The following is a 59,762-nucleotide window of genomic DNA, read 5'->3' on the forward strand; positions in this document are numbered from 1 at the left end:
AAAAATAAAAACTCAAATAAAAATTTTGAAAAAAGATCTGGAAGGAATTCAGAAAGAATGAGAAGAAAAAATAAAAAGAACACCCAAAAGATTTTTGAAGAAATATAAATATGTCGAAAAAAGATTGGATGGCCAATGCCGGACAAGAGAGCCATCGAACCAAGATGATCGATGTTCCAGATACTTTTTTCCGGTAGAAAGTCTTTAGAACTACAAAGAAGAGGAACCATCGAGCCAAAAATAGCCAAGAGACAATGAGGAGAAACAGAAACAGAGATCATGGCAGGGATTATGATCCTTTGAGACAGCAGCTGAATCATCTCAAGATTCGGTATCCTTCGTTCCATGGTACCAATGATCCAGAGACTTATCTAGACTGGGAAAGGAAGATGGAGTCGAACTTTCAAGTTCAAGGTACCTATGAGTTGAACAAGTGAAGATAGCCATATCTGAATTCAATGGCTATGCTTTGTTCTGGTGGGAGCAGTTGGGACTCACTAGACATCGACAGAGAGAGCCTGCTATCACTACATGGGAACAGTTAGTCACGCAGATGAGAAAGAAGTTTCTGCCTACACACTACCAGAGAGAGATTCTTAACAAGCTGAGGCGTCTCACTCAAGGCACTAAGTCTGTAAGAGACTACTATCAGGAGCTGGAAACGCTTATGATCAGGGCTGATCTGAGAGAAAGTGAAAACATGGTTATGTCTAGGTTTCTTGGAGGTTTGAACAGAGAGATTCAAGACAAGATAGAGCTGCAGAACTATGAAGATGTGCAAGAAATGGTACATAAGGCAGAGCTAATTGAATCACAGATCAAGAGAAAGGGAGTGAGGTCAACGTTTACGCCTAACATTCCCAAGCCAAGAGAGTTCAGTAAATCCGCCTTCACCAAGGACAGCAAACCCGCGACAGCCACAGTCTAAGAGGAAGTTAAAATCGATTTCAAGCCCAAGAGAAGCACCTCTACAAGTCATATCAGGTGTTTCAAATGCCAAGGGATGGGGCACTATTCTAGAGATTGTCCTAACAAGAAGATGTTTCTTCTTCAAGAAGGAGGAGAGATTGTGTCTGTAGACAGTTCAGAGAGTGAACCAGAGTCTGATTTAGGTGAAGAAGGTGAACCAGCAGTCATGGGAGAGATGTTAGTAGCACGCAGAGCTTTAAGTGTTCAGACTCATCCAGATGATCGAGGGCAGCGTGAGAATCTCTTCCACACCCGGTGTATGGTTCAAGACAAGGTCTGCACCTTGATCGTTGATGGTGGTAGCTGTACTAATGCTGCTAGTGAAGAGATGGTACAGAAGCTTAATCTCAAGACCACTTCACATCCAAGACCTTATCAGCTACAATGGTTAAATAACAAAGGAGCTTTAACAGTTTCGCAGCAAGTGGTAGTGAAACTCACAATTGGGAAGTATGAAGATGAGCTGCTTTGTGATGTGATTCCGATGAAGTCCAGTCATATTCTTTTGGGAAGACCATGACAGTTTGACAGAAGAGTGTTTCATGATGGCTACACCAACAGGCAGTCATTTGAGTTCAAAGGACGCAAGGTCACTCTTCTACCACTTACACCCAGCGAGATCTACAAGGATCAGCTTCACATGAACCGCAAGGATACAGAGAAAGTGTCTCACAGCCTGTACATCAATCACAGCGAGTTCAATAAGCTATGACCACATTCATGTTTGTCTACAAAGAGACACTCGCTAGTACCAAGCCAGCAGAAGAGCTTCCACGCGAGATGATAGAGATTATAGAGGAGTACAAGGATGTATTTCCAGAAGAGATACCTCCAGGCTTGCCTCCAATACGTGGGATAGAGCATCAGATCGATTTGGTACCAGGTTCAGCTCTACCGAACAGACCAGCTTACAGAACCAATCCTATAGAGACTAAAGAGCTGCAGAAACAAGTAGAAGAGTTGATGAACAAGGGACACATCAGAGAGAGCCTCAGTCCATGCGCAGTACCAGTCTTGCTCGTACCAAAGAAAGATGGTTCATGGAGGATGTGTGTTGACTGCAGAGCTATTAACAATATCACAGTGAAGTACAGACATCCGATCCCGAGATTAGATGACATGCTGGACGAGCTATGTGGGTCAACAGTCTTCTCAAAGATCGATTTGAAGAGTGGGTATCATCATATCAGAATGAAGGAAGGAGATGAATGGAAAACAGCTTACAAGACCAAGCAAGGGCTCTACGAATGGCTAGTAATGTCGTTTGGTCTCACCAATCCTCCTAGCACCTTCATGCGTTTAATAAATCATGCTCTCAGACCTTTCATTGGCGTCTTCGTGGTTGTGTACTTCGACGACATCCTCATCTACAACAAAGGTCTAGAAGAACATTGAGAACACATCCGCCAAGTTCTAAATGTTCTTCGTTCTCAATCCCTCTTTGCTAATTTTTCTAAATGTTCGTTCTGTACTACTGAGGTTGTCTTTCTAGGCTTTGTTGTCAGTGCAGAAGGAGTTAGAGTGGACGATGAGAAGGTCAAGGCAATTAAGGAGTGGCCAACACCCAAAAAACGTGGCAGAAGTCAGGAGCTTTCATGGACTAGCAGGATTCTACAGGCGATTTGTCCAAGACTTCAGTACTATTGCAGTGCCACTTACAGAAGTTATCAAGAAGGATGTAGGATTCAGATGGGAGGAAGCACAAGATAAGGCGTTTTCAGCCTTAAAATAGAAGCTTATCACTGCCCCTATTCTCTCACTTCCTGATTTTATGAAAACTTTTGAGATTGAATGTGATGCCTCCGGAGTGGGTATAGGTGCTGTTTTGATGCAGGATAGGAAGCCAATAGCTTACTTCAGTGAGAAGCTAGGAGGATCGACGCTAAACTAACCTACATATGACAAGGAGCTGTACGCCTTGGTCGGGCTCTTCAAACGTGGCAGCATTACCTGTGGCCAAAGGAGTTCGTTATTCATACTGATCATGAGTCCTTGAAGCATCTCAAAGGATAACAGAAGCTCAACAAGAGACATGCCAGATGGATGGAGTTCATAGAGACTTTTCCCTACACGATTAAATACAAGAAAGGTAAGGATAATGTAGTCGCAGATGCATTATCCAGGAGGTACACTCTCGTTTCTACCTTGTTTTCTAAGCTTGACGGTTTTGATAAAATAGTAGAACTATATGAGACTGACATCGATTTTGCTGAGAGCTATGGCAAATGCCATAAGTTTGCTTTTGAAAACTACTGTAGGCAGGATGGATATCTATTTTATAAGGATCAATTGTGCATACCAAGAGGATCTATAAGGGAACTGTTGATTAGAGAAGCTCACGGAGGTGGACTAGCTGGACATTTCGGAGTGTCAAAGACTCTACTTGGACTGCAAGAACACTTCTATTGGCCTCAAATGAAGAAAGACGTTGAGAAAGTCTGTTCTAGGTGCCATATCTGCAAAATGGCCAAGGGTAAAGTACAGCCCAACGGCTTGTACACTCCTCTCCCTATCCCTTCTCAACCTTGGACTCATATTTATATGGATTTTGTTCTTGGCTTACCTCGAACCAGAAATGGCAGAGATTCGATTTTTGTTGTGGTTGACAGGTTTAGCAAAATGGCTCACTTCATTGCCAGTCACAAGACGAATGATGCTGTTATTGTAGCAAACTTGTTTTTCAGGGAAGTAGTACGTCTGCATGGAATACCTCAAGTAATCGTTTCAGACCGAGATACTAAGTTTCTAGGACACTTCTGGAGAACGCTATGGGCTAAACTCGGAACCAAGCTATCATTCTCAACCACATGTCATCCGCAAACAGATGGGCAAACCGAAGTGGTGAACAGGACGCTATCTACACTCCTCAGGACCTTAGTGAAAAGCAATCTCAAGTCATGGGAAGAATGTTTACCACACATAGAGTTCGCATATAATCACGCTAAGCATTCTGCTACTCTATTCTCTCCTTTTGAAATTGTTTATGGTTTTAATCCACAATCACCTCTAGACTTGATTCCTTTACCTTTAAGTGTGAAGTGTAGCTTTGATGGCAAAGAAAAGGCTGAACAGGTCAGGAGGATACATGCTAAATCTAAGGAGAACATAGAGAAAAGAACCAAGCAGTACGAGAAACATGCGAACAAGGGCAGAAAAGAGATCATTTTCGAAGAAGGAGACTTGGTGTGGATTCATCTACGCAAGGATAGGTTCCCAGAAGAGAGGAAAAGCAAGCTTCTACCAAGAGCTGATGGTCCATTTGAAGTCATCAAGAATATCAACGACAACGCCTACCAGATTGATCTTCAAGGTAAGTATAATATATCTTCAACATTCAATGTTTCTGACTTGCTTCCTTATTATGCAGATCCCGATTTGAGGACAAATCCTTTTGAAGAGGGGGAGGATGATATGATCGTGGCCAGCAAGGAGACAGAAGCTGCAGAGAAACCGGAGATCATGGGAAGGATCACTCGTTCAAGAGCTAAGGAGATGGCCAAGGAAGCTTATGCACTCATAGCTGACGGGTCATTCAATCTACCGAGGATCCAAGTCTTCAACATATCCACCCTGAAGACTTCACCCGGTAATGATAACTAGATAACTTAGGTGTGAAGTTTGTACTCTTTTTCCCATAGCTGAGTTTTGTCCCAATGGGTTTTCTCGGTATAGTTTTTAATGAGGCAAATGGATCACTACGTCGAGTTATCTAGAAGTCATTACCAATGGGGAATAATGTACAAGTCACCATGACTTCTGTACTAATACAAGTGACTTCTGTACTACTACAGATCACCTAGACGCTTCGTTGTTTTCTTATTTCCTTTACACGCCTTGTTGTTTTATTTTGAACTTCCTGTTGTTTGGAGTGTCGAGCCTTAGGGTTAATTATAAAACCCAAAAGCGACGCCTCCTTGTTTGGTAGCGAAGAAGTTTTATGTAACAAGTATTGTTGAATCTTTCTTCTCTCAATCCGAACTCGTGAATGCGTTCATGATTCCAAGTTTCTAAACACTTTGTTATTAAGAAACTCTTCACTTTATTTTCGAACCCATATAACCATCTAGCACTTCTCACCATCGAATCCTTGCTTTTCTCTCTCGAACATCACCTGCCGTCACTCGCAATCCACTTGTGCATCATCACCATCAATTCACGTCGCCACTTACCTGTCATCAGCCGCCATCAGAGTTTCATCCTAGGGAGTTCGTATTATGATCAAAGAATGGCACCACATGCAAAACTGTAACATCCATGTTCCAGGATTATATTTTGGGTTGTATTGATTAAACCAAAAGAGTGGATTTTAATTAATTTTGGTTTAATTAAATTCTGGTTTAATCTAATTATACAAAAGCCCTAGTAGTCTTTCTAAAAGTGACGCCTCCCTAACCTTTTTGTAGATTGTCGACACTATAGTCTCAGAGAAAGAGAGAGACAGAGCCGTGGTCGATTTGGTGTGAAGGAGAAGAGAAAGAGATCAATAAAGTTTTATCTTAGAGAGAAGGAGAAGGAGCAGAATCTTTAGGATTTGTGAGGAAACAGTTTCGACATATCAAATTGTTGTCAAAGTTTTGTGAGACATGTTTTCTCATACGCGAGTTGGGACCATCGGGTATTGTAGTTGATATCGTGGTCTCGTCTGGTTTCTGATTGGCACGAGGTTTTGTGGGAAGCTTTGTGATGTCTTGATCTAGATTTTCACTGGAGGGATTTGTTAGTTAATTGTTGATTTTTATTTTAGGGTTTTGTCTTTGAGACTGTTCTTTTTTGATATTTCTGTTCAGTTTGCTTGTGGTTGTGTGACTTGTTGTAAGATGTTTCTGGACTGTTTGAGACACGAGGAGAGTCTCTCCTGGCTAATTTGTTGTTAGAATCAGCTTGTTAAGGTGAGTGCGGGACCATGAGCTTATCTAAGCGATTGGGTTGTATGACTTATTGTGTGTGATGATGTGTAGGTGTGGTGAATGTGTTATTGGGTTATCTGTTCAATGAATAGTTTGTTATGTTTTATTTGTGGTTGTACTCTTGATTTGCTTGTGTGTATAGCTCGTAGATGGGAGGATCGCCTCAATGGGTATTTAATGTAATACTCACGCATCTCATTTTGTTTGTTGTGAAGGTAATACATGTGTGGCGTGGAATCATGGCGATGAGGAGGAGGATGATCTAGGGTCTCGGTTGTTGTGTTGTGTTTATGTTATTTTGTTGTTGGAACCATGTTAGAAGTATGCTAGGTTGCTAGTTCATATTGGTTATGAATTGTATTGTATTTATATTAAATTGGAGTTGGTTTGGTTTGTTTTTCGTTGTGCATGTTGATTTGTTGTTGGTTTATTGTTTGGGTTGTAATTATATATTATGGGGTATTTAATTACATTATTATTATTTAAAAAATGGGTTGCCTTGTTTCAGTTTGGTATCAGAGCCCTTACGGTTCTAGGGCGGGTTAAGGATGGTTTAGAGCGGTTTAGAAATTTAATTGGTTGAATTATTTTTCTGTTGTTTGATGCATGATGTTGTGTGATGGAATTGATTATGAGTATTTAGTCAATTTTCATGTGGTGTGGAGTCCTAGTATCATCCTCTTCGAGCCTTCAATGAGATTCCACGGTAAGTTGTTTTGTGTGTTTTTAGTTGTGTAGTGTTTTTAGCTTCTATGCGGGAAGTGCAGTTGGCTATTGACAAGTTGTTGGAAAGTGGGAGATCATGCCGGTATTGGGAAGTACTGTTGGCGGTGATTTGTGAAAGGAGATGTGTTGGAATGGATTTCCAAGAAGTTAAGATGGAGACTTACTTCATCGAGGGTGGCTGGAGTGCCACTGTTTAGCGAATTAGTAATTCACATGCTTATCAGGTGGGGGCTTGAGGGTGTGGCCGGTGTGCTTACTTGTGTTGCTGGAGGTCCAATGGGTGATATGAGTGTGCAACAAGTTTTGCTCAGACCGAGATGACCGTATTGCAGATTTACTGACAATGTTGTTGGAGAGAATTTAATAAGATGATTAGTTCTTATGAAATCTTGATGTGGAATGTTTTAAGGGATTATGCGATTTTGGAAATGGAAAGTTTCCATAAATAGAATGTTTCTAAAAGTGGAAAATTTTATAGGAGATAGAGCTTTGTTATTTTTTGAAAATGTGGTTGCAAAAATATAAAGTTCTTTGGAAAGGACATGTATAAACACCTGAGTGGTTGAGATGTTTTAGATGGCGTGAAGAGTGGTCATGGTGGTGGTGATAATCCGCTGAGGGAATATGGTGGTTAGTAGGACATTGCGATGTTTTACGCAAACCACATGAGGTAGTTCCGGTCGGGAGATGCTTATAGACGTCATGACTTGGGGAGATGATTAGTTCTCCTGGAGAGATGAGTAGTTCTCTAGAGGAGATGACTAGTTCTCCTAAGCGGATGATTCCCTGGTGCATCGTAGGCTTGAGGGATTGCGACTGAGAGCGGCAGAGGAGATGATTAGTTCTCCTAGGGGATGATTAGTTCCCTGGAGGAGATGAGTAGTTCCCCTGGTACCGAGGTCTCAAGGGTGAGACGGTATGGCTCGAAGAAGACGCTCCGAGAGAGAAGGCACTGCAGTTGGAAGGGTGCGACTTGAGAATGTATGAGTGAGGGAGCAAACAATGTCTAGGGCATGGATATGAGCATAGTGACTGGATGTAGACCTCGGAGGTTGGGAGTGATATCGGGTTTTGGGTTGTGCTGACCAGTGGGGTCAGGGTTTTGGGGACCGTTGGGTCACGGGAGTGTGCGGGTGTTTACGACAGTTGCATGGGGAAACTATGGCTTACATTGTTCAGTCCGGTCGGAGAATTTGCAGCGGTGGTGACGGTTGCACAGAGGTCATTAGCAGATGGACGGTGTTGCGGGGTTCGATGACGAATCCTTGTTGGTGGGGAGAATTGTAAATCCGTGTTCCGAGATTATATTTTGGGTTGTATTGATTAAACCAAAAGAGAAGATTTTAATTTATTTCGGTTTAATTAAATTCTGGTTTGATCTAATTAAACCAACAGTCCAAGTAGTCTTTCTAAAAGTGACGCCTACTTCTCCTTTTTGTTGATTGTCGACAGTGGAGATTGAGAGAAAGAGAGAGAGAGCTTTGGTCGATTTGGTGTTAAGGAGAAGGAGCAGAATTGTTAGGGATTTGGAGGAAACAATTCCAACATATAAAATCGGTTTCAATGTTTCGTGAGGCACTTTTTCTCAGAAGCGAGTTGGGACCATCGAAGATTGTAACTGAGATCGTGGTCTCGTTTGGTTTCTGATCGGCACAAGATTTTGTGGGAAGCTTTCTGATGTGTCTGGCTAGGTATTCAAGGGAGGGATTTGTTAGTTAAGGGTTGATTTTCTATGAATTGAACCTAAAAAAAATGGCATTTGCGTACTTTGCACAATTCTCTTATAGAAAACATAAGTTACAGTTCAAAATCAATTTGGTCATTGATGGATTAATCAGTTAATCTATATTTTCTGTATACTATCATTTTAGTTTTAAGATATATATTAGTATTTAAGGAACATGGATAGATTTATTATTAATATTATTATTATTTTTTTGTGCAAACGATAGATTTATTAATAATTGGTTTCTAAGTTAAAAAATTTATGATTCTAATATAAGAGAATAAGATGATAGAGCCAAAGACCATCATCTTAAAACTATTAGTTTGCAAACGCATAGTCACGCTTTTGCCACAGAAAATCGTGACTAACATAAGCTGGTCACGAATTAGCTACTAAAGTAAAACAGAAAAATGTGGCTATTAAGTGATAGTTTCATGGCTACTTAGCCACGAGTAAATCACGTAGAAATTAGAGCATTTTCGTGGCTATTCCGCTGAATAATCCAACCCATCAGACGTAATGGATGAAAATTTAACTAGATGTCGCTATATTATATTGTTAATTCTCATAAAATTAAAATTCCAGGGTTACATTAATCTAATGGATGTATTTACATAATGTCGCTATATTATGTTATTTTTTTGCTGGAACCATGTTAGAAGTATGCTAGGATGCTGGTTTATATTGGTTATGATTGGTATTGTATTTATATTAAATTGAAGTTGGTTTAGTTTGTCTTCCGCTGTGCATGTTGATTTGTTGTTGGTTTATTGTTAGGTTTGTAATTACATATTATGGGATATTTATTTATATCATTATTATTTAAAAAATGGGTTGGCTGGTTTCACTTTGGTATCAGAGCCCTTACGGTTCTAGGGCAGGTTAAGGATGGTTTAGAGCGGTTTAGGAATTTAATTGGTTGAATTATTTTCCTGTTGTTTGATGCATGATGTTGTGTGATGGAATTGATTATAAGTATTTAGTCAATTTGCATGTGGTGTGGAGTCCTATTATCATCCTCTTCGAGCCTTCGATGAGATTTCACGGTAAGTTGTTTTATGTGTTTTTAGTCGTATAGTGTTTTTAGCTTCTATGCGGGAAGTGCAGTTGGCTATTGACAAGCTGTTGGAAAGTGGGGGATCACGCTAGTATTGGGAAGTACTGTTGGCGGTGAGTTGTGAAAGAAGATGTGCTGGAATGGATTTCCAAGAAGTTAAGATGGAGCCTTACTTCATCCAGGGTGGCTGGAGTGCCACTGTTTAGCAAGTAAGTAATTCACATGCTGGTCAGGTGGGGGCTTGAGGGTGTGGTCGGTATGCTTACTGGTGTTGTTGGAGGTCCATCGGATGCTATGAGTGTGGCAACAGGTTTTGCTCAGACCGAGATGACCATATTGCGGATTTACTTACAATGTTGTTGGAGAGAATTTAATAAGATGATTAGTTCTTATGAAATCTTGATGTGGAATGGAATAAGGGATTATGAGATTTTGGAAATGGAAATTTTCCATAAATAGAATGTTTCTAAAAGTGGAAAATTTTATGGGAAATAGAGCTTTGCTATTTTTTGAAAGTGCAGTTGCAAAAATAGAAAGTTCTTTGAATAGTTCGAAAAACTTGTCTATTTCTGGAAAGGACGTGTGTAAACATCCGAGTGGTTGAGATGTTTTAGATGGCGTGAAGAGTGGTCATGGTGATGGTGATATTCTGATGATGGAATATGGTGGTTGGTAGGACATTGCGGTGTTTTACGCAAACCACATGAGGTAGTTCCAGTCGGGAGATACTTATAGACGTCATGACTTGTTTGCTCACGGGGAGATGATTAGTTCTCCTGGAAAGATGAGTAGTTCTCTAGAGGAGATGGTTAATTCTCCTGAGGGGATGATTAATTCCCCTGGTGCACTGCAGGCTTGAGGGATTACGACTGAGAGTGGCAGAGGAGATGATTAGTTCTCCTAGGGGATGATTAGTTCCCCAGAGGGGATCAGTAGTTCCCCTGGTACCGAGGTCTCAAGGGTGTGACGGTATGGCTCGAGGACGACGGTCTGAGAGAGTAGGCGGTGCAGTTCGAAAGTTGCAACTTTAGAATGTATGAGTGAGGGAGCAAAAAATGTCTAGGACATGGATATGAGCATAGTGACTGGATGTAGACCTTGGAGGTTGGGAGTGATATTGGGTTTTGGGTTGTGATGAACAGTGGGGTCAGGGTTTTGGGGACCGTTGGGTCAAGGGAGTGTGCGGGTGTTAGAAACAGTTTCATGGAGAAACCATTGCTGACATTGTTCAGCCCGGTCAAAGGATTTGAGGCGGTGGTGACGGTTGGATAGAGGTCATTAGCAGATGGACGGTGTTGCGAGACTCGATGACGAATCCTTGTTGGTGGGGGAGAATTGTAACATCCGTGTTCCGAGATTATATTTTGAGTTGTATTGATTAAACCAAAGGAGTGGATTTTAATTCATTTCGGTTTAATTACATTCTAGTTTGATCTAAATAAACCAACAGCCCTAGTAGTATTTCTAAAAGTGACGCCCCCCTCTCCTTTTTGTGGATTGTCGACACTGGAGTCTCAGAGAAAGAGAGAGAGAGCCTTGGTCGATTTGGTGTGAAGGAGAAGAGACAGAGATCAAAAAATCGTTATCTTAGAGAGAAGGAGAAGGAGCAGAATCTTTATGATTTGTGAGGAAACAATTTTGACATATCAAATTGTTGTCAAAGTTTTGTGGGACACGTTTTCTCAGACGCGAGTTGGGACTATCGGGTATTGTAGTTGATATCGTGGTCTCGTCTGGTTTCTGATCGGCACGAGATTTTGTGGGAAGCTCTGCGATGTCTTAAGCTAGCTATTCACATGAGGGATTTGTTAGTTAACGGTTGATTTTCTATGATCGAACCTAAAACAAAATGGCATTTGCGTACTTTGCACAATTCTCTTTGAGAAAACATAAGTTACAATTCAAAATCAAGTTGGTCATTGATGGATTAATCAGTTAATCTATATTTTCTGTATACTATCATTTTAGTTTTAAGATATATATTAGTATTTAAGGAACATGGATAGATTTATTATTAATATTATTATTATTTTTTTGTGCAAACGATAGATTTATTAATAATTGGTTTCTAAGTTAAAAAATTTATGATTCTAATATAAGAGAATAAGATGATAGAGCCAAAGACCATCATCTTAAAACTATTAGTTTGCAAACGCATAGTCACGCTTTTGCCACAGAAAATCGTGACTAACATAAGCTGGTCACGAATTAGCTACTAAAGTAAAACAGAAAAATGTGGCTATTAAGTGATAGTTTCATGGCTACTTAGCCACGAGTAAATCACGTAGAAATTAGAGCATTTTCGTGGCTATTCCGCTGAATAATCCAACCCATCAGACGTAATGGATGAAAATTTAACTAGATGTCGCTATATTATATTGTTAATTCTCATAAAATTAAAATTCCAGGGTTACATTAATCTAATTGATGTATTTAGATAGATATATTAGGTCAGCATATAATATAGTATCGTGCTCTTTGGATCACATGAATCTTTAAGGATAAAAGAAGAAACAATAGGCTGATTATTAACTTTAATAATATGAATGAACAAATTGATTTGCTATGGATACATCAAAACAAGTAGAATCAACATTTATTCAATTAACAACTGAAAATAGGAGATTTCAAAGAATCTTAATCAGAAAAAAAAAATCGGAAAAAAAGATAAAAACATTATAACCAATCAAAGGGTGGATACTGGATAGAGAATCAATTAAGCACATACAATACCAATCATAACCAATCTTGGGCTAGCTTTTCACCGGAGGGATTTGTTAGTTAACGGTTGATTTTTATTTTAGGGTTTCATCTTTGAGACTTTTCTGATAAATCTGTTCAGTTTGCTTTTGTTTGTGTGACTTGTTGTAGGACGTTTCTGGAGTGTTTGAGACACGAGGAGAGTATCTCCTCTATATATTTGTTGTTAGAATCAGCTTGTTAAGATAAGTGTGGGACCATGAGCTTATCTATGATTGGGTTGTATGACTTGTTGTGTGTGATGATGTGTAGGTGTGTTGAATGTTTTATTGGGTGATATATTCAATGACTAGTATGTTATGTTTTATTTGTGGTTGTACTCTTTATTTGCTTGTGTGTATAGCTCGTAGATGGGAGGATCATGCATTTCATTTTGTTTGTGGTGAAGGTAATGCTTGTGTAGCATGGAATCATGGCGATGAGGGGGAGGATTATCTAGGGTCTCAGTTGTTGTGTTGTGTTTATGTTATTTTGTTGTTTGAACCATATTAGAAGTATTCTAGGTTGCTAATTTATATTGGTTATGATTGGTATTGTATTTATATTAAATTGGAGTTGGTTTGGTTTGTCTTTCGCTGTGCATGTTGATTTGTTTGGATTGTAATTAAATATTATGGGATATTTAATTATATTATTATTATTTTTAAAAATGGGTTGGATTGTTTCAGTTTGGTAACAGAGTCTTTACGGGTCTAGGGCGGGTTAAGGATGGTTTAGAGCGGTTTAGGAATTTAATTGGTCGAATTATTTTCCTGTTGTTTGATGCATAATGTTGTGTGATGGAATTGATTATGAGTGTTTAGTCAATTTGCATGTGGTATGGAGTCCTAGTATCATCCTCTTCGAGCTTTCAATGAGATTCTACGGTAAGTTGTTTTGTGTGTTGTTAGTCATGTAGTTTTTGTAGCTTCTATGTGGGAAGTGCAGTTGGCTATTGACAAGTTGTTGGAAAGTGGGGGTCATGCCGGTATCGGGAAGTACTATTGGCGGTGATTTGTGAAAGTAGATGTGTTGGATTATCCTACCCATCAGATGTACTGGATGGAAATTTAACTATATGTCGCTATATTATATTTTTAATTCTCATAATATTAATTCCAGGGTTACATTAATCTAATTGATGTATTTAGATAGATATATTAGTTTGAGGCGTTGCAGAGACATATGCTACATCATGGTGTGTCAAAAACACTTCCATGACTACGTTGGGAAATTTAACATTAGTTATTATCAAATGATATTGTGACGTTAGAAAAAGGTTTTTAGTTTCACTGGTTGTTGGAGCAAGCTATTTTGATATAACAAAAGACGTGAACATTTTCTGTCCATACAGGAGGAGGGCAGAGCCGAGGTTCTCTCTATGGTGGGGAAGGTTGGACACAAGGTTATCTCCCGAAGGGAGGAAGGTGGAGGAGGTTGGATACAAGGTTATCTCCCCAAGAGGGGAAGGCGGAGCCAAGGTTTTCTCCATGGTGGAGGGGGTTGGACACAAGGTTCTCTCCATAAAGGATGAGGGCGGAGCCGAGGTTTTCTCCATGGTGGTCATAAATTATTTTGATAATACATCACTGATTAGTATATTATGTAATATATAAACACATTAAGCCAACTATTTTACTTTCACTTCTGCATAGTTACTATTAAAAGATTTTGTAACGTTAGAAAAATGTTGTTACTTTCATTGGTTGTCGGAGAAGGCCATTTTGAAATAGGAAAAAGATGTGAAACATGTTCTCTCTACACAAGAGGAAGGTAGAGCCGAGCTTCTCTCTATGGTGGAGAAGGTTGGACAGAAGGTTGTCTCCCCAAGAGAGGTGAAGGAGGTTGGAGGCAAAGTTATCTCCACAAGGGAGGAAGGCGGAACCAAGGTTCTCTCCGTGGTAGAGGAGGTTGGACACAAGGTTCTCTCCATAAGGGATGAGGGCGGAACCGAGGTTTTCTCTATGGTGGTCATATATTATTGTGATGATACTTCATTGATTAATATATTATGTAATATATTTTTATTCAAAATGTTTTTTGACCCAATAATTTTAGTGATTAAAAATCTATGCATAAGTGAAAGTAAAATAGTTAGCTTAATGTGTTCATATGGTGATAAAGAATATATTTAAAACATAGATTACATTTAGATGTAAAAAATACAATTTTAATAGTAACATACATAAAAGATTTGTAGATGGATATAAATCAGTGTATTATAACAAAACAAATTATAAAAAATATACAACAAATTTTAATATATTTTTATTAAATTTAATTAAATTTATAAAATTATAAACCCGCACATAGGGCGGGTCCTCATCTAGTATATTATTATTTAAGGAACATGGATAGATTTATTAATAATTGGTTTCTAAGTTAAAAAATTTATGATTCTAATATAAGAGAATAAGATGATAGAGCCAAAGACCATCATCTTAAAACTATTAGTTTGCAAACGCATAGTCACGCTTTTGCCACAGAAAATCGTGACTAACATAAGCTGGTCACGAATTAGCTACTAAAGTAAAACAGAAAAATGTGGCTATTAAGTGATAGTTTCATGGCTACTTAGCCACGAGTTAATCACGTAGAAATTAGAGCATTTTCGTGGCTATTCCGCTGAATAATCCAACCCATCAGACGTACATGGATGAAAATTTAACTAGATGTCGCTATATTATATTGTTTATTCTCATAAAATTTAATTGGTCAGCATATAATATAGTATCGTGCTCTTTGGATCACATGAATCTTTAAGGATAAAAGAAGAAACAATAGGCTGATTATTAACTTTAATAATATCAATGAACAAATTGATTTGCTATGGATACATCAAAACAAGTAGAATCAACATTTATTAAATTAACAACTGAAAATAGGAGAACTCAAAGAATCTTAATCAGAGATAAAAAAAAAAACATCGGAAAAAAGATACAAACATTATAACCAATCAAAGGGTGGATACTGGATAGAGAATCAATTAAGCACATACAAAGCCAGAAGGGACCTTCTTGCCACAAACATTGAGAAGAAGGCTAAGAGAGATAGGAACATTAAGATTAATGCCTAAAACATTAGCCTTTAGGGCGGTGCAGAGACAAGCTGCGGCCTCAAGATCAACCAAACCGTTGAGGAGTGAGCAGCAAGGCTTGACTGGTGGTGTGCCTAACTCGATTTTGAGAAGATCCTTGAGGACATTGGCGCAAACACCGAGCTTGAGAGTGTCCCTTGGGCAGCTTCCAGTGGAGGAATGGCTGGGAGTAGGCTTTGGCTTAGGTTTGGGTTTAGGGACTGGACTGCAACCACCACCACACGCGGTGGTCAACGTGAAGAAGAGGATGTTAAAGGTGAGAAAAATGACAAGTGAGGCTGAGATTTTTGAAGCCATCTCTCGAAGTATATATGTCTATTTTAGATAAGAAGTTTTAAAGAAAGAAGTGTTGCTAAAGAGAGTGGTGAAGATAAATGAAGAGATTGATCATCTATTTATATTAGGATTGTAAGGGGCTGGTCTGTTAATTAAAGCTGTCATTACTATTTAATTTTGAGGAATTATCAAAGCAATGTACATTTAAGTAACAGTAGTCAATGGATCTTTGTTTTCTTATGTGGTAAAGAGATATATTTCATTTCAATCATGGGGGTACGTGGGTGGTGGTTGTATAATTTCGCATCAAATGAATTGGCGTATAAATATTTTATGGATTTTGCACAATTTGTAATCAAAATTGAACATTGTTACCAAAAAAAGCTTTAAATAAGAATCGATGCATATATGTTCAATAATTACTCATAAGTCCCATGTGTAGTCATATATGTGATTTAGCTGGCGATTTTGTTTGAAAATTAGTAATTTGGAACTTTCTGACCAGAAAAAGTCTGGCTTTCACAGTTTTATTGGCTTTATCCTTCTCGTTTGGATTATGAAAACTTGTATGCATAATTGTTCTATATCATTAACAGCTTAAAGCTTTTAACAATTTACGGTGAAATATCATAGTTAACACATGGTTAACATTTAAAAATCTGTTGACAGTTAATTAATTTATTTTGCAACCAGTATATAAATGACACTTTAAATTATTTGCAGTATAACAGATATTCTATTTTGTCATTAATATAGTAAAATTATTTTTGATAATGCTACTATGTTTGTAGTGACCTGCACTAAAAAATAAAAACCCAAATAAAAATTTTGAAAAAAAAAATCTAAAAGGAAGTCAGAAAGAATGAGAAGAATGAGAAAAATAAAAACACGAAATAAAACATGGTTACGGTGTTTCCCTCGAGGAGGCCGGATTGTGGACTTTTTTTTGTCAAACCGAGGGCTCTTGGAAAGCATCTAAGCCCAATTCAGGTATTGGTTGGTGGTGGTAATAATAATGCACAGACTTTATTGCTCGGTTGTAGGTGTCTCTGACGAAGCCCCTCTCCACTCTCCACTTCAGGCAGAGCTGGAAGCCCTGATTTGGGCCATGGAATGTATCCTTGCAAACGGTGTTTCCTGTCAGAATTTTGAGATGGACAATGCAGATTTAGTCGCGATGGTTCACGTTCCTGATGTTTGGTTGGAAAAAAAAATAATGAGAAGAAAAAATAAAGAGAACAGCCAAAAGATTTTTGAAGAAGCATAGATATGTCAAAAAAACGATTCGGTGGCCAATGTCGGACAAGAGAGCCATGGAACCAACAGAATAGATGATCGATGTTCCAGATGTTTTTTTCCGGTAGAAAGTCTTTAGAATTACAAAGAAGAGGAACCATCGAGCCAAAAATAAAATAAGAGAAAGGACCATAAAAAATACAGAAAAGCCAACGATGGTACTAATGTGATAGTAGTGATAGCCATTAGAACGACATATCTGACGATGGCGTTAGACGCATGAACATATTAATGTCCTTAGTCGAAGAATATCGAAGTACTTTGTAAAGTGCAAACTCGAAACGAAAAATTTTCGAACAAGGTCGATAAGTTCCAACCCATGGTCGAGGAACGTACTCTAAAACATGAAAGGAAAACAAGTAAAAAGAATATAAACCACATTAGCACAAAAGGATCGAAGGACGATTGATATTTGATGTCATGATCAAAGAATGGCACCAAATGCACAACTTTAACATCCATGTTCAGGGATTATATTTTGGGTTGTGTTGATTAACCCAAAAGAATGGATTTTAATTAATTTTGGTTGAAATAAATTCTGGTTTAGTCTAATTAAACAACAACCCTAGTAGTCTTTCTAAAAGTGAAGCTTCCCTCTCCTTTTTGTTGATTGTCGACACTAGAGTCTCAGAGAAAGAGAGAGAGAGAGAGCCTTGGTCGATTTGGTGTGAAAGAGACGAGAAAGAGATCAACAAAGCTTTATTTTAGGGAGAAGGAGAAGGAGCAAAATCGTTAGGGTTTGTGAGGAAGCAATTTCGACATATCAAATTGTTGTCAAAGTTTCGTGAGACACATTTTCTCTGATGCGAGTTGGGACCATTGGGGATTGTAGTTGATACCAAGGTCTATGGTTTCAGATTAGCACAAGATTTTGTGGGAAGCTTTTTGTTGTCTTGGGCTACCTTTTCACCGGAGGGATTTGTTAGTTGACGGTTGATTTTTATTTTAGGGTTTCGTCTTTGAGACTTTTCTTTTCTGATAAATCTGTTCAGTTTGCTTTTGTTTGTGTGACTTGTTGTAGGATGTTTCTGGAGTGTTTGAGACACGAGGAGAGTATCTCCTCTATACATTTGTTGTTAGAATCAGCTTGTTAAGGTGAGTGCGGGACCATGAGCTTATCTAAGTGATTGGGTTGTATGACTTGTTGTGTGTGATGATGTGTAGGTGTGGTGAATGTTTTATTGGGTGATCTGTTCAATGACTAGTATGTTATGTTTTATTTGTGGTTGTACTCTTTATTTGCTTGTGTGTATAGCTCATAGATGGGAGGATCGCCTCATTGGGTATTTTTGGTAATACTCACGCATCTCATTGTGTTTTTGGTGAAGGTAATGCTTGTGTAGCATGGAATCGTGGCGATGGGGGGAGGATGATCTAGAGTCTCGGTTGTTGTGTTATGTTTATGTTATTTTGTTGTTGGAACCATATTAGAAGTACTCTTGGTTGCTAATTTATATTGGTTATGATTGGTATTGTATTTATATTAAATTGGAGTTTGTTTAGTTTGGCTTCCGCTGTGCATGTTGATTTGTTGTTGGTTTATTGTTTGGGTTGTAATTAAATATTATGAGATATTTAATTATATTATTATTATTTTTAAAAATGGGTCGGATTGTTTCAGTTTGGTAACAGAGCCTTTACGGTTCTAGGGCAGGTTAAGGATGGTTTAGAGCGGTTTAGGAATTTCATTGGTTGAATTATTTTCCTGTTGTTTGACGCATGATGTTGTGTGATGGAATTGATTATGAGTGTTTAGTCAATTTGCATGTGGTATGGAGTCCTAGTATCATCCTCTTCGAGCTTTCAATGAGATTCTACGGTAAGTTGTTTTGTGTGTTGTTAGTCATGTAGTGTTTTTAGCTTCTATGTGGGAAGTGCAGTTGGCTATTGACAAGTTGTTGGAAAGTGGGGGTCACGCTGGTATCGGGAAGTACTATCGCCGGTGGTTTGTGAAAGTAGATGTGTTGGATTATCCTACCCATCAGACGTATTGGATGGAAATTTAACAATATGTCACTATATTATATTGTTAATTCTCATAAAATTAAAATTCTAGGGTTACATTAATCTAATTGATGTATTTAGATAGATATATTAGGTCAGCATGCTCTTTGGATCGCATGAATATTTAAGGATAAAAGCGGAAACAATAGGCTGATTATTAATTGCAATAATATGAATGAACAAATTGATTTGCTATGGATACATCAAAACAAGTAGAATCAACATTTATTCAATTAACAACTGAAAATAGGAGAATTCAAAGAATCTTAATCAGAGATAAAAAAACATCGGAAAAAGATAAAAACATTATAACCAATCAAAGGGTGGATATTGGATAGATAATCAATTAAGCACATACAAAGCCAGAAGGGACCTTCTTGCCACAAACATTGAGAAGAAGGCTAAGAGAGATAGGAACATTAAGATTAATGCCTAAAACATTAGCCTTTAGGGCGGTGCAGAGACAAGCTGCAGCCTCAAGATCAACCAAACCGTTGAGGAGTGAGCAGCAAGGCTTGACTGGTGGTGTGCCTAACTCGATTTTGAGAAGATCCTTGAGGACATTGGCGCAAACACCGAGCTTGAGAGTGTCCCTTGGGCAGCTTCCAGTGGAGGAATGGCTGGGAGTAGGCTTTGGCTTAGGTTTGGGTTTAGGGACTGGACTGCAACCACCACCACACGCGGTGGTCAACGTGAAGAAGAGGATGTTAAAGGTGAGAAAAATGACAAGTGAGGCTGAGATTTTTGAAGCCATCTCTCGAAGTATATATGTCTATTTTAGATAAGAAGTTTTAAAGAAAGAAGTGTTGCTAAAGAGAGTGGTGAAGATAAATGAAGAGATTGATCATCTATTTATATTAGGATTGTAAGGGGCTGGTCTGTTAATTAAAGCTGTCATTACTATTTAATTTTGAGGAATTATCAAAGCAATGTACATTTAAGTAACAGTAGTCAATGGATCTTTGTTTTCTTATGTGGTAAAGAGATATATTTCATTTCAATCATGGGGGTACGTGGGTGGTGGTTGTATAATTTCGCATCAAATGAATTGGCGTATAAATATTTTATGGATTTTGCACAATTTGTAATCAAAATTGAACATTGTTACCAAAAAAAGCTTTAAATAAGAATCGATGCATATATGTTCAATAATTACTCATAAGTCCCATGTGTAGTCATATATGTGATTTAGCTGGCGATTTTGTTTGAAAATTAGTAATTTGGAACTTTCTGACCAGAAAAAGTCTGGCTTTCACAGTTTTATTGGCTTTATCCTTCTCGTTTGGATTATGAAAACTTGTATGCATAATTGTTCTATATCATTAACAGCTTAAAGCTTTTAACAATTTACGGTGAAATATCATAGTTAACACATGGTTAACATTTAAAAATCTGTTGACAGTTAATTAATTTATTTTGCAACCAGTATATAAATGACACTTTAAATTATTTGCAGTATAACAGATATTCTATTTTGTCATTAATATAGTAAAATTATTTTTGATAATGCTACTATGTTTGTAGTGACCTGCACTAGAAAATAAAAACCCAAATAAAAATTTTGAAAAAAAAAATCTAAAAGGAAGTCAGAAAGAATGAGAAGAATGAGAAAAATAAAAACACGAAATAAAACATGGTTACGGTGTTTCCCTCGAGGAGGCCGGATTGTGGACTTTTTTGTCAAACCGAGGGCTCTTGGAAAGCATCTAAGCCCAATTCAGGTATTGGTTGGTGGTGGTAATAATAATGCACAGACTTTATTGCTCGGTTGTAGGTGTCTCTGACGAAGCCCCTCCCCACTCTCCACTTCATGCAGAGCTGGAAGCCCTGATTTGGGCCATGGAGTGTATCCTTGCAAACGGTGTTTCCTGTCAGAATTTTGAGATGGACAATGCAGATTTAGTCGCGATGGTTCACGTTCCTGATAAATGGCCTGCTTTTGCTAATCTCCTGGACAATTTTCTCCGTCTCTAGTCTGTCTTCCCTCTTTTCACACTGTCCAAGATTTCACGCTCCTAGAATTTGAAGGCGGATTGTCTTGCTCGGTCGTCTAGATCTTTACTTTCTGCATCCTCTTTTGTAAACTCTTTTCCTCCAACTTGGGTTACCAACTTTGGATTCTCTTTTTACTTAATGTTTGGTTGGAAAAAAAAATAACGAGAAGAAAAAATAAAGAGAACAGCCAAAAGATTTTTGAAGAAGCATAGATATGTCAAAAAAACGATTCGGTGGCCAATGTCGGACAAGAGAGCCATGGAACCAACATAATAGATGATCGATGTTCCAGATGTTTTTTTCCGGTAGAAAGTCTTTAGAATTACAAAGAAGAGGAACCATCGAGCCAAAAATAAAATAAGAGAAAGGACCATAAAAAATACAGAAAAGCTAACGATGGTACTAATGTGATAGTACTGATAGCCATTAGAACGACATATCTGACGATGGTGTTAGACGCATGAACATATTAATGTCCTTAGTCGAAGAATATCGAAGTACTTTGTAAAGTGCGAACTCGAAACGAAAAATTTTCGAACAAGGTCGATAAGTTCCAACCCATGGTCGAGGAACGTACTCTAAAACATGAAAGGAAAACAAGTAAAAAGAATATAAGCCACATTAGCACAAAAGGATCGAAGGAGGTTTGATATTTGATGTCATGATCAAAGAATGGCACCAAATGCAAAACTGTAACATCCATGTTCAGGGATTATATTTTGGGTTGTGTTGATTAACCCAAAAGAATGGATTTTAATTAATTTTGGTTGAAATAAATTCTGGTTTAATCTAATTAAACAACAGCCCTAGTAGTCTTTCTAAAAGTGAAGCTTCCATCTCCTTTTTGTGGATTGTCGACACTGGAGTCTCAGAGAAAGAGAGAGAGAGAGCCTTGGTCGATTTGGTGTGAAAGAGAAGAGAAAGAGATCAACACAGCTTTATTTTAGAAAGAAGGAGAAGGAACAAAATCGTTAGGGTTTGTGAGGAAACAGTTTCGATATATCAAATTGTTGTCAAAGTTTCGTGAGACACATTTTCTCTGATGCGAGTTGGGACCATTGGGGATTGTAGTTGATATCAAGGTCTATGGTTTCTGATTGGCACAAGATTTTGTGGGAAGCTTTTTGTTGTCTTGGGCTACCTTTTCACTGGAGGGATTTGTTAGTTGACGGTTGATTTTTATTTTAGGGTTTCGTCTTTGAGACTTTTCTTTTCTGATAAATCTGTTCAGTTTTCTTTTGTTTGTGTGACTTGTTGTAGGATGTTTCTGGAGTGTTTGAGACACGAGGAGAGTATCTCCTATATATATTTGTTGTTAGAATCAGCTTGTTAAGGTGAGTGCGGGATCGTGAGCTTTAGCTGGCAATTTTTTTTGTAAATTATTAGAAAAAGTCTGGCTTTCACAATTTTATTGGCTTTATCCTTCTCGTTTGGATTATAAAAACTTGTATGCATAATTGTTCTATTAACATTTTAAAGCTTTCAACAATTTACGGTGAAATATCATAGTTAACATTTTAAAATCAGTTGACAGTTAGTTTATTCGGCAACCAGTATGTAAATGACACTTTAAATTATTTGCAGTATATATAACATATATTTTAAATTACAGATTCTTTTACCGGGTTGTTCATTATATTTTGTGATTTATATTATTTATTATGCTACTATGTTATTATGTTCTTTAATTAAATGCTGTTAGAAACACTCGGGCAGTGAGTTCGATTCAGACAATTTAAGCTATAAGTATTATGTGATATTGACATAAGCATTATGTGATATCAATACAATAAAACTACGATACTTTGTTCTCCTTCTCTGACAATTCAGTATTTCAGGTTTTTGTTGGCTTGACATCTCCTTAAAATTGTTAGTCAATAAAAACATTTCAAATAATACAACTCAACATCTCTCAACCTATAATTATAATAATAAGTTTTTTTGTCGATGTCACTTTGTCTACTAAACTTGATTTTATTTTGTTGGGTTTAGTTTTTAAATAAGTGGGCTTAAAGTTTTTAAAATAAGTAATCTTATTATAAGCTATTTCTTAGAATAATGGGATACGTGCATCTAAATTTATTAAATACTGTATGACATTTTTGTTTTGGTTTCTTCAATTCAATGATCATTTATGTTTGACTCCCAATAGAAAACAAAATACTCCAATCTTCAAATTGGGTCAGACGACCCACTATGTACTTCAGTCCCTCGTAAGAAAGAGTTTTAATTATCCATCAAAATAGCTAATTATATTTCTTACATAGTTCAGATCGATTCAGACCCGATAAAAGAAGTTGTGTGGTAAATGAATGTTGATTTTTTTAATTTAATACATATTTTAGTGGGATCGATGTGAAGGAGTTTCGTATCAAATTAATCAATATAATAAAACTTGAATATGTTGCTCTTCTCATCTGACAATTCAGTATTTTAGATTTTCTTAATTTGATATCTCAGTAAAATCGTTAGCTAATAAAATTATTTAATACAATTCAACATGTCTTAATCTATAATAAGTCTTTTTTTTTTCATATCACTTTTTCTCTTAAACTTGATCTTTTTTTTTTTTTTCAACCAAACATTAAACTAGAAAATAATTCAAAGATTGGTTGCCCAAACCGGAGGGTAAGAGTTTACAAAAGAAGTCTCAGAAAATAAAGATCTCGAAGTACATACTGGGTCGTCTAACGTTCGGGGAATCCTAGACAGCTGGAAGGTTGGGAAGGATAGCCGGATTACATTGAAGTCGTCCAAAAGATTGGAGAAAGCGGGCCATTCATCAGGAGACTGCACCATCACCACTAATTCTGCACAATCCGTCTCGAAGCTCTAACAATCAACCCCCGCCGTCAGTAAGGAATCCATCGCCCAAATCAAAGCCTGAAGCTCTGAATGTAGAGGGGAAGGACAGCGACGTTGACTCTGTGCTCCCATTAGTTGCGTGGAATCCTCACTATTACAGAACCACCAACCCAAACCGACCATAGGATCTGACTCTTTCCAAGAACCATCAACCTAGCACCGGGGTGAAGAGTCCCGAGACTCCGCAGGCGGGAGGTCTAGGGCGGCCGAGTAGAAAGTCTTAGCCTCTTTCCATAACAATCTGTTATTGTCCGCTTGATTAATAACCTCGATTGGTTCTGCCTCACATCCCTGAAAAACTTTTTTGTTCCTATCTTTCCAAATTGACCAAACAATCCATGGTAAACGAAAACGTAAATTCGGAATATCCACTAGGGATGACACCCGCCAAAAAAGATAATCTAGATTCGTGTATATGGAACTAGAGGGAAAGTCCCCAGAAGTTAGGTCTACAGACGAAAAATCCCAAATCCGACGGGAATGAGAACACTCAAATAGTGCGTGGTTGATAGTCTCCACCTCCGACCCACAGCGTTTACATAGGGTATCACACCGAACATCCCGATGAGCAAGTCGTTCCATCACTGGGAGGGAACCCGAGGCAATCTGCCAGAAGAAATGCTGAACCTTCGAGGGAACCTCCAGTTTCCAAGCTTGTGCCCTAAGGGCCGTACAAGACGGCCCATATTTAACCTCCGTAATCTTAAACTTGATCTTAAAATATTGAAATTGTTAATTTTGAAAATAAGTGGGCTTAAAGTTATCCATTGAGAACAATGACAATGACGCAAGATGATATATATATATTAGTTTTCTATCTATGGTGGAATTGATTCGGATCGTGATGACCTTCTTATGAAAAGGTGTCATGTAACCATGAGGAGAAGTGAGAAGCAAATCGATCTCGAGAACTAAGGTCGCCATGTTAAAATATGTTCATCTTTCACTTAATATTCATCTCCAACGAAAACATTTCACAGACCCTGGAGGAAAGGCGAATCTAGATCGGAAAAATTATTGGGGTAACGAAAATCTGAGATACTTAGGAAGAACGAGTAAAATGCAGGCGATTCTCTAGGTTTACAAGGGAGATCTAAAAAATATAAGGAACCCAAGTAGAAACTAAATGATTATAGAAAGAAATTAAGTGAGAGAGAGAGAGGGGAGAAAAGCGAACCAGAGGAAGAACACGACGGAGAAAAGAGGAAGGAGGAGGCTTCTTGGTGGGGTTATTGGCAAGTTGCGGAGGAGGGAATCAAGGAAAAGGTTGTGAGTACATTGCATCAAGCTTCGGAGTTCAGAGCATCACTTGTCGAGTTGATTGATCTGGTCGGAAACTGATGGCTCCCTGAAGTATTTGTAAAAATTCAAGGTCTCCTTGTCCCAAATCTCTATAACAATCAACTTGAGATATATTCTAAATAAAATAAAATAAATTGTGAAATCTGATCAAGTCTGTTAATGTCCTGATATTTTATGTGTCAAAGATGTAAACTTTTGCTTTTGAATTGTATTTTTTTTTTTTACTTTTGCATCTGTTCTTTAGCTTTTGGATCGTTTCTTGTCAAAATATAAACTTTTATCTGGATTTTGAGTCTTTACTAAGTAATATATTTTGATATGTTTTTGTGTTGATGTCTAGATTGAGATATGTTTTAAAGTGTATGTTGTTATGTCTTGTTGACGCTTAAATCCTAGGAAAATACTTAGGTTCACCCCTAAGGGTGAACTTATTTATTCACTCCCTCATCTCTCAACCAATCGGAATGTTCTATCTAATATTTCATTAAAAAAAAATCAAAATTAAATTAAAAAGCAAAACAAATTAAGGAAAATAATTCTGTATACTTTTATTTAAGAAAATTAAATTGTTTTGGTTTAGATTTTACAATTAAATGAGGTTATATATCGGTTTGGGTTTATAAATGAGAATTAGGGTTTAGATTTTACAATTAAAATGAAACTATAGGTCGGTTTGGGTTTACAAATGAGGTGGTTAGAGCTTAGATTTACAGTTAAAACAAAATTATATATCGGTTTGGATTTACAAATGAGGTGGTTAGGGTTTAGATTTTATAATTAGAACAAAATTTTGTATTGGTTTGGGTTTACAAATGAGGTGGTTAGAGTTTAAATTTTATAATTAGAACGAAATTCTATGTCGGTTTGGGTTTACAAATGAGATGGTTAGGGTTTTGATTTTACAATTAATACGAAATTATATGTCGGTTTGGGTTTACAAATGAGATGATTAGGGTTTTGATTTTATAATTAGAATGAAATTATATATCGGTTTGGGTTTATAAATAAGATGTTTAAGGATTAAATTTTATAAAATTATATATCGGTTTGGGTTTATAAAAGAACGATTTAAGTTATTAATTTTATAATAATGTATACAGATTTTATTTCCTTAGTATTTATGATCGACGACTGATTTCAGTATATATAATCAGAATGAGTTTTACTTTTACATAAGGTGAACCGGACCCCATCATCATATAAAAAGATCAATCATAAACCCCAAAAAGGAGATGTCAATGATAAAAAAAATGTTTTGATGGATTTCTTTTTTGTGAATAAAAACATTCAATAAAGTTTCATATCCGAAGAAAAAAAAGGTTGGACAATTTTGAACACAAGTTCGACTCATATGAGTTAATTTTTCCGAAGCGAGAAAAAACATTTTTCATTATATGTTTAATAATTAATTAACTAAGCTCATAAACATGTAAGGGAGTAGAATTGATATAAAACAATCAACAATTTCTTAAAAACAAAAAATTCGTAAAAATCTTCTTAGTGTTGATAAAAACATTAAATATCAAACGCTAAAATTGATTAAATAAAACAAAACAACTAATAATAATAATGGTCTTCCAATACATCCTAATACAAGAAAAAATTGATTTAAATCTACAAGTCCGTTACAATAATAAAACTAGCAATACATAATAAGAAAAACCTAAAACCAAATATATAACCAATGAACATTGTCAAGAACTATATTAATAATAATTTTATAATTACAAACAGATATAAAATTATCCAAAAATAATAAAAATAAAAATAAAATATAAAACAATTCCGCGGGGTAGCGCGAATTTTATCCTAATTGACAATAAAAGTCTTTGGTTTTTCTTAAAAGCTTGACACATCAGCATTCAGAACAATTCTGTAGGTGACACATTAATTAAAATCAATAGCCTATCAAAATATAAGAATTAATATGCTCACCCGAAAAACTGCCAAGCTGGAACATAAACAAAAATTGTCGTATATGAAAATCATTAAACATCTCGATTCCAACTTCTTCTTTCTAACGCTGCCATTTGAAAGCATAAAAATCTTCTTAAGCTAGAGCATAATACTTCTTCTCTCCGATGAGAATCTATTTCATGATAACTCAATTTCATCTTCTGCTTTCTTATTCGATTTCTAATTTGATTTAAAGCATATTATGCTTTCTTCTCCGATGAGAATCGATTCACATCGCTGTGTGCTTGATTTATTCTGGTAAGAGCATGATCTAATTTGTGTTGCTAGGTAACAAATTTTGTCAGAAGAAACAGAAGTAATAAACGCATCTTTGCTACATCTTCTCCGACTTGAGAATTGAGAGATGGATGATAAAGTCCGATTTGTTAGCCTCTTTTTGTATTAGTTCTCAATCACTCACGTCGTCCTCAATGCTTGTGTTAAACTTCAATAATCCTCAGTCTATTCATTCTCATTTCCTAGATTTTGTTCTAATATGTTTGTTTAGCAATTCTTAGTACAATAGATTGATCCAGAATAATAGATATGGGTTTATGATTAGGGTATATTCAAAAATTGGGTTTACAAGAAGAGAAAACTGGTTCCAAGTAGCCTCATTGGTATTGATTTGGGTCTTTATCGCTTATATGTTGACATTAAAAGAGTAACTAACATTTCGAATGCTGGTCCATTGTCATTTTTCTTAAATGTTAACTGCATGTGTGTTAAGCACTTGACTTGTCTTTACATGTTGGTCCTATTTCTCTAGCTATTTTCCCTCCAAAAAAACATGATTTCTGACTTATGGTTATATTTTGTCCTTATTCAACATTAACGTGAGAACATGATGATGTGGGTATTTGGCTATGGCTCTCTTGTGTGGATCCCATGATTTCACTACGATGAGAAAGTGTTAGGTTTCATCAAGGGATATAACGTGTCTATGACTTTGGTAACTCTATAGTCTTTGTTTAAGGATTTAACTACGAAGCCGCAAAACAAGTCACAAACCAAACCGTAATTGTTAAATCAGAGTTTAGTATAGAGCATAGTGTTTAATGTCCGGTAGATATCTCATTTGGTTTAATGGTATTGAGAAGCAGTAACATGCTTTGTCTTATTACACAGGTGGGGTCCAAGATGTTCTTAGGGGTCACTGCATCAGTGACAAGCTGGGGTGCAGATGAGACTTGCTGCCCTATAAATAATAGGAATGGCGAACTAGAACCTCATCCTTTAAAGGGTTGGTGTATATTTGTCCTATTCGTAAAGACCCTGACCTTGCGTCAGGAAAAGTGGAAACCGGTTCTACGTCGTAAAGGAAGCGTGTGCCCAATCACTAAACAAATATTCAGTCAATAGGAGCCCTACTTCCCTCGACCTCATCACTTTAATTGCATCGCAAGTATAATCTTGGAGGACTTCCCAATACTTGCCAAGGTCTTTACTACTGCAATGTCGTAAGTGGAGTCATTAGAGGAGCTTTGAAAACGGTCAGTCTCCTTTTTATTCCCATTTTTATGTTACATAAATTGCCTTTTTCAATCTTCTCATACAAACAGACTCCCTAGAAAATGAAAAGGAATTTCTCATATTCCTCAATTACCATGTGTAGAAGAACATCTTTGGGCTTAGTGCTTATGTCCTTTTATCCGTCTCCACAATGATCATGTTTCGATGACATGGACGTGTGATGTTCTTCGAGGGGATGATGTTGCAGGAGAAGCTACTGAAACAAGTCTTCAAGCTATTTAGATGAAGCATTCGTTGATATATGTGTCTAAGCAAAACAAAATTGCATATAGTTAATGAATTGATATATGTATATTTAGATGAAGCATTCGTTGCATTTTCACGCTCAAAAGTATTTATCAAAATATGCAAAACAGTCGCAAACAACAATTTGAGAGAAATCAAAACATCTTCGGGCAATAATATAATTGCTAATGTATCTAAAAGATTCAAACAATTTTAATTTAATTTTGATTGCAGAGATAAAAAAATATAAAATGAAAAAATCATCAAAAAAGAACCCGCTGGGTAGCGCGGGTATCAACCTAGTTTTCCTTTAAAAACAGTATTTCCATTTATATAACTTTTTCTTTTTGAAATATATAACATCGTGTTTTGAATTATTATATTTTTTTGTTTATCACATCATCATAAAAGTCTTAATCTTATTCGTGGATTGCTTAGGCATGAATTTGGATGTTAGACAAAAGTCACAAAACCAGATCGAAAACATACATAGAAAATATGAATACATTGTAACTATGTTGGGCAGCGAAATCCATCGGGAAGGGTTCGTCCACAGGCGTCAAGGGCCAAGTTAAGGTGAATAGGAGTGTCGATGGTGATGCCAAGAATGCTAAGCTTAAGTGCAGTGCAAAAGCAAAGCGCAACATCAAGATCAATTAGACCAAAGAGAATAGAGCAACAAGGTCTCATTACTGGTGCACCGAGATTCAAGTTGATGAGGTTGAGAACATTTGCGCATGTCGAAAGTTTGAGAGCGTCTCTTGGGCAAGTGCTGCCTGCGGAAACCTGGGTAATGATGAGGTTGAGGAAGAGAATATTGCTCACAAGGAATAAAGCAAGGATAGTTGAGGTCTTTGGAGCCATTGTCATCCCGATCTTGTGTTTCCGAATCTTTCTATATGTTTGTGAGTTACTTTGAGTTATGTAGCATATATGTAAATGAAGGGTATTTATAATGTTTGAAATGTTCATTGGTTTGATTATAAATAAGTGATTTAAATCTGTTATTTATAGTGACTATAAATGTTCTTTTTCTTTTGTATAAACTACATAAAGTTAATTTAAAATTAGCTCTTCTAGTTAATTTTTAATATTAAACTAGAATTATATATGAGGTAATATTAGAAGTAGAAATATATCATACTTGAACATATACTAACCGGTCGGAAAATTCCTACAATGCAGAGACATGATAAATCTAATCTAATTAGGTTTTCTTGTTCGGTTGTCTATTTTTGTTTACTTTGCTCACAGATAAAGTTTATATATCGATGTTGACCCAACATTTAGTATTCTTTTACATTAATATAGAATAGACAATGAAAATGTTTGTTATGATCAGTGGTTCTGTTCCGATATGTGTATTTTCTTGGTTTAGAGCCACAAACTCACAGTGTTTTATTTAAATTCGGATTATAACACTATGGTGATACTAGTACAATGAATCTACTAGGTTACAAGTTCCGGTGTTGAGTCTTTTTAGTTAGGTACTAATACAGTTATGAAATTAAAATCTTATTAATTTTATAATTTTCTTTACAGATTATGATTACCATTCAATATTCATTCTAACTTTTTATTTCTCTATTCAATTCTCTTTGTTCATTCATTTCTAGTGGTCTTCTAATATATATATAGTCAAGCCACGATATGGTAAAAGAAAGATTGAACATTACAATTGGTAAAATTACAAACAAAGAAGGTATAAACCAAACCATTTACCAATTGAGTGCTTTCATCATAAATTTGAGTCATGACCTTCCTTATTGCCACTCGCTTCCTCTAACATTTCCATGAACCCTTTCTTCTTATTTCCTCTCACTGTTGTTGTTGGCATCGAGTTGAAATGAATACCTTCATCTTGAATTGATGCTTCTTCGAATCTTGTCCATAGCTCTTTCTTCAGAGTACTCTCACCCGCTCTTGTCCTGTTTTTCGTCATTACGCTCTCTGGTTCTTTAAACACTGGAGTATTCTCAACCACCATTGACATGCTTCCCTCTAAGAAAACAGTTGAGAAAGTAAAAAAGATCATCGATATGGAGTAATGAGTAATCATAAAGAAATGAACAAAAGCATCAACCTTTTTTTTACCTGTAGTGTGTTTTGCTTCTGGATTAATGTTTGGAAGATCAAATGATGATACCATTCCGGAAACACCAGTTTCATCAATTGGTTTCTTCTCATTCACAGGCTTCACAAAAACACATGTTTTAGGAGGAGAAAACCACCAAACCGGAGAGGATTGAAGATCTGTTTTTCTTGTTATTGGAGCATGTTGTATTCCCAAAAGCTCTGGATACTTTGAACACAGATCGTCTGCTTTATCAAAACCAGAGGGTCCAGAGCTTTGTGAACCATTAAAAGTGCTAGCTCCCAGTTCAGAGCAAGTGGACTTACAAGCACCTTGCTTTCCCCGTAGAGAAGATTCAGGAACCGGTCTAAACAGTCTACAAGATTTTGGAGGCGACATCTTCAAGCAAGGGGTCATTAGAAGCTCGGACTGGATTTTTCTCCTGAGTACTGGTGAAGAGTTACCAAGTCCTGCAGTTTTCATCAACTCACCTCCTAAAGAATCATCATCACTTGTTTCTTTAGAAACTTGAAGCGATTGATTTGCAGCAGCAGTTGGGAAAATCCTTTTAGCCGTAAGCTTTGACGCATTCTGATGTTTAAGGAACTCAGATTTCCCTAACGGTAATGGTGTCAAAAGAAAGAGTTGTCTACCTTTGTCAGCGTTATGATCACCACCACGCCAATGCACAAGAGGAGAAGGAGAGACTAAAGGCTCAAACTGACTAGGTTCAGGACTCTCAACATCAAACAAATCTCCTTCTTCTTCTTTACTTGATCTCACACAGCTAGTGCTCATCAAAAGCTGTTCCTCCTGATCCTTTGGAAGCAATTCAGATTCGGTTATCACTTCTTGTAATCGAGGAAACCATGGCTGCATAATCAAAAAGAAAAAAAGATTACATATAAAGTTCTAAAAAGCAAATGGTTAAACATACAAAAAGGAATGGTACCTTTAGTGTGGATAGCATATCAGACAATACAAATCTGAAAGATTCAACTTCTCTAGTCCCTTGTTTGGTCACAGTCTTACTACTACGCTTCATGGTTTGTACAACAAGCTCATCAATCTAAAAAAATTCCACATAACTCAATTAGCCATAACTCATACATACTACAGAGAGTATATACATCATAACAATATGAAACATCAATCTCTCAGGTAAAATGAAAAGGAGTGAAGCCAAAGAGTAGCAAAAGGACCTGATGGAGAACAGATGTAATATCAGAATGTACAAGGAAGAGTTGATCCAACTCATACTCATAACAACCACCACCAACTCCATGTTCTTCTTCTGTATGATTCATTTTTCACTAACTGCAAAAAGTAAACACTCAGAGAAACAAAACAAAATTGAAAATTTCCCTCTAATTTTATACATGTTCCTCTAACAACATCATCTCATCTGGTTTATATAAGGTTCGATTTCACTATGGGTTTTGCACAAAGAAAGCTAGATCTGGAGAATCGCAATGCAAAAACAAAAGTATTACGAATTTTGTTGGTATCTAAACATCACACTCTTCTTCGATTTTATTTTGTTCTAGATTGAGAAGAGCCAGTGAGAAAGAGAGTTCCAGAATTAGATTAACACGATTGCGAAAACAAACCAATTTCGAAATTGAAATTGAAATGACAGAGAAGCTTTATCAAAGTAAAGGCGAAGAGAGAGAGAGAGAGAGAGAGAGAGAGAGAGAGAGAGAGAGAGGGGCGATTCGAGATGTGGAGCAAACCTGTATGATTTTCCGGTAGACGGAGATAGAGCTCGGCGTTAGGGTTTCAAGAAGAAGACGAAGGCGGGATTTTGTAATTTTTTTCGAAATTTGGGGGTTTGAAGTTTGAAGAAGAAGATGACAAATTGAGAGTGAGAGAGAGAGAGAGAGAGCGTTGTGTACTGACTGACTGACTCCAGAGAGAGAAAGAGAGGAATAAAAGAAATCAAATTCTGTCTTTTTATTAGAATTAGTTTTAAGGACAATTATCATAAATACCATTAAAATTGGTTTTTATTCCAAAAGTATTATAATTTAGTTTTTTTCCAAAAATACCACTAATATGTATTTTTTTCCAAAAATACTGCATAATTGAATTAAAGTTCTAATACTAAAAACTAATCTCTAAATTCTAAATACTAAACCCTACCACTAAAAACTATTCTCTAAAACTAAATGTGTCAACCTAAAATTAAAAAAAAAAAATTGACATCTTTAAAAATCAATTTTTGTGTTTGTAGTAAGTTTGGAAAAAAAAAACTTTATAATATTTTTGGAAAAAAAAACTAAAATATGGTATTTTTGGAAAAAAACCTTTTGAGTTGTATTTAAAGGAATTTCTCTAATTTTAATCATGTATCCATAAAATGGGCCGAATATAATATGGGCTACAGTTGGCAATAAAGCCCAATGATTTGTGACATTTTCATTGTCATTGGCTGATGTTACTATTTTAACCTTCAAACTCTACCGTTTTATGCCGAATTACCCAACAAGCGTCCAATTTGATCGTAGCACACAGTACATTTCGTCTGGTGTGGCTCGGCTTTTGCGATTTCCCATTCCACAGTTTTAGGAAAGTTCTATTTATTTTAATTTTATCTTTTACTTCGAAAAAGATATAGAGCAGTCTTGTAAAATAAAATATAACACATAATATAAACCTTTAATATATTTTGAAGTTTTTAAGTTTCATATATATATATATATATATATATATATATATATATATATAATCGAAGTATTGTTTTGGACTCTTCATTCTTCCCAAAGATTTCGATTTAATATATATTTATAAAAAATTTGCAAAACTAAGAGTAATGATGATGAGTAATATACATATTACTTCTTGGTTTCATAATATTAATCTGTAGTTTTCTTTAAGATGAAAATTAACTTAACGATTTAGTGAGATATGAAAAAAATAACCACTAGCTCCAATGAAGTATGATATATATCAATGGTGTCACTATTTTTAAAGAATATTTTTTTTCACTCTACGTACTTCTATTTCTTACAAATAATTTATCCACCGATTTGTATATAAAAATTTCCCAACCTAACAAGTTGTCGTAGTTTAAAAATGATTAATTATAAAACTTTACACTTCACTAGTATAATTTTAACAGAACAAATCAAGAAGCCCCGTTGGAAGCTGTACACTCACACTTCGTTCCAAACTCTTTACTTCAGATCGCCAGCTAAAATAATATAGGGCCTAGGGCTTTTCACATGGTCGGTACATACATATTCTTGATCATTTTGGTTTTACATACATATATCATTATTATATAACTTTAAGTTGCATTTGAATATATAGTTGCACTAATACAATCGTATTACTCATTTGATTCTTTACTCAAACTACTCCACTTACCCTATAAATACCGACTCATACACCCTCGATATCTTCACCAATCTCAAGCATAAACAACACTCCGATCTTCATTCAAGGCTAAGCAAAATGGCTCTTAGAAACTCTCTCGCCATTTTCCTTGCACTGAACATCCTCTTCTTCGCCTTTACCGAAGCCGGCCGCTCCGGTTGTCCACCATCGTCTTCTAACAAACCGAAGCCAACCCCAAGCAGCCCTCCTGCCATCGATACATGCCCAAAAGATGCTTTGAAGCTCGGTGTTTGTGTTCAGGCGCTCAACCTGGTGAATGTGACATTAGGTGCTCCTCCGGTTAAGCCGTGTTGCAGCCTCATTGACGGTTTGGTTGATCTTGAAGCTGCAGTTTGTCTTTGTACCGCGCTTAAAGCTAGCATTCTCGGCATCAACATTAACCTTCCAATCAACCTTAGCTTGCTCCTCAATGTTTGCAGCAGAAAGGCTCCACGTGGCTTCCAATGCCCTTAATTTAAATTTTCTTAGTCCTGAATTTGTTGGGCATGCATGAAATGTGCTCGAACGTTAAATTGTATTCCTTTCCTTTTTTTTTTTTTTTGTGTGTGTTTTCTGCTTATTTGATTTGGTGCATGAGAAAGAGGAAGATCCTCATCAAGAAATATGGGTTTGTGTTGTTGTAATCTATTTCACTTGTCTTGATAATAAAATAATGCTTTTGTTTTAGTGTTACCAACTATGCTTGCTTCGTTTTTAATCAAAATAATGTAGGGGGGAATAACTTTAATCTGGTCCGTGAGTGTTGGATTTGTTCATGCACACGTGCATTTAGGATTATTCACAGTAAATGAACTGTACTGATATTAAGAGGAATATACATACAAACACCAAGGATTATTCATCAGAGATTATTTAATTCTGCATCAGAAAGCCATGCATGGTCTACAGAGTTTGTAGCAACTAGCAACACGTACGTGCGAGGAATGAGAAAATATAATCATGATAAATAGTGAAAAAGGTGGTAAACTATAGTAATTAATATATATTATCTTATTTAGAATAAGCTACGTACTCTGAACTCTAAATAGTTAATAGAAGTTATTTACCAAAATGCGAACTATTTTCCGTTGGTACGTATCTTTGATTTTAAAGTCGGATCTCACAATAGATCGACGGACTAAACCCAAAAGCCGGTTAAACATCAAACGCACAAGAGTAAATAACATTTTGCCAAAAAAAAAAAAGAGTAAATTAACTTTAGCATATAAATGTTTTATATGTGAACTATATATATATATATATATACATGTAGGGAGTTTGGATTATGATTGTTGTATTTATACATATTGTTTGCTTTATAAATTTCATAGTCAAAATCTATTAGTAATCAATAAATTGATTATTGTTTTTTATATAATATTTTAGGAGTCTCTTCAAGCTATAACCTCGCCAGAATATAACACTAAGTTTGGTTCAGTTTGGTAAGATCAGTTTCAACCAGTGTTCAAGAAAGCACTAGGCGGTATCTGGGCGGTGACCCAACGCCTAGCGCCTAGAACGCTTAGTCGGAGCCTAGACGGTTTTTAGGCGGTTTAGGCGTTTCCAACATAAAACATTATATATATATAATTATATTAAAATATATGTTATAAAAATAAAAAATTTATAAATTATAAACAACGGTAAGAAAAATACATTTATTTAAGTTATATTAACAACATATAAATGTTTATAATTACTTATATAGATATAAAACATAATAATTTAATTATATGTAATTTAAAAATCAAAATAAATATTAAAATAAAATGTATATAATTTTAAGCGGGTTAGGCGGTCATTTAGGCGTCTGCTGAGCGCCTACCGCCTAGACGGCGCCTAGGCGGCCGCCTAGACCGCTTTCTTGAACACTGGTTTCAACCGATTGAATTAATTTTGGGTTAGGAAATTTTCTGTTTGATATGGGTTAGCATATGTCAAACTATAACACTATATGAATTTCTGATTCAAAACCAATCCAGGATGAATACATTAAATATTTCTTTCTTTCTGATCTTCTAATTCTATTTTTTCTTAGTTTTTAAAATTATTTTTCTTTCATATTTGAATTCTGACCCGTTGAGAACTAAGAGTTATTTTCTTTCACCTTAAATTCCCGACCTGATGAGAATTCAAATGAACACCAATACTCTATTGAATATCTGAACTTACGTTGTGGGCGAGTTTGGGTTAATTATGATTTGCAAACGAATATTATGAAGTGCGCAGCATGTGTTTTTGGTAACAACAAGTAACATCCTCTGAAACCTAAGCATCATGATTTATTTTGTACTATCGTTTATGTGAATCAAATCGTTCCAAATCCCATAAATTTCGGGTCAACTTTCACTCAATAAGAAAAATATACAGAAAAATTTCAACTTCGTTTTAACTTAATGATTGTTTTGATCATTGATTTTCTAGGTTTTATATTGTACAGAAATATGTTTTAAAATCCTTTTTGTAAGATATCGATAATATTTACTACAGTTTTTACTTATCTTCTATCAACCGAAAGAATTCATATGGAAACATATATATATATATATATATATATATATTTTAACAAAACGGAAACATATATGTTAATCTCCTAAAATCATATGGTAACATGCATAAACATAACCATAACTTTGCCTTTTGATTGGATTTTCTTAACTTCGCCTTTTGATAGGATTTTCTTAAGAGACAAGAAGACGATAATCACCACAACATATTACTTGGTTTAAACTATTTGAAGTTTTGAACCATACCAACTTTTTTCATTTTTCACTTCTTTTAGAAATACTATGTAGTTAACTAATGAGAAATTCATTATTAGAAGAAAAAAGAATATAGTGGACCAATCAATTGATCAATTTATTAAAAAAAGAATAATATGGAATGATGATTATCATATTGTTACTAGCATGTCGAAGGAATAACTACATTCTCCACCTCTCCTATAGGCTGTAGCAAGCTACTACCCGTGAACCACATTTTGGCAGGTAATTCGACCGTATTTTATAATCCAAATATGATAAGATAATCACCACCATACACGAAACAATATGTTATTTATTCAGCAAAAGGATAAAATAGTAGAATCTCGCACATACATCTCATTCAATCGCACATACATCTCATTCAATATAGAAACAAATGATATCCGGAAGAGATATATTTAATGTAACTACATCAGCAAGTAAATCTAAACTATAAATATTACATAATTTAACTAAAGAAAAAGATTAAAACACTAAAATCCACAACCATAGGTTTTTAAATATCATATATTCTTGTATGTGTATCCTAAATTAAATTAGTTAGGTTTTTTAGGTTTATACATACCAATATTTTTAAATTATTTTTTATTATGCTTTTTCCGTACGTTTTCAAAATGGAAATGTGAGTTTCTTTCGTGCTTTCAAATAAAAATTAGTGTTTGCAAAAAATTAGTGCTTGTAAACATCTTTATCTGTTTGCAAAAGTTTTTGTTTCTGAAATATTTTGGAAATAAAAAACGGACTTCAAAGCGAGTTTTTGAAACGACCCTACCCCCACCTTTCTTAATTTACTTCACGTCTTCTATCGGCCCTGTATCCATCTTAATTTGATGGCGAGTACGCTACATTTGGGATGTTTTAAAGGTTTTTTACCGACCCTACAAACTTTTCATAAATTATACGGTGTCGGCAATCAATTTTTTGGAAAGTTATCCATTTTGGAATTGCTGCAATTCAAGTACACTTAGTTGTGGAGTTTTTTTAGTATGGTTTACTAAAAAGATAAGTGCACTTTGACAATATAAGTAACCAAATCAATTTTTTTAAATCTTTCTGCATTCATCACCATAATTCCTAAAATCAAAGTGTTACAATTTGCATATAAACTACATATAATTTTGGATGAATTTGGATTTTTTTTTGTTCCAAACTATCAAATTGACCTTTTTGATCTCAAATTTGTGTTTAACCATCTCATAAAGTGGGGAAAGTCTATACAATGAAAATATACATTTGAGATATTTTTATATTTTAACCCAAACAAAAATAACCAAACTAGTCTATCTGTTATACGTAATGATTTGATAGGTCGTCATAAACTTTGTCTTTGTGTGAGATTATGTGTAAACAATGTTGTTTTAGAAATAATGGTGATATAAGTCTACCCCGTGACATAGAGATTTGTTAAAGGATAAGATATGTTCACATGGACAGCGTGAAGGACTAAAGAACAATAATTCCATTTTAGTCTTTAGATGTGCTAAGTATATTGGCCGAGGGTGCCCAAAACACACTTGCAATGTACATAATATATTTGCTTAATATACTAATAATTCGGAATAATTTTTCTTTATTAAGGTAATAATAGAAATGTTAAGGTAGCAATAGAAGTGTGATCAAGAATGTATAGCTCAACTGGTAAAAATCTCATGCAAAAATTCAAAGGTTGTTACTTGTTAGTTCGAATGACTTTTGGAATTAGATCATATAACATCTTCTCGTTCACAACAAAATAAAAATAAAAATAATAAAATATGTAATTTAAGAAAACAAAATAGAGTGATAGCTATTATTAATGGTTGGCCTTAGTTTAAAAGCAAGGCCAAAGGTGAGTTTTAATTTTTAGTCTCTTATGTACTGTTGTAATTTATAAAGATGTCCCTTATCTTTCTTTTTTTTTTCTTTTGAAATATTTTTCTTTAAAACACTTAAAATCCCTCTAACAACCCACCATTGGAGAAGGTTTGGAAATTCTTCATAGAACCTCTATATTATATTATATAATAATAATAATAATAATAATAATAATAATAATAATAATAATAATAATAATAATAATAATAATAATAATAATAATAATAATAATAATAATAATAATAATAATAATAATAAAAATAATAATAATAATTAGAAGTAGTTATGTACTAATTAGAATATTGCTCATGTTTTGAAATAGCCACCGTGTATGTCTAAGGCTTTAGATGGTAATTTATCTCATAAATAGCGAGAAAGAAACAGATGACAAGTATTATGCTTCAAAACAATTAGAACACAAGTATTATGCTTATTAAAAAAAAAAAAAAAAAGGGTGACAACCAATTTATGAGACTTTGTACAACTAATTCCTAAGTGAAAACAATATATTTGATTAATTAAAATTAGAACGATGACAATGATGAGTTGATGACAAGTAAGTTGTCCTTAATAATCAAACTATATCTATAAAAATATATTAGTCAACTAATCCACTATTAAAGACAAATTATCAATTAAACCTTCACATTCTCTCCTAATGAAAACACTATAAATACCCACTAAACACTTAACATTTCTCTCCACCAATCTCAAACAAACTTAAACTCACTACTACTTCTTGAGCCTTTTCACCTCCAGAAACAAATGGCTCCAAGAACCTCCCTTGCACTTTTCCTTTCCCTCAACCTCCTCTTCTTCACTCTCACCTCTGCGACCACCTCAAGCACAGGGTCTTGTCCTAAAGATTCTCTACAGCTCGGTGTTTGCGCCAATGTGCTCAAGCTAGTTGACTTAACATTGGGAAACCCACCAGTAAAGCCATGCTGCTCTCTCATCCAAGGCTTGGCTGACCTTGAGGCTGCAGCCTGCCTCTGTACTTTGCTCAAGGTTAACCTTCTTGGAATCAACCTTAACCTTCCCATTAATCTCAGCGTACTCCTCAATGTTTGCGGTAGAAAAGCTCCAACGAACTTCCAGTGCGCCTAAGTTGAATACTTATGAACTCTTGGAACCTACTTTCTTAAGTTCTTGTTTTATTTAATTAAGGTGATTATTTTTTTTTGTTTTTTTGTATTTTTCTTGAACTGTTTGAAATAAACGTACGTTCTCATGCAATAATGGATAATCAGTTTGTCTGTGACTGTTATCGGCAAATATGTACTCCTTTGCTTAATTGTTCCTCCATCTCTTCTTTGTAACTGTGTCTTTCGAACTCGATAAATAAATTCACTTCTTACCATTTTTTTTTTTTGGGCAAAAATTTCACTTCTTACTATAATTAAATTTTAACATAGCGAATGAAATAGCACCAATATTGGAAACTGTATACTTCACACTTCGTTCCAAACTCGTTCCTTCAGATCGCCTGCTAGGGCTTTTAAACCACATGGTCGGTACACATATACATATTATTGATCATTTTGCTTTTACATACATATATCATACTTATAAGTTTAAGTTATAACCCTAAGTACTCAATCTAAAACAGTCTTGTACTCTTGTTACTCATTTGCCCACTCACCCTGTAAATACCGACTAATACAAAATCTCAATGACTTAACCAACCTACAGTGTACGTGCGGGGAATGAGCTATATATCGAAAGATAATTATGATAAAATAATTAATGGAAAGTTAACTGTAGTCATATATCCTTATTTAGAATAAGCTACGTACTCTGAACTCTAAAACATGCTTAATAGAAGTTATTTACCAAAATGCTGACTGTTTCAGTTGGTATCTTTGAATTGCTATTGCATCTGTGGATCAATTATTCGTAAAACTCCTGCAAGCGCATTCATTTTTCAAATGCTAAGTCATACTCTTTCGTTCAAAACACTATAAACACTTTGAAATTGTAACCTTTCACTTGTACAAATTTCTGCATTCACTGCATTTAAACCAGTCAAGCCTTTAAAGACAGACCTCACAATGACCTTATCGGACTAAACCTAAAAGCTGGTTAAATCTCAAACGAAACTACAAAAGAGTACTTAACTAATATAAATGTTTTTTTTTAACCAAGAATATAAATATTTATAGTGAAAATAGACTAGATTGACACAATTTGGAAAAAAAAATTGCTCGATTGACACCCTCTCTTAGGAGAAAACTAGATTGACACAACTTTGTGTCTAAATTACCAAAAGCCCAATTAAATTGAATTAGAAAATAAAAACTAAGTGATTAAATAAAAAATAAAAATATTCAGAGTGAAACCTCTCACCTAAAAAACCCCGACAATCCTTTTTTTTTTAAACACCGATATCGGCTTTGTTTCTTCCGCCGGCGAAGAAGAGCTTTTACAGTCCAGCGAGATTCTGAGGTCGTCGGCGTTGGCTCGTTATTCCGACGGCAACGGTGTTGGGTCGTTTATTCCGATGGCGAATTAAGAACCCTAGTGGCTTCGGTGGTGGTTGATTTTCGGATTCGGCGCCGGTGTTCTTCAAGCCCTTGCCAGTGTTACACCCTTTGAGGTATGAAAGCTTTCCTTTTTGTTGCTTTTTGGCTTAATTTACAGGACAAAAACGACCCATCAAATCACATGTCTTCCCTTCCCCTTAATTTGTTAAATTAGTTTTGGTCAGAGTGATTTTGTACAACTGAAAATTGTAGATTTTCGGATTCGGTGGTTGTTGATATTCGGATTCGGTGGGTGGTTGTGTTTTTTCCTTTATAGAATCGATTACTCAGTTGATTGAAATTGTATTAACCTTGATTTTGTTTTGGGTCTTGTTATTCAATAGTTTTGGTTTCCACTTCAAGCTCGTTTTTTGAAGTCTGATTTGATTTTGGCGTGGAACCAATAGCTTTGGTCAGTGGTTCTTCATAAATCCGGTATGTTTTCAGTTCTCTCCCTCCTCCCCCTGTTTCATTCATCATAGCTATTTATTCAAAACTTAGAGCGCCCATAAGAGGCGCCAATTCTTTCGGTTAAATCCGCTTAGACCTACACTGATTTCTTTTCTATTGTTGGATTGAATACGGATGAGTCCATCAACCCGACTTATTTTACCTAGTAGTACTAAAATTTTGAATTGTTTGGTTTTCTAGTAATCTTGAAGTCAACAGTTCGAATAGTTTGCTTTTCGTCAAATCTATTTTCAAAAACATAACAGAGACATGATAGGCTAGGTCCAGTGAACATGATAAGTGTTTATCTTCACTGTTTAATTTCTCTATTGTATTTTTGATGATTCAGATCTTCAGTTCCAAGCACAATTTAAAGGAAACCCAGTTTAGCATCCGTCCAGCTTCTTTTAGGTTCATTTAGCTTTTTATTTGGTATGCTGTTCTTTTCTGATTGTTTTCATCGGTAATATATAATAAGAACTCACATTGTGAATGATGCATTGTACTTTTTTGGGTCCCCTTTTGTTACTTCCTCTTATGTTTTAGCTTCTTTCATATTATATAAGTATTGTGTGTGTGTGTGTGTCTTTTTAAAACTGCCAACTTGTGAATGATTTAGTTTTATCCTAACTGTTTTTTTTTTGTATGTTTAGGAATGGCATCATCAAGCAATATCATCAAATATCCTCCTCTACTTTATGAAGAAGGGAAATCGCCTCTCCAACATAGGAGCATGAACCACAATTGTTTTGTGTCCAAAATTGGAATCTTGAGAGAAGGATTAGGGGTGGACGTGTGGGATAAACTCAAGGACTCATCTCTTGGAGTGTTTATAAAGTTTGCTGAATTGGAATACACTTGGGCTGCGCAGAGAGTTCACTTTCTACTCACACATCAGCTGAGAATCAACAACATTCATGAGGTTTGGTCTTTGATCGATAATAGGCCAATTAGATTTTCTTTAAATGAGTTTGTAGAGATAACAAGGTTAAATTGTGATGCATTTGACCTTTTAGAGAACTTTGATGTTGATCACCATGATTTCTGGAAAGAAATGAAAATACCAACAACCCTTGATGGTCCTATGTGGAGTGAGTTGGTAAAGGTTATTGATTCTAACAAAACATGACATCTTGATAAGAGAATGATGGTTGGTAGGTTATGTTTGTTGTCAGTATGCGTACATGGAATTCATCATACATCTAGAATCCCGTTGGCAACCGCTAAGAGAGTTTTAGATCCAGTTGCTTTTGAAAAACATCCATGGGGTCGGGTTGCTTTTAGTAGTCTAGTGAATTCTGTGAAGATGGTTGACTATGACAGAGATTCATACACCATACACGGGTGTGTTCATGCCTTGTTAATTTGGTTGTATGAGAGTGTTACTGGAATAGGAGAAAGTTATGGGTTTAGAAGGATAGAAACCACTGGTGTTCCACTTCTTGATTGGCGATCATCTCGAAAACGTATCAACTTCACAAACTTCATCCAAAACGAGAAGAAGTTGCATGGACAGTTTAGTAGTGGTGCTAGTTTGTTACTATCTTTTTAAACAAAAATACTTTTGACATCAACAAATAATTTGTGTGAATTTAAAGTTATTACCAGTGTTAATCACTTTATTCATGGCTTGTAGGTTCGTGTTAGGCATATGGTTCATGTTTCAGAGGAAAACATGTATCCTCTATGGCCTGACACAGATGAGCATACAGATCTACACCTAGACGAGCTACTTAAAGATCTCATTCATAATCGTTTGTCTCTAAATGCTTGGAGTTGTGTCAAAACAGTTGGTATAAGTTCAAAAAAGAAGAAAAGGAGTGCTGAAGCTGATAAGGTGAATGACAACAGAGGGTGCAATCCTAAGAAAAAAAGATTGACAAATAGTGATCCTAAATGTGAACAAGGAGAAAATGTAACCAACATGGAGGTAAGGTTTCGTTTTCCTTTACCGTAATTGATTAACATTTTTTGTCTTCTCTATTATGATATTAATGAACATGTTATTGTAGGATGGTAAGGATGACAAGTCAATTTCTTTGGATATTTGGAGGGCGATTGAGAAAATGAATGAGACTATTTCTGACTTGGGCAAAACACTCAACAGTCGAATAGATGCTTTGGAGAGTAAATTTGAAACATTCGTTGAAAAAAAAATGACGGTGTTCAAAGAGGAGATGGGTGAGAGGATTAAAGCATTGGAGAAAGAAAGAAAAGAGCCAAAAGACGCTGATGTACGGAATGATGCCACTTCGCACACCATTAACGATGATGAGGGAATAAGTAAAGCACCTGTAAGTTACATTTTCCTTTACTTCTCATGTTCTGTTGTTGTCTAAAACTTCTCATGTTCTGTTTTTAAAAAACTCGATCACGTCGTTTTATTTTTTTACTTCTCATGTTCTGTTTTTTTTTTACTTCTCATGTTCTATTTTTTAAAAACTTCTCATGTTCTGAATTTATAAAACTTCTCATGTTCTGTTTTTTTTAAACTTCTCATGTTCTGTTTTTTTTAAACTTCTCATGTTCTGTTTGTTTTTTTCTTAAACATATCATGGATTGTTTTTGCTTCTCATGTTCGATTTTCTTACCTCCTTGGAATGTTCTGTTTGGTTGCAGTCATGGATTGTTGAGATGAAGTAGACATCACAAGATGAATTTCCAGTTCAAAGGGTGGTGAGGAAAGAATCTATGAAGGTTGGGAAGAAGGAAACTTCCAAGATAAAGAAGATTACTGGTCTTGCTTCTGACGATGTTGAGGATATTACTACCCAAGTTCAGAAAGCTAAATTGAAAATAGCTTCCAGTTCTGAAGATACATGGTCCAACAAGGAGGATCAGTTGGTACATAAAAAACTTGAGGTGACATTAAACCGCCTTGGAGAGGCTTTGACGAAGTTGGATGGACCTGGACCTTTGAAGACTTCTAGACGCGTGCCCCAGTTGGCAGAATCGCAGAAGTATCCTTACCTTGGTAACTCGACAGTCAAGCGGATCATTACAAGGCGATCATCTTAAGCCTGTAGATGATGAGAAACATCAGAGACTTCTGGATTTTCTCAGCCTTGATAAGTATATATCAACAACTCTGAATAGTTTATAAAAGTTACTATCATTATCTATATATGTACTAACTTTTTCTTATATTCACAGGGAAGAGCCACTTAGCACCAGCAACGCAGCTGTGAGATTCTATTGGAAAATTATGACTCCAAGGAAACATTGGCCCAGAAATGACTATGGATGGTTGACAGAACATGTAAGTTTATTTTTGATAATTTAGTATAGGCGTTTATTCAATACTATATTTTCGCTTATTCTAGTTTTTATTTTTTTGAATGTAGCACATGGGTTGTGCAATGGCTATGTTCCGGCGAAGATATATGCGTGAGCCTTGTCTGTATCATAAAGAGCGCATAGCTTTCTTAGACCAAGATCTGATGACTACATTGAAGAATGACTACATACAGTTTGATATGGGGCCTAAGAATTTGTGTTTTGGGATTCCTATGTGAAACACGTTTTTGGTGAATATCCTGAGGAGTCAGCTACGAACAAGAAGTGGTGGATTGATGTGGATAACTTATACGCTTGTCTTTTTGTCAATGGGAACCATTGGGTGGCTTTGGATATTGACTTGCGAGGTAAGAAGATTCACATCTATGATAGCATTCCAACCTTGGTGAATGACGAACAAATGGCCATTGCATGTTTGCCTTTAAGGCGAATGATTCCTGCGATGTTAAGTGACATGATTCCTGAGACAAACCGTAAAAATAGCAGAGCAATGTTGGAATTGAGAAGGGTGAAGAAAAATGTTCCTCGGAATGAAAATCCAGGTGATTGTGGTGTGTATGCTCTTAAGTACATTGAATGTTTAGCTCTTGGGAAAACATTTGATGGGCTTTGCGATGAGAACATGTTGGCTCTTCGGATTAAGCTTGCAGCGGAATTATACGACGAAGTCAGAGAATTAGCCATACCAGCTAATATGACTGATTCACCTCCTCGAGCTAAAGCTATTATCATCCCTTCCCTAGTTGATGAGTCCTTGTAGACTATTTTGTTTCATTGCCTTACGTTTTGTAATAACATTATAATTGTAGACTATTCTTCTTTTGCATGTGAATTTGAACGTGAATGATGATAATATAACTTGAAGACTATTCTTCTTTTGCATGTGAATTTGAACGTGAATGATGATAATATACTCATTTTAAATTTTAAATTGTTACTAACAAAATAAGTGGAGAATATAAAAGAACTTTGAACTAAAAAGAGTTCTATGTCAATGAAAGCATCGTCATTTTCAACAAAAAAATAAAGAGAACTTGGGAAGATAACAAAAACTAGGAAATTATAGAGTACATGTCTTGCGATTATGCCCTACTTGGTTGCAATTACCACATGTGTATTGTTTTCTTGGCTTCTTTTCCATTGCAATTTCCAATGCTGATTTGATTCTTGAATTCTTTCGTCTACCTGGTTGTTGTTTTGGAATCGGTGGTCTACATACCTTCGTTATCACATGTCCAGGAACAGATTTATCAAGCTCCCTTGGCATGATGGCATTCTCGTAGGAAGTGTAAACGTAGTGTTTCCGATAATAAGGATGACTCATTGAAATGCGAGAAATGTTTCTGAATTCACCGGCCGCAATTGCATGTGCACAAGGGAGTTTCTCCAAGTTAAACCTTCGACACGTACACTTTTTATCTTTCAAATTGAAAACATGCAGAGATGTTCCACTTGTTACTTGTACTTGGTGTGCATCGATATCTTGGACAGTAAGTAACTTAGCATAGTCCACACGACCCTATAAAATAATAACGACATTATATTAGAAACTTAGTTGTATAACATACACACTTGCTAAGAAAGGATGAAAACGAACAGACCTGGAGAATTTTCTCTACACCACGAGTCAAGTCTGTTGTCATCTTCAATGCATCAGTCCTTCTATCTGAAAACCACCTAGTCATCATGGACCTTATTTCTTCCAATAGTTGTACAATAGGAAAGCTCCTAGCATGTGACATGACCTTTTTCATTGATTCTGCAATGTTGCTTGTAAGCAAGTTGTACCTATCACCTGGGAAATGTACACGAGTCCACATACGCACATCAGCCCTTACGAGGTACTCATGTAGTGCTGGATTCATGGCTTCTATATGATCAAATGTGGTTTGAAAGTCGATAAGTCTAAAAGCATTTGCCGCCTTTTTAACCAAAGCAAATTCTGCTCGACCTTTAAACCGAACCAAAATATTCTTGTACATATGGTATGTGCATATTCCCCTACTAGACTTCGGATAAACCTTTTTAATAGCTTTCCCAATTGATTTGTGCCTATCAGAAATAATGGAAAGACTTTCATCATCAGGTATCACACAACTGAGTTGCTTGAAAAATCATTCCCCCTATTCATCATTCTCTGTATCAACCACGGCGAAAGCAATTGGAAAAATCTGAAAATTGCCATCTTGAGCTGTTGCTGTCAGTAGTGTCCCTAAGTATTTTTCCTGTAAAAAAGTACCATCCACAACAACCACTTTCCTCAAAAACGGAAATCCATGTATGCTTGCACCAAATGCTAGAAAACAGTACTTAAATCTTTGAGCTTCATCAACATCAAGCTGTGTAAAAGTTCCAGGATTTGCTCTTTTTATCATATACAAATATGTAGGAAGCTGCTCATAACCACTCTCTGGACTACCCCTGACCAACTCGCGAGCATGCCTTAACGTTCGATATGCTTTCCAATAATCCATCTATCATCAACAAATATTTTTTTTTCATTGTTGTGAAAAAAAAAACGGAATAATGCTAAAGCTAAACAAAATAATCAAAATAATGCTAAATAAATGGAAACATTATACCTTGATTTGAAAGCGTTTATTTAACGCTTCAGCAACATGCATTGGCAGTACCTTGGGACCAACTCCACCAACAAAATCTTTGTACAACTCTCCTACAATATGATGATCTGCTTGTCGGGCACGTGTAGAGCGCTCTGTTACAGAACATGTATGTGCTGAAATAAACACACGGACCTCAAACTTTGGAAAGTGATTTATTGTTGCAGCTCTTACCCTCCACTTGCATCCTTTAACCCAACACTTGACAATCAATAGTGTTGGTCTCGATTTGTAAACAAAATAATCAAACCTTTGTACCAAGGTTAGTATCTTCAAACGTGTTTCTAGGTGCTCCTTTGTATCATATATTTGCCCAACAGCCAAATTCACAGAAGACAAGTCTACCTTTGAGACATCAACAGATTTCTTATTTTCTTCAATATAAAAAGATGAACTTCTGTTCTTCATTGGCAATTTATGATCCTCTTCTTCTGGTGGAATTCCATACATGGTAAAATTCTCATCATCAGAATCTGTTCCGTCAGAATCATCACAATAATCAAATCTACTATCATCTTCATCGATCTCTTCTTCATTTGTGTCGATGGCCATATCAAGATAATCTTCTCCAACCTGATCATTTTCATCTCTTCCTCGTTTCTTACCTTTGTGATTCAAATCAGTCTGTATTTTCTTCTTCACTTCAACACAAAGTCGACCTGTAACTCTTTCCAATTGTCCCAGAAAAGTGTGCAACTGACGAGAATTATCGATAATAACTGGTGGTGTATCACTGGGTAAATCCTGCAATAACCTCTTCGAGATCTTGTAACTCAAGACAACATCAAATACCTTGTTATCCAACCTGTAATCCTCATATACCATTTCAATGCAATCATCAAATCTGCTTTGATCGTTACATTGTAGAATTCGTGAACCCCTTTCATTATCAACAACAAACAACCATTTGTTGTTGTCAAAGATCCAATTACCACAAACGAGAATCACATGCTTCATATTCTCTTGGTTGTGTAACAATCACTCTAAAACGTGAAGGAAGGGATGGAAAAAAAAAACCACCTTCAAAGAAAAATAATAGAGAAGTCGATAATGAACCCCAAAAGGAAAGAAAGCATGATTAAATCCACATTGGAGAAGAGGAAGAAGGAATTTATGGAAAAAATAAGATGAACCCAAAAGAGAAAAAAAATTTCAGTCGATATAGGGGGAGGGGAGGCACGATACAAAAGAGAAAAAATAAGGTAAACCCTAGATTCTCGCCATATATGGCAACTGCTACAAAAGTCTGTCGCTTAACTTTAAAAAAAATCTGTCTAAAAAGGCACTAATAAATCTGTCATTACCCCTGAAAAAAATCTGCTGTCACTATATCAACATAAAACAAATCTGTTATCATTGTATTCATATATAATAAATCTGTTATCAAGCAGCATATTTTTTAGTAGGAAAAAACAACTGTCATAACATAAGAAATACTGCCATAACGTATATTGTGCATGTGGGTCAATATAGCAATTTTAAAAAGACTTTCGAAAATCTGTTATCAAACAACAGATTTTTCCTTCAATCCAAAAATCAGTCATAACTTACAAAAAATCTGTCACCACTATATGTCAAACTAGCAATTAATTTTACGTTTATAAATCTGTCGCAATGTGATAGATTTTTTAAGTGAAAAATAAAACTGTTACAACAATCATAAAAAATCTGCCACAAAATTCCTAGAAAATTGATTAAAACAATGAAAATCTGTCATGGCTTTATAAATAAGTCTGTCGCGTTAAGAAAATCTGTTGTTCACAAAAAAACTGTCGTTACACACTTCAAATAAATCTGCCATAGAAAAGAAATCTGCCGTCAAACTCTGCAAATTAATCTGCCATCTAAAATAAGTCTGCCAAAAAAAAACTGCCATCGACAATAAATCTGCCACTTACAAATTAATCTGCCATTACTTGTATGGCAGACTTTTATAAAAAAAAAAAAAAAAACGAAATTGTTTGAATTTTTAACCAAGGGTAATATTGACTTTTTTTCCTAACAAAGCAAAAAAGGGTATTTTCGGTATTAAACTAACCCAACTGACCCTCAAATTTTAGGAGCTAATCTAGCAATTAACTGCTCAATTTGGGTCAAACTAGTGATTTTCCCATATTTATATCTGAACTATATATTAGCTAAGGAACAATCGGATTTATTGAACCTCTTTTTTCTCTCGGGCACTAACATGGAGGCTTCATCTGCGAAAACTTCCTCCACGCCGGCGTAGCTTTAGCTCACCGGCGTCGGAATTGTCCTGTCTCCACTCGCTTTTGCTCTCTCTTTTGCTTTCCTGTTTTTAATTTTCCCCTTTTTCAATTTGGCTAAGAATCCTTTTGAACCCCTCAGATCCCGGCGCACACAATTTCGAAAGAGACAAAGAGCGATGGCTCTTTCTGGTGAACCGCCTTCCTCTCTCTCTGCATGCATCATCCGAATTATCGGATCCACAGACAGACGCAGTGCATAATTTTCAATCTGCCTGTTTGCTCTCACATGGGGAAGCTTCTGCTTGGGCACCGAGTTTTGCCGGTGAGCTCCTTTCTGGACAAGCAGCCGCAACTCTCATGGTGGAGACGTCGACGGCACACAGCGCCTCCTTTCTCAGATCAGCAGTCCATCTCTCCAAAGAAGATATGTCCATGTGGTTTCCTGTCTCAACTTATTACCGCACCTATGCTTGGCTCCTTGTGATGCCTTGTCCTCCGAAGATGTAAGTTTATTTGCAACTAGCTTCACCATCTCCGGATAGCCGCCGCCGCCGCACAACCATTCCAGCTTGGTCAACCAACAAGAAATTAGGGTTTCTTCTAGTGGGCCTTGCACTATCTGTCAGCCCGCTAAGCTTTTCAAAAACAAAGCCCATAACCTTTAAATCCAGATCCAACATTCTTAAATTTCGCTAAACCTATTATCAAGGCCTCTTCGTTATTGTATTTGTAAGAGTGTGCGACACCTTCTGCAACCTCTAGCGACATCCCTGATTTGGTTCAGCCACTATCAATTGCAAACCTTGGCTAGAAGAAATCCCTCGACAAACTCTTCACATCAAAGCCCACAGCTTTTGGGATTCCCGTTTCTAGTTTATAGCCACACCATTGGAATGATGAAGGAAGGCATTATGACCTCAGATCCACGGAACGACAGTTACCAACACTTCCTCATTACCCTGTATGACAACCCGTCCCGCAGACCCCACTAGCCCCCCGCTAGCCACCACAACGGATCCCAAGTTGGCCCTGCAGGACATCGATCCTAAACCCTCATTGTGGATATCCCAATCCACCAGTAGGTTATTGGTGCGCCAGGACAAGCAGTCACCAATTGATCTGCAAAGCCAGCTTAGGGTCCGTTGGAGCGGCTAGCGGGGGGCTAGTGAGGTCCACAGATTGTTCGTTGGGGCAGCTAGCGGGGGATAGTGAGGTCTACGGGACGGGTTGTTACACCCTGCATCCAAGCCCCGTGATCACAGAGCTTCGTCCTGGTCATTCAACTAACTGCGGGGACAACTTTCGACTAATTGGTGCTTCAACTCTAAATCCAAGTAAGCCCATATTCGATTCTTTGTTCCATTTGCTGAAGTCATATTATAGCCAATGGTGTGATCAAGATTACATACTCTATGAAATCCATTTGAGGAGTAATTCATCATTGTTGCTATGGCTTTGCGTTAATTCCTTGAGAATTATGGTATTAGTATCTTGTTTGGCTTTGTTTTGTGAACCCTACTGCTGGAAGATTTATGGCTTATGGATCCTGATGTCAAGCTGTCCGTTCTTTGGCTTCAGCTTTGGTCTGTCCAAGGTCAGTTTGCACCCGGCAGCAAATCTAGTAAATATCTCCAAGCTTCAGAGCACATTAAACCTTGCTCGTAATATTGTCAAGCTACTACCTTTTGTAGACCTTCTCAAACCGGTGAGAAGTGCAGCTATGACCTATTTACTAATGCCAACTTGTCTCATGACAGTGGCTATTTCCTTATCCATTGATTTGTTTATGGAAGAGCCTGTCGACAATCTTGACCTCACATGTACCAAGATTCTTCAAGAATTTGGCTCAAAACTCTCAAGAACTCATTGCCGATTAATCCTATCTTTATTTTGTACTCTTGTTGTTTTAGCATTGGAGAATGCCCTTTTATCTTGTAATTTAAGCAATGTTTGTTTAAACCTTCGCTCTTTTGAGTAATGAAATACATGTGTTTTGACAAAAAAAACTATATATTAGCTATATTTATACATATTTTTGGCGTTATAAGTTTTATAATCAAAATCTATTCGTAATAAGTCAAAAATTAATCATTATTTTTCATATAATATCTTTAGGAGTCATTTGTTTTTCAATGTGGAATTTTCAACGCAAGGTGATTCTTCTAAATATATTCTCGATAGAAGTATAAAATTAATTTTGGTTCAGTCGGTAAGATCAGTTTCAGGCCATGAAGATTTCACGTCTAACCGATTGGACTAGTTTTTTTTTTTTTACAATCTACCGATTGGACTAGTTTTGGGTTAGCATATGTCGGCCTATAACACCATCTTAGAACGAATAGATTAAAAATGAATAGATTAAATGTTCATATCTAGAGATAAAACTTTAGGATTTTTGTCTCAACCAATATTAGATTCCTGAAACACTTAATTTTTGAATTCATGTTCTCTTCTTTAATTTTTTGAATATTTTCGTTTATTTCAGATTCTGATTCATTAGCCCGTCGAGGATTAAAAAGAATAATTACTAGCTCTTATAACCTGACGTAATTTGATTTGTGAAATAAATTTTATCACAGTCTGGATTTAAATTACTTCCTTCTTTGTTCTTTCTTTCTGATCTTAGAATTTTTTTTTTCTTAGTTTTTAAATTATTTTCTTTCACTTTTGAATTCTGACCTGTTGAGAACTAAAGAATCATTTTCTTTCATTTTAAATTTCCGACCAGACGAGAATTCGAAAAAACACGATACAAGAAAAGAGCCTATTTCGAAAATCAAATCAATCCTATGAGAACTAGCTACAACATCACTTTCTTTCATTGTATATGTGAACTTCATTAAGTTGTGGCGAGTTTCGATTATGATCTGTGAATGAATATTATGAAGTGCGGTTCTTGTTTTTTGTGGTAACAAATACTATCATATGAAAACATAAGCATCATAATGATCGTTTATGTGAATCAAATCTTTGCACATCCCATTAATATCGGGTCAACTTTCAAAAAGAAAAATATTCAACTTCGTTTTCACTTGATTATTCTATTTGATGATTGATTATATGACATCATTACAGAAAGATTTACTACACGTTTACTTATTTTCTATTAACCGAAAGATTTCAGATGGAAACATAACTCAATCTCCTCCTGGTGACATAAAAATTGTTAAGTTCAGTAAAATTTAACTTCGCCTTAATCAACAAGAAGATGATCACCAAAATATTATTACTAGCATGTCAACTTTAAACTTATTGAACAATATCAACTTCTTTCATTTTTCACGTAATACTATCTAGTTAATCAAAAAGAACTCATTATCAAAAATAAGATAATAAGAATATAATCAACCAATCAATTTTATAAAGAATTATATGGCATGATGATTATCATATTGTTACTAGCCTGTTGAAGGGAATAACTAAAATTCTCGATCTCTCCAGCAGCTACTACCCGTGAACCAAATTTTGGCATGTTCGACCATATTTAATAATCGAAGATGATAAAATACACCAAACTTGTTATTTATTCAGCATAGGGATAAAAGTAGTATCCCACGTACATCTCATTCAATATAGAAACATATTATTCGAAAGAGATATAACAACGATGATTGTGTTGTTATAACACCTTAATATTGAATCTATTTGGACATGGCTTTCCTTTCAAATTTGCAAAGTTGCAATTGGCCGTATAGTATCCAGAAATTTTAATGTTAGATGAACTTCAAATTTTTGTTAAACCATATAATAAATTGGGACAAGTTTAACACTGAAATTATAGGATTGGGATATTTCTTTTAAACCATATAATAAATTGGGACAAGTCTAACACTGAAATTATAGGATTGGGATATTTCTTTTAAACCATATAATAAATTGGGACAAGTCTAACACTGAAATTATAGGATTGAGATATTTCTTTTAAACCAAAAAAAAAATATCCAAACTAGTCCATCTGTCCATCCTGTAACCTATATTATAAGGAATGATTTGATAAGTCCAACCATTTGAGATTACTAAAACAATTATCACATGAAAATGAACGTCATAAACTTTGTCTTCGAGTGAGATTATGTGTAGCGACTAAATGATGGTTCAGAAATAATGGTTATATATCTGGTCCGTGACAAAGGGATTTGTTGAAGGACAAGATATGTTCACATGGACAAGCGTGAAGGAAGAAAGAATAATCATTCCATTTTAGTCTTTAGATGTGCTTACTTGAGTATATTGGCCGATTGAGGGTGCCAAAAGCTCACACAAATAGGTGTCTAAATTTAATTTACGACTTTATTAATACTAAAAACGAACGTTTAATATGTTCAATTTTTCTTGTTATGAAAAAGAAAACTAGATACATTTTTTTATAACTTGGTGCTATACTAATAGCTCTGAATAATTGTTCTTTACAAACATAATATATAAGATAGGTAAAAAGGGATGTATGGAAGTTTGGCACTTAACGTCTTGGTTAGTGGAAGTTCCCTTGGACCAACGGTCGATTAACGCTTTTGCATCAAGAATTATTGGGTTTGACACCCATAGAATGCGATATATTAATTAGTCTATTGATTTAAGAGACAAGTTTACATGAAATCTCCAATGATGCACAATTAGAGCCGCCGTGATTCTACGCATAGAGGAGAAAAAAGAATCGTATATCAAAGAAATAAGTGTAATATGTGGTGAATCTAATAGGGTAAGAGAGAATTATTAGTAGTAAGATCGTCTATGTAACAATTCTCATAATTTAATTTGCGTTACATAATAAATTAAACCGATTAAAAAACTTCCTCGTTAAAAAAAGAAGAAGAACCAAGTCGTCATGGTCCAATGGAAGAGTCTTGGCTTCGATTGGCCTTGGCCACCTAGCCGTGGTTTAAATTTGGAATATTTCTAAATGTGTATCAGAATGCAATATTTTGTACGATTAGTCTTTGGGCCTAAAAAGTTTTTAGGATGACCAAAGTCATATATATATTGGCCACCTAGTCTTAGTTTAAATTTGGAATATTTTTGAATGTATATCAGAATGCAATATTTTATAGGATTACTCTTTGGGCCTAAGAAGTTTTTAGGATGTCCAGGGTCGTATATATATATATATATATATATATATATATATATATAGTACTACTAATATTAATAATAATAATAATAATAGAAATGTGTATGTATTCTAACTAGGACTCAGACCCCCCCACGATGTCGCGGGGAAAATATTTGAGAAAAGGTAAGATTAAATTTCAAATTTAAAATTAGACATTATGAAATTATTTGAATGTAATAGAATAGTTTGAATACATAAACTGGTACTAAAAACACAACCATCAAAATGAAAACTTATAACAAAAAATCTTATGTAGAATAGACGCAACTTTATAAAACATATTGTTTAAAGTATTATAAATATAAGATATTTTTATGAAGAATTATGGTAAATTGCTACAATTGAAAAATCATTATGACAAAGTGATCCTAACTGATAATATTAAACTAATGGTTGTAATGAGTGAACGTAATTTTCTATTAAATAAGTATAACTAAAAATATATTTAATAATGAGTGAAACTGTATCAACGAAAAATTAAAATTAAAATACACACCTCTTAAAAGCAAAATAAAATTAATTTTAAATATTAAAATAGTTTTTAACGAAAAGTTATGATATTAAGTTTTATTAAGTTTATATATTACTATAATCATTTCTAAAATTTTAGTTAGATTATAGAATAACTTTGAATATCAGATATTAATATTCAATTATTTAGATTCAACATAAAAATGAAAAATTTGTTTCAATGAACTTGTTAGTTAGTGATGAAGAGACAAATATAAAGAGAGTTCAAAAATCATGACTATTTAAATAGACACACCTATTAGAACGAAAAGTTATGATGAAAAAATATAAATAAAATATAGTGAAAAGACACAACTCTACAATGAACAGATACAACCGTTTCAATTAAAAAAAAACAAATAAAAACAATTTTTTTACGAAAAGGTACTACGAAAAATCACAACTGTATGTCTGCACTTGATTATACCTACAAACTCATATAAATTGCTTTTAAATAGAAAGACATCTTTATTACCTTATTTAAAAGTCAAATCCAAAAACTCATTTTATAATCCATCTAACTCTTGGAAAAAAACTCTAGGTATTTTCATTAAATTTTTATATATAAAATTAACTAAAAGTTGTAAATTAGATTCATTATTCTAAAAATATTTTGTTATATCAAGAATTAGAGGAATTTCTTTACTTTTAAAAGAATGAATGCTAGAGAATAATTTAGAGAGCTGTAAAAACCGTTGAGATTGAAATTTTATATTATTTTGTGTAATGGCAAAAAAATGAAAATAGTTCAAACAGACAAATATCTATAGATTTCAAAAGATACGAATATTCGCATAGTCACAACTCTACAGAGAACAGTTGCAACTTTATAAAAAGAACCGTTACAATGAACAATCACAATTTTTTTTTAAAACATACGATTTAAATTTTCTACAGATTTGTTTAGAAAATTATCCAAAAGGTACGATTGAAAAAACACAATTTGTGTTGGCATTTATTCGTATTGCTAATATATATAGGTATTTTCATTAAATTTTTATATATAAAATTAACTAAAAGTTGTAAATTAGATTCATCATTCCAAAAATATTTTGTCAAATCAAGAATTGAAAGAATTTCTTTACTTTTAAAAGAAAGAATGGTAGGAAATAATTTAGAGAGCTGTAAAAACGGTTAAGATTAAAATTTTATATTATTTTGTGTCATGGCAAAAAAATGAAAATAGTTCAAACAGACAAATATATATAGATTTCAAAAGATACGGATATTCGAATAGACACAACTCTACAATGAACAGTTGCAACTTTACAAAAAAAACTGTTACAATGAACAATCACAACTTTTTGTAAAACACATAATTTATTTTTTTTACAGATTTTTTTGGAAAATTACTCAAAAGGTACGATTGAAAAAACACAACCTTTGGTGGCATTTATTCGGATTACTCAAAAGGTATAGATTAGAAAAATGCACATGTTTTGAAATAGTAAACAACCACATGTAATATGTATAAGGTAGTTCAAGGCTTCAAGCAAGATGATAAGTTTGGGATTTGATTATGCTTGAAAAGAATAAAGTTTTTTCAACAAGTCGTATAATTTCGGTATCAAAGAGGGTACGCATATTCGAATATATTAAATTACAAGGGTGATACCCAGTTTATGAGACTTTGCACAATTAATTTCAAAAATAAAATTAATATATTTATTTATACTTTGTTAATTAAAATTAGAACCATGCATACCCATAGAGATTACCAGCAAATTTGAACAATGATGACAATTAAGTGTTCTTTAATAATCAGATCATACCTATAAAATAGATAGTCATTTATTTCCTAATAAAGACAAATTAGAAATTAAACCTTCAAATTTCTTTTCTAAAGAAAAAGGCAAAATTAGCCTATAAATACCAACTAAACACTTACATCTTTCTCCACCAATCTCGAAGAAACTTAAACGCACTACTACTTCTTGAGCCTTTTTAACTCCACAAACAAATGGCTCCAAGAACCTCCCTTGCACTCTTCCTTTCTCTCAACCTCCTCTTTTTCACTTACACCTCTGCGACATGTTCCAAGTGCCTCCCCACCCCGACTACGCCAACCACCCCGACTACGCCAACCACCCCTACTACGCCAACCACCCCGACTACGCCAACCACCCCGACTACGCCAACCACCCCAACTACGCCAACCACCCCAAGCACAGGGGCTTGTCCAAGAGATTCCCTACAGCTCGGTGTTTGCGCCAATGTGCTCAAGCTAGTGGACCTAACATTGGGAAACCCACCTGTAAAGCCATGCTGCTCTCTCATCCAAGGCTTGGTTGACCTTGAGGCTGCAGTCTGCCTCTGCACTTTGCTCAAGGTTAACATTCTTGGAATCAACCTTAACCTTCCCATCGATCTCAGTGTACTCCTCAATGTTTGCGGTAGAAAAGCTCCAACAAATTTCAAGTGCGCGTAAGTTTAGATACTTATAACGTACCTATAAAATAAAGGAATCATACACTATGAATTGTGGAACCTATTGTCGTATCTTTTTGTGTTATTTTACGGTGTTTTTTGTTTTTTTTTTAAATCTTTCTGTATTGTTTAAATGAACGTACGTTCTCATGAAATAATGGATAACGAGTTTACGTGTTTGTAATCGGAAAGTTTCTACTCCTTTTCTTCACTGTTCCTATATCTCTTCTTTATAACCGTGTCTTTCGATTATTCGAATATGATTAATAATTTAATTGTAAAATAACAAAATAAAAATCTCTATTGGAAACTAATGTAAGGAGGAGTCAAGTTGGGTGTATTAGGGTTATATGATGGGCTTAGTATGTCGGACCTTTAGCGTGTGTTATTTACGTCAATGATAGTTTGTGTAAACCCTAAATAAACATGTATAAATAAAATTTTCACCTAAATCAATAAGATCAAGTAAGTTCAATACCTAATTCTAGGAAGAAAAATGGCTCTTTAGAAACTCTCTTGCCATTTACCTTGCCTTCAACATCCTCTTCTTTTCCCTAACCAAAGCCGCCCCCTCCCATTGTCCACCATCGTCTTCTTACAAACCAAATAGCCAATCTCAAGCGCTTCCGCCATCGAGACATGCCCAAAAGATTCTTTGGAGGCTTACAGTTTACGTTAACGCACTTAACTTGTTGAATGTGACATTATGTGCTCCTCCGCTTACGCCGTGTTGCAGCCTAATTGACTGGTTGACCCAGAAGTTGACGGTGTGGTTGACATTTGGATTGATTAATTTCTTCATCAAAAAGCTATGCATGGTACACTGTTTTTAGCAACTAGCAACAGGGGTTATAGAATAGTGAAAAAGGTTATAGAATATTGAAAAAGGTTATAGACTATATTATAGAATAAGCTACGAACTCTGAACTCCAAAACTTGGTTAATAGAAGAAATTGTTTACAAAAATCAAACGTCAGGCCTCACAATAAGATCGACGGACTAAACCCAAGAGTAAGTTTAGTTTAGAAAATTGATGTTTTATATGTGAACTATGTATATCTGTTTATCTCGACTGCATTTTGTTATAACATAAATTTTGTTATAGTTCGGTAGAATCCATTTTAAGTTGTGAAAAAAATTCACACTTAATCAATCAATACTACTTAATAGTGAGTAAATTGAATGTTTATGTCCTTATACATTACAATGGGGAATATTCAAACTAATATTTGAAGTGATTTGTAAAAGATTTACAAGTCATATGTTATTCAATCAAATTAAAAACTCTTGTCAAATTCTATGTTATTGAACTAATGATTTAAAAATTTACCTAAAGTTCATTTTTATTAAAAACAGTTTGTGGATGTGATTTGGAAGAATTTTCTTAGATAAAAATACATAAATCAAAATCTCATGATTTTAGGTGAGATTTGAAAAGATTTTATAATAAATCATATCAATTTCTGTAAAATTATCAAAATCATATAAAAATTCATAAAAACTCAAATCACTTAAAATACTAATTTGAATACACTCCCCTAGGTGTCCTCTCAACCAAAACAAGAATTAGTAAAACGTCCATTTTTGTTTCTTAATTTATCTTTGATTTAACTTTTCTTTCAAGAGTATTGAATCTTTTTCTTAATATTCAATCTTTGACTGGATTAATTTGCTGATTTTTGCTTTGTATATTATTCATTTTGTAATTTTGACCCGGTGTAAAATTATTTTCTTTCTTTTTAAAAATTCTGACCCAACGAGAATCGAAAAGGCACCAATATATTTGTATATTTTGAACACAAGTATAGCGACTTTGGGTTATGATTTGTTAACGAATATTTTGAAGTGTTAACCAAATATATGGATCAAAT

The 59,762-nt window shown here is 35.1% G+C and overlaps 3 protein-coding genes, 1 long non-coding RNA gene and 6 pseudogenes across 7 annotated transcripts; 5 read left to right on the plus strand and 5 right to left on the minus strand.

Moving 5' to 3' along the window:
- Positions 1–14,890: 14,890 nt before the first annotated feature.
- On the minus strand, positions 14,891–15,596 carry LOC104737263 (lipid transfer protein EARLI 1 pseudogene; annotated as a pseudogene).
- Positions 15,597–18,928: 3,332 nt separating this feature from the next.
- LOC104737264 (lipid transfer protein EARLI 1 pseudogene) lies at positions 18,929–19,633 on the minus strand (annotated as a pseudogene).
- Positions 19,634–26,907: 7,274 nt separating this feature from the next.
- On the plus strand, positions 26,908–28,779 carry LOC147929888 (uncharacterized). The gene is made up of 3 exons (XR_015577549.1): positions 26,908–27,173; positions 28,044–28,408; positions 28,531–28,779. It is a non-coding gene; the product is annotated as an uncharacterized LOC147929888 (long non-coding RNA).
- Positions 28,780–28,976: 197 nt separating this feature from the next.
- Positions 28,977–29,649, minus strand: LOC104738423 (putative lipid-binding protein AIR1B pseudogene; annotated as a pseudogene). Its single transcript, XR_015577548.1, has one exon. The product of XR_015577548.1 is annotated as a putative lipid-binding protein AIR1B pseudogene (transcript).
- A 597-nt stretch (positions 29,650–30,246) lies between these two features.
- LOC104737266 (uncharacterized) lies at positions 30,247–32,701 on the minus strand. The gene is made up of 5 exons (XM_010457399.3): positions 32,481–32,701; positions 31,950–32,064; positions 31,700–31,816; positions 30,768–31,620; positions 30,247–30,674 (listed from the first exon to the last, which is right to left on the minus strand). Exons 2-5 carry the CDS (start codon positions 32,052–32,054, stop codon positions 30,412–30,414), a joined length of 1,338 nt encoding a protein of 445 aa, XP_010455701.2. The 5' UTR covers positions 32,055–32,064; positions 32,481–32,701; the 3' UTR covers positions 30,247–30,411.
- Positions 32,702–34,088: 1,387 nt separating this feature from the next.
- Positions 34,089–34,818, plus strand: LOC104737267 (putative lipid-binding protein AIR1 pseudogene; annotated as a pseudogene). The gene has a single exon (XR_015577450.1). The product of XR_015577450.1 is annotated as a putative lipid-binding protein AIR1 pseudogene (transcript).
- A 4,614-nt stretch (positions 34,819–39,432) lies between these two features.
- Positions 39,433–40,104, plus strand: LOC104737268 (putative lipid-binding protein AIR1B pseudogene; annotated as a pseudogene). Its single transcript, XR_015577340.1, has one exon. The product of XR_015577340.1 is annotated as a putative lipid-binding protein AIR1B pseudogene (transcript).
- A 2,267-nt stretch (positions 40,105–42,371) lies between these two features.
- On the plus strand, positions 42,372–45,773 carry LOC147929889 (uncharacterized; annotated as a pseudogene).
- A 300-nt stretch (positions 45,774–46,073) lies between these two features.
- On the minus strand, positions 46,074–46,878 carry LOC147929890 (uncharacterized). Its single transcript, XM_087480775.1, has 2 exons — positions 46,615–46,878; positions 46,074–46,532 (listed from the first exon to the last, which is right to left on the minus strand). Exons 1-2 carry the CDS (start codon positions 46,876–46,878, stop codon positions 46,074–46,076), a joined length of 723 nt encoding a protein of 240 aa, XP_087336901.1.
- Positions 46,879–57,345: 10,467 nt separating this feature from the next.
- On the plus strand, positions 57,346–58,075 carry LOC104737269 (putative lipid-binding protein AIR1). Its single transcript, XM_010457403.2, has one exon. It carries the CDS (start codon positions 57,425–57,427, stop codon positions 57,890–57,892), a length of 468 nt encoding a protein of 155 aa, XP_010455705.2. The 5' UTR covers positions 57,346–57,424; the 3' UTR covers positions 57,893–58,075.
- The last annotated feature ends 1,687 nt before the right edge of the window (positions 58,076–59,762 follow it).

The sequence above is a fragment of the Camelina sativa genome, chromosome 13 (genome assembly GCF_030686135.1).
Source record: "Camelina sativa cultivar CO46 ecotype springtype chromosome 13, ASM3068613v1".
In the NCBI taxonomy this organism is placed as follows: domain Eukaryota; kingdom Viridiplantae; phylum Streptophyta; class Magnoliopsida; order Brassicales; family Brassicaceae; genus Camelina; species Camelina sativa.

Bases quoted from the DNA above. Each gene is read 5' to 3' on its own strand.
- LOC147929890 (XM_087480775.1), bottom strand. From the start codon at position 46,878: ATGAATCCAGCACTACATGAGTACCTCGTAAGGGCTGATGTGCGTATG. The intron at 46,533-46,614 runs GTCTGTTCGTTT...ATTATTTTATAG, and splicing joins GTGTAGAGAAAATTCTCCAG to GGTCGTGTGGACTATGCTAA.
- LOC104737266 (XM_010457399.3), bottom strand. From the start codon at position 32,054: ATGAATCATACAGAAGAAGAACATGGAGTTGGTGGTGGTTGTTATGAG. The intron at 31,621-31,699 runs GTACCATTCCTT...TTGATTATGCAG, and splicing joins ATATGCTATCCACACTAAAG to CCATGGTTTCCTCGATTACA. The intron at 30,675-30,767 runs GTAAAAAAAAGG...CTGTTTTCTTAG, and splicing joins AGAAGCAAAACACACTACAG to AGGGAAGCATGTCAATGGTG.
- LOC104737269 (XM_010457403.2), top strand. From the start codon at position 57,425: ATGGCTCCAAGAACCTCCCTTGCACTCTTCCTTTCTCTCAACCTCCTC.